Source organism: Nelumbo lutea, chromosome 8 (assembly GCF_056320005.1).
Source record: "Nelumbo lutea isolate HS-2025 chromosome 8, American lotus-T2T, whole genome shotgun sequence".
In the NCBI taxonomy this organism is placed as follows: Eukaryota; Viridiplantae; Streptophyta; class Magnoliopsida; order Proteales; family Nelumbonaceae; genus Nelumbo; species Nelumbo lutea.
The window spans coordinates 46,199,643-46,271,731 of record NC_142691.1 but is presented as its reverse complement, the minus strand read 5'-3'; the positions used below and the strand labels follow the sequence as shown (position 1 = coordinate 46,271,731).

General features: G+C 39.3%; 1 protein-coding gene and 1 non-coding gene across 3 annotated transcripts; both read right to left on the bottom strand.

Moving 5' to 3' along the window:
- Positions 1–25,101: 25,101 nt before the first annotated feature.
- LOC148843986 (nucleoporin) lies at positions 25,102–43,242 on the bottom strand. 2 transcript variants are annotated; one of them, XM_088959942.1, is made up of 10 exons: positions 43,042–43,242; positions 42,697–42,823; positions 41,902–42,528; positions 35,781–41,738; positions 30,754–31,645; positions 29,968–30,644; positions 26,306–26,435; positions 26,087–26,168; positions 25,877–25,991; positions 25,102–25,440 (listed from the first exon to the last, which is right to left on the bottom strand). In XM_088959942.1, the coding sequence occupies exons 2-9, from the start codon at positions 42,745–42,747 to the stop codon at positions 25,889–25,891; spliced, it is 8,520 nt and encodes a 2,839-aa protein (XP_088816068.1). In that variant the 5' UTR covers positions 42,748–42,823; positions 43,042–43,242; the 3' UTR covers positions 25,102–25,440; positions 25,877–25,888. The 2 variants fall into 2 exon arrangements, with proteins under 2 accessions (XP_088816068.1, XP_088816069.1); XM_088959943.1 differs by having other exon boundaries at positions 35,781–41,749; positions 43,042–43,120.
- Positions 43,243–44,154: 912 nt separating this feature from the next.
- LOC148843985 (U1 spliceosomal RNA) lies at positions 44,155–44,313 on the bottom strand. The gene has a single exon (XR_016103905.1). It is a non-coding gene; the product is annotated as a U1 spliceosomal RNA (small nuclear RNA).
- Between the last annotated feature and the right edge of the window lie 27,776 nt (positions 44,314–72,089).

Genomic DNA, 72,089 nt, shown 5'->3' with positions numbered 1-72,089 from the left:
GTAGGGTAAATTTACTCTACTACTGTTTTCAATTTGACTTGAGGAATTTTTTAATTAAAAGTTAAAAGTTTTTTGGGGGTATTTTTAGTAAAATTTTCATCTGAATTCATATTATAATAAGGGTAAAACAGATATTTTAAAAAAATTAGTGCATTTGACCAATATTTTCCATCCAAGACAATAACAAAAGGAAGGTAACTGCAGGGTTTTTTTTAATAAAAAACTACATGGGAGGTTTTTGAGAAAGTGAAATTTAAGGGGTGATTTTCATGATTGTCAGAAACCCCAGGGGAAATTTTTATATTTTACCCATAAAAATATGATATTTGGACCAGCTCTATCAATTAATATATGTTAATTATGTATAAACACACACATGTACATACTAATATTATTGAATTTTAGTCCGTATTTGGTTTGAAAGAAAATGTAGGAAAAGGAAAAGAAATGTAGGAAAAACTGATCATATAAGGTGGGGATTACATTATATATTACTTATTGTTCTACATCTCTCAAACAAATAAGGCAAAATCAAATCTAAAGCAAAAGTAAACCAAAATTTGCAATTATCATTAACACCAGTGCAAATGCAAACAAATTGACCCTCACTGCATTGGCCTGTGGTTCTACCTGTGAGCCACAGTCTAAGAGGAGGTAAGCAAAGGAGAGAGGGTCTTAACTTTTAAGAACCCAACTTCAACATTGTTACAGAGCTTCAATATCCTGCTAATAGGTTCCATTGTGTTTTATGACTTTTAACAGATCAAATATAATTTGATCCCCCACCCCCACCCCAAGGTCTGTCTGAACCATGGTTTAAAGTATCGATACGCCCCTGTGTATCGGCAGGGGTGTATCGGTACTTAAAAACACACTTTCAATGGTTTTTTTAGTTTTTTTTTTCAAAATATAATTTTTAAAGAGTTTTTTAATAATTTTTTTATTAAAATAAATCAGGGTTCCGAAACACCTCTAAATAGGTGTATCAAGACCAAAAGATACGATACGATACATCCGATACACTCAATACGAAATGTATCGTATCGATACTTTGAACCTTAGTCTGAACCAAATTTATTCAGTTAGGGATAGGCTAGGCAACAGGTGGGTCATCCATTTAATCCACATCAATTCCTCTCCACTCATCCATTGCTTGTTAAGGTGTTACAGTTTGACTGCAGACTGCAGATACAACATCTATATACTACTTGAACCTAATTTCCAATTCATCACTCTTGTGGACCTTCCTGGTTCAAATTTTAGTGAACATGTCAGAGCACTTGATGTTCATATTTTAAAAAAGAGGTCTAACCTATAATGATAGGCTAATAGCTTTAGAAAAAGAATCTTCTCATTTTGTAGCTAACGACATGAGTGATGAGGCTATTTTATCTAATCAATGTCTAGTTCATTATGGGGCCAGCATATTCTTCCTTGTTTTTAGGTGGAAACTTTTCTCCACTCAGTGTGGATGCACAATTTCTTTCTTTGTTTCTTTACTTCTATTTTCTGATTGAAGCGTATGGACCATATTCACCTCACAAACGTCTGGTGTGTCCTAATGCGAAGTTTCCTCCATTTTTTTCTTTCTTGAGTTTCACCACCTAATATGTCAAGACATTGAAATCCAAGCTCAATATACAAATGGGAATCTCCTTAATTCAGTCCTAACCAAATGTGTGGATGAAATAACACAAGACCCAACAAAAATCTGTGGATGAGCCCTCAGATCAGAGGCCCTAGAGATTAGCTAATGAGCATTGGATTGCATTTATGCTTCTGTGTAAAGGATAGCTGGATTTCAACTTCTACCAACATTTTTGCATATTTGGTTGGAAGAGCCGGTTCAGTGGTTGAAGTGTTTGTCCAATTACAGTACAGCTCTTTATAACACTGTGTAGGACACTTTTGTCTGGTTGTCTGGTTGCTCCTAAGTCCTAACTGCTGATTAATGTTTCTGATCAAACTACGATGAAGATCCAACATGGGTATGCTCGAACCAGTCTTGAAATGAAATCCTAACTTAGAACCCAATTTCTCCTGATGTGGTCCGAGCTAGGGCTGCAACTTTGGTCGGATTAGCCCAAACACAGCCAAAATAGTCTGGTTGGGTTGAAGCTCAGATTAGTCCTTATTAGGGTTGAAAGGTATGAATCCAACTTATATAAATATGTGTTACTGATCCGGAGGGTTTCTTGTATTTAGCATGCATTTCAAGGACCTCTTTGTAATTATTTTTTAATCTATTCTATCTGTATAAAGCAGGGTTGTCCACCTCTTGCTCCAAATCCCCTTCTTAATTACCTGTTTTTTTTTTGAATTTTCTATTTTTATTTCCACGTAATTTCCCATTGAACCAATAAGGTTCAAGTGGAACCTCTTGCCCATTGAACCAAGAGGGATTGGACTTTCTAATATCTAGCCAGGTGGAACCACTATCCCCCACTTTCTCCTAAATTATTTACAATTCCTATTTATCCTCTCCCCCACTTTAATAATCTATATCCATCTAAAGAATGTTTGAATTAAAAAATTTAAGAACTATTTAAATACTATAACAAAATTATATAATAACTTCAAAATATTTATTTAAAAATATTTATAACAATATTCATATTAGTAATTATTTTATTGTTTTACAAAATTCAACAAAAAATTATTTACTAAAAATATAAATTATAATTTTATGGGTTATTCAAATAATAAAAATTTAACATTAAAAAATAAAATATTAATTAAATATTTAAATAAATAAATATCTTAAATAACAAAATATTTCATATTACGTAATAATTTTAAAATAAATAAATTTAAATAACAAAAAATTATAAATATTTTAAATATTAGTTAAATATTTTAAATAACAAAATATTTAACGTAACTAAATTTTAAATAGTTAAAATAACAAAATTATGTAATAATAGTTGACATTATAATTTTATGGATTTAGTAGATAATTAATATTTTAATATATAAATAACTTTATTATTTAAAGAATTAAGTAATATTGTAAATGATGCAGCACGATCCAGGCACTCCTAGCTAGCTGCTGGTTGGCTCCTTGTTGGCAACGGACGACACCTGAGAAGAAGAAGAAGGATTCCCGGGGATTTACCCGACGGGAATACTCCAAAGCTTAAGTTAGAACGCTGGGGAGGAAGAAGAGAGAATACAAAAGGCTAAGAGTGTAGATCGCGCTAGATCACTACGTCTCGAGATTAGCTCTGAGCAAGTAAGAGTGCAAGTTCAAATCTAATTCCGAGAGAGAGGGTGTCTCTCTGCTTTAAGGGCTTTTATAGGGGCATTCTTATCAAATCAGGTGTAACCGCCACTGGGCTCCTATCGCAACCATTACCTGCCCGGGCTGCACAGGTGATCATTATAGAGTACTGCCTGCTTGGTTGAGTGACACGTCTCCGAAGGAACAGGCACACCACCATCTGTTGAGAGACATGGGGCAAACTGTCAATTGGGCAAGGACTGCGCCATCAATCGAGGGACGTGGCTCAGTCTGACGAGTAAGGTCTTGTCAAATGGAAGCTTCCTGAGAGCGTCGCATCTCAGTTGCAAGTTACTTCGTAGCGGGCTATCCTTGCCGCGAGCTACTTTGAGCAAGCTTAGGGGTACTTCGTGGTGACCTTCATCAAGGTTGGTCTTTGGGGCAGTTCTTTTGCCCAGGTGCTGAAGTGAGCTGGTTTCCCTAGCATGCGAGCTAAAATAATCTTGGAGTATTCCCTTCTCAGTAGCTCGGAGGATTTGGAGCTCGTGTTGCAACGAGCTCCCCTATAGAGAGCTATGATGTAGCTAGCTGTTCTACATACTCGTTACTTGGTTGCGGTCAAGCCAGGCTACTGAGCTGTTGCTCGTGCTGAGTCAAGTCCATGTGTCTTTATCTCAGTAGGTCGGGTCAAATCATCCTCCATCAATTGCCCCCCACTCCTTGAGCTAAGATTGTTTCCTTAGCGCGAGGAGTTCATGGAGTGTGACGGGTTGATTTGACCAAAATTCAAACTTGATTGACTGCTCATATTAAATGCCTACGCGGGAATCAGGGAATTTTCTAACTTTTCGAATACCAAAAACATGCTGAAGCAGTTCTTAACTCCAGATGTCATGCAACAATCATTACCACAATCATGGGATATGTGCAGCCAGTCACATTTCGGTTTCAGAAGGCATGCGATCATCTTGACTGCGAACCGTCAAATCTACTTCAATCTGGGCTGTTGATTCGGGGGCGCAGTGACTATAAATAGGAGAACCCCCTGGGCCTCATTTCCTTTCATGTCATCTTACTACCTTCAGATTCTGAGGTCGCACATTCATCTAGTCTACCTGAGTTTCTCAGTTTACTTCGATTCGTCTTTTCCGGTGAGTTCCAATCACTGTCAACCATGTCTGGGTACCCGCACCACACCTACATCGGGGCGATAACCAGGACGACGATGCTCCCTCGAGCTCAGGGGGAGCTTGGGAGTAGGTCCCGGAGGCTCAGGAGGCCTCCAATGATGTAGCATCTACTTCCCAGGGGAGGGAGCCTGACACTTTCGACCCTTCCTCTATGACGGCGGAGAGACTCAAGTCTCTAATTCGCTATTTTCACCTCCTTGGGGACCCGGTCTATAGCCTCCCCATCGGCAACTTCTCTTGGGATTCCAATGACATAGTTATCTTACAGGAATAGCTCGAGGCTGGCTTGCGTCTCCCTCTGCACCCCTTAATAGTGGAGGTGCTAAACCATTTTAACGTTACCATCGATCAACTCCATCCCAACGCTATTCGGAACATGGTTGGGACTATATCATTGTGTTATGAGTATTGTATTCCTTTGAACCTTAACATTTTTGCCTCTATTCTTTGCATAAAAATGTCACTCCTGGGGTTCCACCGGAGAGGCTCTTTTACTACCTCTCTCCCCACCGACAAGCTCTTGTATGAACTACCGAATAAGATTCCCGCCTGGAAGCGGGATTACTTCGTGGTCTATAACCCCGAGGGGTGGCCCTTCCCCACTTCTTGGAGGGGCACCATCCAGGACCCTGGGGCCAAGCTGGACCCCGAAACTCAAAAAATGATGCTGTCCTGGTCATCGGTAGGCTTCCTCTGTTCGGACTACTTGACCGAGGTAGGTTGTCTTTTTAGGTGCAGGCCGGCTTGAGTCCGGGTAGGTTGTCTTTTTAGGTTGTGTAGTGTCTTGTAGTAATATTGCATGTATACATGTACTCTGTTCTTTACCAAACTGATATCTTGTGGTTTCTTTTTTGGCAACCATCATGTCAGGAGTTGATTTGTGCCGCCTCCTTTCGAGCAACTAAAGGTGCAAAGTGAAGAGGTCGCGCCCCAACCGAACTCCCCCCTCTGGGGGTATTGAGTTCGGGTCTGCTGAGCCAAGCTTCACCTCTTTGCCGCCCGAAGTTCCGCCATCCCCATTCGAAGGAGGTGCTGGCGGGGCCAACCTCGAGGAGGGCGAGCTTCCGCAGCAAGGGGTGGTCCCCCTAAGTCCTTCTCAGTCATTTCCCTACCCGCAGCTCCTTGTGGGGAATTGGGAGGGTGTAAATGACTTCGTTGCGGCTCGTTGGAGGAGCTAGAGAGTGATTTGCAATGAAGAGGTCGCTAAGTGGGGGCCGATGGAGCTTGGGGATCTTGCCATGCTTGCTGCTTCTCACTGTATGGTGGTAAGTGGTCCTTCTCTTCTCCTTCGTCTTTCATTCCCTTTTGCTGTCCTTTGACTCCAGTCTCTTGTTGGCAGGTAAACACCACCATACATGCCATGGCCCTCCAGACGCACGTCCACTCCTGCGACGCTCGTAACCAGAAGGTCAACATTCAGAAGCTCCAAGGTGAGCTCGACCGGACTCAGGGCGAGCTCCTTCACACTCGCAAGGGGAGCAAGTCCTAGGAGCTGCTCGTCCGAGACCAAGAGTCGTAGATTGCCAGGCTTTTTGAAGAGAGTGCACACTACAGGGAGGAGTCGTCGAGGGTGGCAACGAAGAGGGAGCTCCTTCGCCAACAGGTTCGGGACTTGGAGTCCACTCTTCTGGACCAAACTCGAAACTTCGACAACATGGTGGAGGCCGAGCGGGAGAGAGCAGTCTGGGAATTTAAGGACTCTCAGGAGTATCATGACCTCCAGGTGGAGTATGGCTCGAGCTCGTACCATTCCGGATTTAAGCTCTGCCACCGGTTGGTCCGAAAGAAATTTTTCGGGCTCAACCTCGACGGTATCACTATGATGGGCCTTGTCTCCTGAGACGATGGACTAGGCGGAGGAGGAAGAGCCTGACTCCATGGAGGACGAGGATGAGGTGGAGGAGGTGGACCCCTATGGCTAGCGGCATCGATTTTCTACTTTGACTTCTGGTGGCTCCCGGGTGCCATAAACCCGGTCTTGACAAGATCATTGTTGGGCAGTTGTGCCCTTTTTTTTTTCCTACTACTGAACTTTCTCGAGCTGTTTTGCTCGGGTTTTTTTTTTTTTCAAACAGTAATGAAATTTCCTTTATTCTTATTAGTATGGTGTGCTCTTTTTATTTTCTCTAAAGCGATCTCGTCACTTCGAGCTATTAGGGCTACACAACCGAAATAGGACCTTTCGGCAGTTACGTTTAAGGCATCCCTATAGTATACCGCGGAGTGGTTACCATGTATGCCCGAACTATACGTTTGTTGCTTGCACCTTAGTCCAACCAATGTGCCTAGACGAGCCATGCTTCATGGGGTTTAAACCCAAGCTGCCTACGCCTCTAATATTCCATACTTTGCCTTCGCCACTGAAGCGGCTAAGTCTTTCTTGATGTCGAGATCTTTGTTAACTCGGTGTTTTAGCCCTTAGGCTAAGGGGGTGACATAGTCTACCCTTGAAGTTTGCCCATGCCATGGAGGCGATTGGGTCTTGTTGCGCCGAGGTCGTGTTAGATCAGAACTTTGGCCCTTTGGCTCAAGGAGTGACTCATGGTCTACATAGTAGTTCGCCCATGCCATAGAGGTGACTGGGTCTTATTGCGCCGAGGTCGTGTTAGCTCGGCATTTTGGCCCTTAGGATCTGGGAGTGACTCATGGTCTGCTTAGTAGTTATAGGTAATATTTGAGGGGATGAGAGATCCAGAAATCTTTCTTCTAGCGGCAACAGGAAGGAGGCGGCAAGAAAGAGTTTCGCAGAGATTGCAAAAATCTTTCTTCAGTGATTTCAGCTCTGAAGACTAGAGACCTTTTTGAGTTGTTTGTTGTGTCTAAAGGCTGCCACCCCCTCTTTTTATAGGCTTAAAGGGATCAGCTCCTAATCCCATTAGGAGTTGCTGATCCAAATCATATTTGGATTAGAAGTCCCATTAAGTGATAAGGAATAACCCTTATCTTATCTGTAGATTAGATCAGCCCTCTCCTAATCCTATTAGGAGGCTCCTAGATCTAAATCTTATTTAGATCTTGGACTCTCTGAGTGGATAGGGTCAAGGCCCAATCCTATCAACTGATTTAATCCCAGATCCGCCCCTCATTTAAACTGATCAAATCAGCCCAGTTCGAAGTGGGCTTTAGGCCCATTAAGGTTGTGTGCTCACTTAGCCTTCCAAACTGCTGCCCAGTTGGGCTTCCTTGTATGATGTGGGAACCAAACATTGATCTACACATCAGCCACATGGGTTCGGCCCAGCCTTTGTTACAAGGCCTGGCCGAATACACTGCTATGGACAGTGCACCCCCTGAAACCCATCAAATGGGCTCTATGGGCCCAACACTTACCCTAAGTGGTCCCTGGGCCAAGCCACCTTGTAACACCCAGGGATTGTGGGCAGATGCAAGATTAGCCCATCAAGTATTGCCCTCAATGGTCTTACACTCAACCTCTCAACCCTTAATGATTAAACGCTGCCCGACAAGAGAGGACCTCTCCCTCGGCTGCAAGGAGCAGTGTTGCACTCTCTACTTATATGGATCACGGGAATTAAAACCTTTTGCAAATATTTTAGAAACCATAATATATATACTTTTATATCTCATATAAAATATACTTTGCAAAACAAATCTCAACGATTGAAATCGGTTGCCGACAGTCTTGGTCTCCATCAGTGAGAGTGCATTCCCAATCATTACCTTTGTCCAACAAAGGGGCTGATCTTGTCACTATGATCACCCACTCAGATGAATTCTCAGACTATCCCAACATACCCAGGTTTTGACCCCCGCTAAGGATCTCACTGATTGGTACATCAAAGACAGCCCAATCTGACACCTAGTGTAGTATCATAATCGAGTCTAGGGGTTGGGTGTAACTTTCCAATTTTTCCCATTAATCTCCAAGGTCTAGGGCAATATTAGAAATCTGGTCCAGTTCAAAGATTCAATTAATTCTACACTGTATGTTCCTAGGGTCTCACCCTGGCAGCTGAGACAGGCCACCCCAACCGACTTGGTGGCACAACAGTGTCAACCTTATCAGGATATGTCTCCCCAGACCGACCCACTGGCTATGAACATTCTAAACTAACACAAGTCTCATTAAGTGTCCAGTTTAAGGGTATTACACTGAAACATACCAAGGGAACATGAATCAAATATGTACTTTTATTCATTAATAAACTCATAATGTACATCATTCCACTTGCACTTATGTCCAATCAGGTACAAGCCGAGGTCCTATGCTTTTCACGTGTTTCTCAAACACTTTCTGCGATAGTGGCTTCGTCAATGGGTCTGCTACATTTTCCGCTAATGCTACATTCTGAATTAGGACGTCCTCTCTACCAACAATCTCCCGCAGTACGTGGTACTTCCTCTCAATGTGCTTCGACTTTGAGTGGGCTCGTGGCTCCTTAGCCTGAGCAATGGCTCCATTGTTGTCACACAACAACGAGATGGGTGATGTGCTAGACGGAACTACTCCCAACTCGTGAACGAACTTCTTCATCACACAACTTCTATGGCAGCCTCACTTACGGCAATGTACTCGGCCTCGGTCGTGGAGTCTGCAGTGGACCCCTGTTTGCTGCTTTTCCAGCAAATAACACACGATCCTATCAGGAAAACATATCCAGATGTAGACTTTCTATCATCTGGATCCGACTGGAAATCGGCAGCTGTATACCCTTGGGTCTGTAGTGAGCAACCGTTGAATACTAGACAAAACTCTTTTGTCCTTCGAAGGTACTTAAGTATGTTTTTCACAGCTGTCCAGTGCTCCTACCCTAGGTTGGCCGAGAATCTGCTTACCACACTCACTGCCTGAGAAATGTCAGGACGAGTGCACAACATGGCATACATGATGCTCCCTACGGCAAAGGCATAGGGAACGCCTTTCATGCCCTCAATATCCTCAGAGGTCTTAGGAGACATCTTCTTGGAGAGAGTGACTCCGTGCCTGAAAGGAACATTTCCTTTCTTGGAGTTCTCCATGCTGTATCTTTTGCCTATTTTTTCAATGTAAACAGATTGGGATAATCCTATTATCTGCTTTGATTTATCTGTATAGAGTCGAAGACCTAGTATATAGGAGGCTTCTCCAAGATCTTTCATGGAGAATTGCTATGAAAGCCATACTTTCACCGTAGTTAACCTTCCTACATCATTCCCAATGAGTAGAATGTCATCTACATATAGAACCAAGAAGGTAACCTTATCTCCATTATACTTCCTATAGACACAGGGTTCATCTGGATTCTGCTTGAAGTCAAATGATTTGACAGCAGAGTCAAAATAGATGTTCCAACTTCTAGAAGCTTGCTTAAGTCCATAAATGGATCTATTAAGTTTTACATACCATGTTTTCCTAACCTGCAGCAATGAAGCCTTGTGGCTGTTGCATATAGATATTCAGTAAAATCTCCATTCAGGAATGTAGTTTTGACATCCATCCGCCAAATCTCATAGTCATGGTATGCTGCTACAGCTAGAAGGATCCTAATGGATTTAAGCATGCCCATAGGCGAAAAGGTTTCCTCATAACCGATGCCCTCTTTTTGAGTGTACCCTTTCACCACCAAACGAGCTTTGAAGGTCTCAACCTTCCATCGGTGCCCTTCTTCCTCTTGTAAATCCATTTGCAACCGATTGCTTTTACCCCGGAGGGCGGATCTACTAGAGTTCAAACTCCATTGGTCTCCATTGAGTCCATCTCATCTCTCATGGCTTCCACCCACTTCTGGGAATCTATGTCCAACATAGCTTCCACGTAAGTCACGGGATCCTCCTCATTAGTCAAGGTTTCCACCAGGTAACTATCCTAGTCATAACCATAACGGACTGGTGCCCTGGATACCAGAGTGGATCTTCTAGGTTGGTCACTACCTGGGACTTGTGGGACATCTCCCACTACTACTGAGCTCTCCTCATCAAGAACTACTTCCTGACGATGTGTGTCCAGGATGTAATATGTTTCCAAAAATTGTGCATTTCAGCTACAGAACACTTTCTGCTCACTTGGGTCATAGAACGGGTAACCTATAGAACCTTTTGGGTAGCCTACAAATAGGCAATGATTGGTCTTAGATTCCAACTTGTCTGCACTTGTTCTTTTAACATATGCTGGACAACCCCAAATCTTCAAGTGTCTGACACTTGGTTTCTTTCTGGTCCAAAGATCATATGGAGTGTTCGGAACCGATTTGGTTGGAACCCGATTCAATACGTAAATCGTAGTCTCTAATGCGTAGCTCCAAAAGGATGTGGGTAACTCTGAGTGTATGAGAAGTGACCGGACCATATCCAGTAAGGTCCTATTCCTCCTCTCTGAAACACCGTTAAGTTGTGGTGTAGTAGTAGGAGGTAACTGTGATACTATCCCATTGTCCTTTAAGTAGTCCCTGAATTTGTCAGAGAGATACTCGCCACCTCGATCTGATCGAAGGGCTTTGATTTCTCTGAACAATCCTAGCTGAAATTAATTATTTCTATTTTTGTATTATAAAATTTTATTAAAAGTAATATATAAAATATAAATGATTTTTAATTTATTAAAAAGTTAAAACGTGTATACTCTTATGTGTTTTTATTTCTTAGCTTTCGCTTAACAAAACCCATGCATCGTATGGGTCCCCACTAGTAATATAATATAGGTTATAGTTTCAGCTACCACTAACCAAAGATAGATTTTGTCATTCTAACTTCTATTCGTTTCTCTTTTCCTTCTCTCTCCCTTGACTACTTTCCTTTTTCTTAGGTTTTATTGATTGACTTCATGGTACTATAGCCAAATCTATCCTAGAAAATCTAGTTTTCTTCTATCTCTCTTTTTTTTTTCTCCTTAACTAAGCAGTTTGATAGCTTGAGGAAGTGAATACAAAAGAGAGTTCTGATCTGATGATACCTCTCATCCTTGGTCATAAGACCAAGTTTTTACTATTTCTGGGTTGACCTGAAGGGGTTGAAGCATGTAAGTGGATCCTATCATCCATTAATTTAAAGAAAGTTATCTATTGTGTTTTAGTTTAAATTGTGTTTGTGAGCCTTGTGTAAGGCTTTTATGGTTCAAGAATGTGATGGAAAGTGACTAAAAGTTGTTTCCTACTATGAACTCTGGGAAGCTCATGATTGGGTCAAGAAAAAGGAGTTGCTATCCATTTTTTAGTGGAAATGAATTCTCATTTCAGCTTCGAAAATTTGATTTTATTTGCATAATAGTAATCCCATTTCTCTATGGGAAAGACAGTCAACCCAGAGACCTTAGATTCAAATGGATTGGGAGAGGGAAGATATTAGACACCCCTATCTCCAAGTTATTGTAGCAACCTAATATAAGAGTTGTTTAAGATTAAACTTCAACGAGAATTAGCAAGAAAGACTGATTAAAATTTCCAAAATTTTGTGGAAAAATGCTTCCAACTTCTAAAACTTGTTTGAGGAATGTGCCCAGGCATATTGGTATTGAACATGGGGGATACGAGAAATGCTACAATTAAACCCACATCCCTGAATCCGTATCAGCATGTATCAGGTTGTATCGGTAGATACATACTAATAATACAGACCTATAGACGTGTGATTCACATTTCAACACTTTCACTTGTGCATCTAATTCAAAAAATTGTAGATGGCATGACTTGAACCCAAATTAGCCAATCCTCATAAGACCAAGTTTTTACTATTTCTAGGTTGATCTGAAGGGGTTGAAGCATGTAAGTGGATCCTATCATCCATTAATTTAAAGAAAGTAATCTATTGTGTTTTAGTTTAAATTGTGTTTGTAGGCCTTGTGTAAGGTTGTTATGGTTCAAGAATGTGATGGAAAGTGACTAAAAGTTGTTTCCTACTATGAACTCTGGGAAGCTCATGATTGGGTCAAGAAAAAGGAGTTGCTATCCATGTTTTAGTGGAAATGAATTCTCATTTCAGCTTCGAAAATTTGATTTTATTTGCATAATAGTAATTCCATTTCTCTATGGGAAAGACAGTCAACCCAGAGACCTTAGATTCAAATGGATTGGGAGAGGGAAGATATTAGACACCCCTATCTCCAAGTTGTTGTAGCAACCTAATATAAGAGTTGTTTAAGATTAAACTTCAACGAGAATTAGCAAGAAAGACTACTAAAAATTTCCAAAATTTTGTGGAAAAATGCTTCCAACTTCTAAAACTTGTTTGAGGAATGTGCCCAGGCATATTGGTATCGAACATGGGGGATATGAGAAATGCTACAATTAAACCCACATCCCTGAATCCGTATAAGCCTGTATCAGGTTGTATCGGTAGATACATACTAATAATAGAGACCTATAGACGTGTGATTCACATTTCAACACTTTCACTTGTGCGTCTAATTCAAAAAAATTGTAGATGGCATGACTTGAACCCAAATTAGCCAACCCACATAAGACTTAAACAGGCCCCCAAACCACTAAGCCACCTATTACTCATGATGATAAGCGAAATAAAATAACTTCTATCAATTTTAAAATCCACATGTAGTCTTAACAAATAACATATATTTATATTCAACAATTCCAACTAAAAATTAAAAAAATATTATTCAAAATTAATATTTTGTAAACAAATGGAGTAAATAATTTCTCAACCACATTTATATTGAAAAGTGGTTTTTAATCTCAAGAAATTTATAAAAATAAAAATATTAATAACATACTAATTACTTTAGTACTTAAAATTTATAAATTTGAAAGTGATAAGTATCTTAAAACTTTTATAAATTATTAATTAATATTTTAATTTTCATTAAATAAAAACATATTTTTATTTACAAAAATGAAAATATTGTTTACAAAATACTTAGGAATATAATATAAATTTAACTTGTCAAATCCACTAATCTAATTTTATATCAAAAAATTTGTTTTCATTTCATAAGATTTATAAAAATAAAATATTAATAATGAAACAATTATTTTAGTAATTAAAAATTATGAATTTTCATATGACATGTATCTTATAGAAATTTTATTATATTTGATACATTTTAAGTTAAGATTGTATATTTTTATAAGTTATTAATTGATATTTTAATTACATTTTATAATAACATTTTTATTGTTTACAAAACTAAAAATATTGTTTACCAAATTTTGGAGAATTAGTTTTTAGTTGATTGTTTTGTTAATGTTATAAACTAAAAATAAAAAATAAAAAATAAATGATATAATAATTCATATATAATAGTTGCATGTGTTTTGTGACTTGAACTTCAAAAGTAATAATAGCTTTGCATATGTATTAATTTGTAAATATTTATAATAATATGTTCTAGGACTCTGGATTGATACATTATCAACAAATTTGTATGATATCTATGGATGCCAATATATTAATTGTAATATATGTATTCACAAATACCATTGGAATATACATTTCTTATATCTTTATATATTAATTTTGGCTATTTTGACCTTAAATATAATGTTATTAATTTATTTATGGAATTTATATATATTTCCCAGCATATCCAAGTGTCTCCATATTTTTTCATCTGTATCTGTGTATTTTCAAAGTGTATCCATATCCATATTTGAGTGGTCTAATACAATACTTGATATCGATACTTTAATCCTTGAGTGGAATATAGTGAGATGGATTTGAAGCTTGAGGCTCAAGGCTTGGATATTTCTTATGAGAAAATGAAAATGGAAACTCTAAAGAAGTAGAAAATGCTTTTAGATTCTCTCTTCTCTCTCTAGGCTCGACTTGGGTCCCTTTTATAGAGATAAGAGGGAAAAAGTAGTTTTGAAACTCATCACATTAGGATTCTAGAAAAAATAGAGATAAATACCACTTGGTCTTTTTTAAGCCCTAAGTAGGGGTATTTTTGGTTTTTTAGACTTTTTAAAGTCTATTAGGCTCAATTTTATTGATCATGGTACTAAAGCCTATCTAGTGTTAGATGTTGATTTCAATGTTCTCATTAATCAAAGATTAAGTTTATTGGAATAGTTTGATTGAGCGTTCAATGTGCAAATTGTGCCAAAAAGAGGGAATTTTGGTTTTCGATAAGTCTTAAGTCGATTTGGTTATGTTTTTAAGTTTTTGAGTCTCAAAAGAGGGTATAAATAGGTAGGGTGAAGGGACCATGCAAAATTTGGGTGTTAACACTAGAAATGAAAATTTCTATTAGCGTTTGTTAATGGAAATATGTGAAAGACTATTTTATCCATCATTTTTCTTTAAATTTTCATAATGAGACATTTGGCACCTTGATTGATGTGGGGACCAATGAAAGTATGATATATTAATCACACTTTAAATTTTCAAAATGAAAGGCTATTTTACCTAAATGAAAGAATGGTATATTTAACAAATTTTTCATTGCCATAAAAATCACATATTGGGATATTTTTGACCTTCCAAAGGGAAAGGACCTTCCTATTTCTCTCCATAAGGGTGTGAGGTCATATTACCAAGCACCTAATTGCCTGATTTACTTCTACTTCGTTGCCTCCTAATTACCATACTTCTATTTTTCCTATTTGTAGCGTGTCTGTCCTAAAAGTGTTGTAAAGGCTTTAGAATTACTTGAACGGAAGAATGCTATATTTGAGGAAATTCACATCCTTCATTAAAGTCACAAATGGGATCTTGTTGACCGTCCAAAGGGAAAGAAGTTAGTTGGTTATAAAAGGGTGTGTACTATGAAGCATTGGGTAGATGGTTCCATAGAAAGGTATAAGGCAAGAACGATAGCTAAGGGGTTTTCTTATACATATGGTGTGGACTATAATGAAACTTTTGCTCTAATGGCCAATATTAACTCAATTTGAATTCTTTCATCTCTAGCTATAAATCTTTAATTGTCTTTTCATCAAGTAAATGTGAAGATATCTTTTTTAATGGTGATCTTAATGAGGAGGAATATATAGTTCAACCCCCTTATTTCAACTTTAAGGAAGTGAAGAGGCTTGTCATCTAAAGAAATCATTGTAGGATTGAACTGGTTCCTCATAGCCTAGTTTGAAAGGTTCAACAAGGTAGTTCAACCGGTTGGTTTTGTTAGTGTTATATTGGCCACATATTGTTTGTGAAAAGAATGAGGAATCTTGTCGCTATTTTGATTGTATATGTAAATGACATCATGATTTCTAGAAATTGGGAAGAAGAGATTCAAAAGTTCAAAGAATTTCTAGCTTCAAGCTTAAGTTAAAAATCTTGAACCTATTAGGTACTTCCTTGGTATAGAAGAAGCTTAGTTTTTGATAAGGAGATTTTTACCTCCTAAAGGAAAGGAAGTACATTCTTAATTTATTGAAAGATACTAGTGTAAGTCAATAGAGGTAATGATGAAATTAGAATCCTAGAAATAGATAGGAAGATGTCACTAAGGGAACAATAAATGGTGCTTCATTTGGAATAGAATGAAATCAGATCTCTTTCATAGAGGATGCTTTCCTTAGTTATAGAAGTAAGGGAAAGGTTTACGTTGCATGAAACGAAAATTTTGGAATATTTTTCACCTTAGGCAATGTCTAGTAATCAATCTCATCTATTCCTCCTCTTAGGCTTCATGTTCCTCAGGACCAATCATGGTTCTCAAAGGTATTGGTCACACGTTTGACACCTTCAGAGCCATCTTCACACTCTATACCCCAGATTTGGTCTCACGAGGTTCAATTAAATTAATGGCATTTGATCGACCTTACAGGATTTAACTAATAAGATTAAATTAGTCCTACCTCGTGATGTCCAATTAGTCTTGTCTCTTAAGGTCCAACTTGTGTTGCTAAATCAAGAGGTCAAAGTGGTTTTGCCTTATAAGATTGAATTATCCTTGCCTTATGAGGCTTGGTTCATTAGCTTTTGTTGTTTTACTTCATAGTGCGTTGAGTCTCAATTTTGTTGTTTATCATTAGTCTCATTATACATGGCGGGGAATTTTACTCTTTACCCTTGAATATATATCCACTATCCTACATTATCCGATCCCTACTTAACAATAGGGGATCTATATGTTAAGTAGAAAAATGGGTCAAATTATTTGACTCTTGTTACTAGTCATTGGCCCCCATTTTGGGAGTAAAATTTGAAGGATTGAAATATCCAAAATGAATATGCTTGCTAAAGAATTCTCCAAAAGATTAGCTGCCAAAAATTTTGAAACAATTAAGCTTAGAAGGATTATTGCAAGATTAGACATCAAAAGTTGAAGGAATTTTATTTAAAAGATTAGCCCCGAATATTTGAAGATTTTTAAAAAGGTCATCCCTAAAATCCTCAAGAGACTTATTTGAAAGGTTAGCCCCCAAAATATCGAAACAATTCAACTTTGAAGGGTTTTTGAATTATTAGCCCCAAAATTTTGAGAAAATTTATTTGAAAGGTTAGCCCCCAAATATTTGAAGAATTTTTAGAAAGATCAACCGCAAAATCATGAGATTTATTTGAAAAGATTAACCCCCAATTATTTGAAGAGTTTTTAGAAATATTGTCCCCAAAAATTATGAGGAGATTTATTTGAAAGATTAGTCCCCAAATATCTAAAGAAGTTTTAGAAGGATAAGCCCCTAAAATTCTAATGAGGTTTATTTGAAAGATTATTCCACAAGCATTTGAAGAATTTTCAGAAGGACCGACCTCTAAAGTTCTAATGAGATTTATTTGAAAGATTATTCCACAAGTATTTGAAGAATTTTTAGAAAGATTAACTCCAAAAAAAGATTATCCTCCAAACTTATGAAGAGATTTTAGAAAGATGTTTGTTCATACAAGGCTATTAGTTATAACCAATGCATAACTACGAGGATGACTATTATTTTTGGGGCTATTATTAATGATTGGATGTCATTGTAGATCTCAATAGCGCTGAAAGGTTATCAATTATGTTTGTGGAGTTGTGGATTTATGGGAGATGTGTGTTGTTTAAGGGGGAGCATTATTTTTGATAGATGACAAAGGCGAAGTTATCTTTGTTAGACAGTGTATGTCGTTAGTTCCAATCAGATTGGTGTATAGATACATTTATTGTAAATGAATAAAAGTACATTATTATTTCATGTTGATATTGGTATGTTTCTGTGTAATTACCCCTTGAACTGGACACTTATGTGACTCGTGTTAGTTTAGAATGTTCTTAGCCATTGGATAGACTTGGGGAGTTTATCCTACCAAGGCTGACACTGATGTGCTGCCAAAGAAGTTGGGGCAACTTATCTCAGCTGCTAGGGTTAGATCCAAAGCACATGCAGTGTGTTTGGATGAAACACTAAACCTAAACAATTTTTCAGTTATGCCTTGGACCTTGGAGATTGATAGACAAAACTGGAAAGTTACACATAACCCCTAGACTTGATTATGGTACTATATTGAACCCAAACCATTTTACAAAAGCATTTTTATAAAAGTACTTTTACAAAAGCACTTCTATAAAAGTACTTTTATAAAAGTCAATGGAAGTACTTTTCAAAAAGTACATTTATGTAAGTACTTTTATAAAAACACTTCTACAAAAGTACTTTTATAAAAATACTTCTACAAAAGCATTTTTACAAAAGTCTAAGGAAGTACTTTTTGAAAAGTGCTTTTACAAAAGTACTTTTACAAAAGTGATTTTATAAGTCAATGCTAAAAGTGCTTTTATATAATTTTTGATATTTCATTCAGTTTGGATTGGATTTGTTCTGTAATAGATTTGAACTGGATTGGGTCTAGTCCATTTATAAGTGGACTCACATTGGACTAAATCGGGTTGCACCAAATTCGTCCAATTGAAACCTCTATCTATTAAGGGGTGTTCTAGTGCCAGGTTGGTGGCAATTTTGTTTAATTTCTCAGAAGTGAGAGCCAAGTTAAGGTTATGAAACTAATCTGCGTAGTTTGGTCCCTTGAGTTTGTTGTCGTCTAACAATTTAGCGAACTATCTGTATGCTATTTCTAACAAATTGCATGAATATATTAGTCCATGACCTAATCATTGTTTCATGTTATGTACCATAGAAATGACTTTTATTTACATTCCATTCCCATTTGTTCATCTCTAAGATTTCCCTCTATCTCAAGGACGAAGATATTATTCAGATCTCTAGAAATGTGGGAAATTACATAGGTACATGGGGTCAATTGTTTCAATTGCATAACCCCATCACTTTTTTGTGAAGGATCATGTATCTATCAATATAATGAGCTTTTCCTTTGGCCCCCATTAGACAATGTTCATTGCCATTTTAGGTTAAACCTTTCTAATTAGGAAGTGTTGACCTGTTATATTGGAAGCCTTAAGGTATTGTGAAAGAACATTCCATTTTATAACAGGCCCTTCCCTCTAGTCTATGACTCCCCTATCATCTTATGAATAAATCCCATAGACTGTCTCAATGAAATGGATAGTCCAATTTTATGGTGCATCTTTGCCCACCAATTCAGTCTGTTTTCATGCTAATGATGAAAGGCCTTTAAAGATATCATATTATGGTATTCCCTATCTTGTTGCATCTGTATTAATCATGAGGGAACAAGTATGTTTGTCCCTAGGTCAGATTTAGGTCTTACCATAGTAGCTCTCACTGACTTTTATATTGTCAGATTCAAATGGACCCTACATGGGCTAGGGTTCCCACGAGGTTTCTCTTTGGAGAGGAAACAAGAGTAGGGCTCATTAAAGGGAGATCATATAATGATCCATGGACATTATGGCAATGATGTGCATTCAACCATGATGGGTGTGCAGAGCCACATAAGTCTTTCCATGGGCCAAGTACGTATAGCCCATGTACGAATTACATTCACATAGCACACCACACATAAATGATCAAAATCAAATTAAATCTTGTAAAACCCTTATCAATTTAGATTAACACATGATCATTCCATCAATGGACCCAATTATCTAATAATAATCTTGGTATATAAGCCTAACTACAAAAAGTAGTTTGGCCCATATTGTTGTTATCAACACCCGATTTTCGCTTGATCTGCCACCTAAACCTCCAATTTACCACAAACACCCAATAAACACTCCTGATCTCTCTAAAATGCACAAAAACCCAAAAAACCCAAATTTTACCCCGAGAGTCCCTAGATCCACCGTTAAACATGCCCGATACTTATTTGATGGCCTTGATTAACTCCCATTTGCACCTCAACCATTAGATCAGACACAACCACTAGATCCAAGACCTCCAAAAATACCTACCCATTAAGTTTCAGCCCAAAGAACCTTAATTTACCCTTTAATTACACAAAGATTCCATTTCAAGGTCCCATATTGACCAGATTTAAATCCACCCAATCCGGGCCTAGTTGGCCCAATATAAACTTACCAATAACCTCAGACTACCTAGAAGTCCTACCCTATGAAATTTTATCCAGAACAAACCTTGTTTGCCCCTCGATCACACAAAGATTCTGTTTCGAGCCCCTAGATTGACCACATCGAACCCTGTCCAGATTTGACCAATCCGAGCTCAGTTGGGCCAATCTGACGCCACCAATCAACTCAGAATGTCCAAAAAGCTTCATTCTCATATCTCTAAAAAGATTCTATTTTGGACAATCTCATTGGCCTATACATGCACGACCCCACTCCGCGGTCAAACCCATTCAACCTCCATTGTTTGTCCCAAAAATCCCCACCATTGAACCAGAAGACCCGATTTGACACATTTTCTCAAATTTATGAAAATACCCCTAAAAAACCCAAAATTATGAAACTACGATTACCACTATTATAAGTACAACCCTAAGTTTTCAATTTATGGGGATCGACTATTCACCTCCCCTTCCTCTCAAAAGAGTGGCAATGGACCAGCAACAATAACTAACCTTTGAGCTCGTCTCCCTCCCCACCTCTCTCTTCTTCTTCTTCTTCTTTTTCTTCTTCTATGTTCCACCAATTGTCACCCCCTTTCTCCCCACTGTTATCCCACCCGAACCACCACTATAGCTCCTAGCAGTGGCGACGTTCTTCACTACCTCCCTTACACTTCTTTCTCTCTTCCCTATTCTTTCATTGAAGATTTGTTGTTCATCTCCCCCAACCTTGTAACACCCAAATGGCAGTGATGACAATCCCCTCCATCAATTCTCTCTCACTGTTGTCACAAACTAAGCAATCCTCTCTCATTGCTGTAATAAATTGCAGTGATAGGTTTGAACCCAGCCAACAGTAACTCGGCGTTCCCAGATTGCATCGATCAAAACGACTTCCCTGCATCACCAAATGAACCAAGAATGTGTATCTGTTGTAGTTAATCTTAAGTGATTAATTTCCCAGCAACCCAGCAGCATTAATGTTCTAAGCTACATCGTGGTAATGACCTTACCTTACATTCAAACATTTACATTTGATTTGGTTCAGTTTCTTTTTTGTTCTTTATCTTCTAATTGCATTTTTTGTATCTTATCCATGTGAGTGCGAGAACATTCATTCTTTCCGGTGTCTGAAAGGATTGACATGCTCCTTTAACACGTCCAACCGGCTAACCGAGTCCAAATGTGAGGGTTCTTATAGAAAAGGGGTGGGGTTTCCTATCCTTTTGCTCAGGCTCTTGCGTCCAAAAGGGGTTGGTCTAAAAGTGAGGAGGAGCTTCATTCATATCCTTCTTGGTTGTCATTGCTAGGGAGTATAGATTCTCAGCTCAAGTTTGAATCCAAATTTTGAATCCATAACAAAGAAGGATTTGGCATTCACACTGACCAAAGAAACGGGTGCCTAACCCCTTCCCTTTCTCTCTCTCTCTCTCTCTCTCTCTCTCTCTCTCTCAACTTACCCAGATTAGCCTTATCTTGGCTGATTGATATGGAGTCATTAATTCTAAAAGTTTTGTGAAATTTAAATCTAGGAGGCCCATCACTCCCAGTAATGTATTTTGATGGGTGGCAACTCCATATATTTGGCCATGAAGTAAACTGATGAAGGTATTTTCCTGATGTTCACAGTTGTCCATACTGAAATGGACTTATTTTGCTTTAATATAATTCTAATTAGATTTTACAAGAATGAGACAAATTAGTCCATGTAATGGCCCATCAAACCCATGGCCTACATCCATATTTGATCACTTAATCAATGAACCAAGGGGCTATAATCAGTTCCTAACCAACCATAGGTTCGGCTTATGTAGGTTGGACCAAAACTATGTCAAACCGACCTAGGGTTTGGTGCCCAAAACATGCATCAATCCACAAATTATGATTTAAAAATTCTTAGTCATGATTTATAATCATCTCACCAAATAAATAGTAATTAGTCAAATTAAATAACTAGGGTCGTTAGTGTGATGATCCGAATTCAAGAATTTAGCATAAATCTTACCACCACCAAATAATGAAACTGAGCATAAATCTTGCCACCATCAAAGAATTCGATCTCCATCAGACTTTTAGCCCAAGAATTCAAGAATTTAGCATAGAACAATTCTATAATATATCAGAAAAAAATAAAAATTGATTTTTAGATCATTGGCCCCCAAACCTGATAACCAAATTCTTAGTTTTTCATGTTGACTAGGCCAAATCAGCTTGACTAGTTCTTGCCGATTTGATCTTTCTCTCAAATCCGATTCGGATCGATTTAAGAATTGAACCTTTGGCTTTGATACCATTGTTGGAAGGGTTAAAATCCATCTTATGGATGACCAAATCATGAAAAATGATTTGGCAAAATTTCAAAAATTTTCTAACCCTTAGAGGAACGATCTTGCATTGAATTAGACCAAATTTGAAACCAAATCAAAAAAGGGAAATTATACCTAATACAAATACCACAAGTGTAGTTCCCAAGGTGAAAGTCCGCCCAAATCAATCCTAAAACTAGCCTCCATTGAAGATAGTGCAGTGTATGGGTGAAGTTGGTTCCATAACATTGTTTTCTCCAAAACTGCTATCCAACTTGCTTGGATCGAATGGGGTGAGTGAACCTGATCTTCTTCAATGTTTTTTCTTATAAAAACTAAAAGAAAATTTAATCAAAAATCATTTCTTGAAAGCTTAGGTTGAATTAAGGTTTCTTGGAAGACAAGAAAGAAGAAGAGAGAGCAAGAGAGTGAAAAGTCATAATCTAGTTCCCCCTCCTCTCTTTTATTTCCTTATGAAGCACTCTCCTAATCTAATTAGGAGATTATCTAAATTTAACTTGGATTTATACTATTAAGAGATAAGTCTTATCCTCTTAAGATGATAGGTGCTCCATACCCAATACCAAACTTAGATTCAACCCAAAGCACATGACAATTTAAGTTGAAATATGACTACTTGATCAATTTTATTAATTATGGGTGTTTGGCCCATTTTCTCTAAAGGCTAACGACCCAATGTGTTGTATAGCCACTTTAGGCTTGATATTGTATGGTGTGGGACCCCACAATGATCTTAAATGAGTCTATATGGGTTCGGCCGGCCCTACCCCTAAAAAGATCTAGGCTGAATTCATTATTCAAGGCAATGAACCCTTGACCCAATCAGCATTGGTTCAGTTTGGGCCCAACATTTACGCCTAAATGATCATTGGATTTAGCTACCCTATGAAGACCCAAGGATAATGGACTCATGTAAGACAAAACCCATTAAGTAATCAACCCTGTAATGGTTTCTTACACTTAACCTCTTGATCCATAATGATCAAAACACTCATTAAGGAAGGACATCTCCCCTGACTGCAAGGTGCAATGTCACACTCTTTACTCGGATGGATCCCGGGATTAAAACCTTTTGCAAACCCTTTTTATAAAATAATAGTATATAACATATAAATATATTTGCAAAACTAGATTTCAAATACAGGTGAAATTCACTACTAACAGTTTAGGTTTCTTCTATCAGAGAAAGTGTAAACCCTAATATTCACATTGTCTGGCAAAGGGACTGATCCTATCACTATGATTATCCACTCAGGTAAATTTTTTGGCTGCCCTAACATACTCAGGTATTTGATCCTTGATGGATCTCATTGGTTGTCATATCAAAGACAACCTAGTCCAACACCTAGTGCAATACCATAATCAAGTCCAGGGTTATCTATAACTTTTCAGTTTTGCTCATCTATCTCCAAGGTCTAGGGCATAACTAGAAATTAGCCTAGGCTTAGTGCTTCTGATAAACACCAACTGGCTGTGCTTAGGGTCTAACCCTAGTAGTTGAGACAATTTACTCCAACTCCTTGACAGTATACCGATATCAGCCTTGTCAAGATAAACTCCCCAAATCTATCTAATGGCTGAGAGCATTCTAAACTAAGACGAGTCTCTTAAGTGTCCAGTTTAAAGGGTAATACACAAAAACATACTAATATTATCATTAAACAACAATGTACTTCTTTACTCATTTACAAATAAATGCTTATGTACATCAATCTAATTGGAGCTAAGGACATACTGTCTAATAGAAAAATCCCATGGGTAATTACCACATTATCCAGAATTTGCCTACTCATGACAAAACGCATTTTGATAGGGAGACACATTTATCTAATAGAGGTTTTAATCCATTTGCCAAAATTTTGGAAATAACTTTGTAGACAACACTACACAAATTGATGGGCTGAAAGTCTTTAACTTAACTGCAATCAAGCCGTTTAGGAATTAGAGTAATGAAAATGTAATTCGGGGATTTAGCAGAACACCTATTCTTGAAGAATTTCTAGACCCGATCCACCAAATCTTCTCTTATTACTTCCCAAAAAGTTATAAAAAATACAGTCGGGTAACCATCCAGTCCAGGAGCCTTGAGGCTCTTAATGCTGCAAAGGACATCCTTTATTTCCTCTTCTGGGGAGATTATTATGAGGTCTGCATTCTCCTAATCAGAAATAACTGGGGTTAACAACTCTTGGAGATACAATAAAGAACCCAAACTAGAGCCCAATAACTTAGCATTCAGCAAGCAATCTGAGATATGTCAGTGGTACGATCGTCGTCTAGGTCTAATGAATTAATCCATGATATTATAAAATATATGAAATATACGAAGAAAGTATAAAAATCAGATATTTCTCTAATATTATATATTAATCACATTAAACAAAAAATGTTAACTAAAAAATAAATAAATACATAACCCATTCATCAAAGTTGTAAAACAGTTCCACAGTTCAACTGATCACGTCATTGTGCCATCGACCAAGTCTCTTTTTTGTAGGTGAGTGGGAACAATCCAGCAATTCGGTTCCACGACAGGACAAAAACTGTTCCACACTCTAGTTGACCGAACTAATGCTGGCTTATAATATCATTGGACCGGTTTTGGAATGGACCCCGTCCAGTCCAAATTCAATTTGGACGGATTGGACGGACCAACAAAACATATTGGATGTCCACATTATGTATTAGATTGGATTGGACCTGGTCAATTTATATTAGATTAGGTTAGATTAAGTCAATATCTGGTCCATTGCTATAAGATAAGAATATAGGTGTCAATGGACTGGATTTGGGTTGAAACCAATCTAAATTAAAATGAATTTGAACAGATTGGACGGTCCAGACATTGAATTGGACCAGTCCAAAATGGTCCAAAATATTCATTGGATTGAATTGAACCTGATCCACTTGTAATGGACTCACATTGGACTGAATTGGATTGGACCAAATCCAGTCTAATTGACACACCTGATTATGCGGTTATAGGTCAGTTTAGCAACTTCAAAAAAAAAAAAAAAATCATATTCAGGCATCAACATTTACAAGGAGAACGAGGCAACAGAAGCGAGAGGATAACTCGAACACTACTAGTACAATGCCAAGATTCAAAAGTAAATTGAGTCCTTTGTAATAAAAAGAATCCATTGTAAGATATATCGTAAATATACAACTTCTGATTGTGATGAACTAACGAAGGCTTAAATTTTTCATTCTATCTGTGATGGTAATATGATTTTATTGAATTCAACCAGAACAGACTGAGATTTGTAATGGAAAAAAAAGGGACAATCACAGCTGCATGGTTGAGCTAGCAAAAATAAATCAATCAACCCGATCCATCCTAGATCTAGAAAGAATCAGTGTTATACAGATTAGTATGAATTCCCTTTAGAAGCATAATTTTGACTTGAAACTGCACTTGTTCATGTAAACAACTAGGTAGCTGCAAAATCACAAAGCACAAGGCTTCAGTATCCACAAAATGATAAGGTGTCAAATTAAATGAGACTAAACTTAAGGATTGAGAGGAAGTCAAGAATCCAAGAGAAAAGACGTGCAGTCTATTCAATCAGATGCTTGATGAACAGCATTTTTCTTTTTTAAATTCCCCCAAGGCAAAATGCCAAGGAAACTTGTGTTATCAGGTGGGCATTTTCATCAATCAATGCATCTATGGAACCACAGCAGAGGAATTAGGTGTCCGCTGTTTAGTCATTTTTCCTAGGTGGTATTACTGCTCAAGTGGTAACTTACTCAAGTTTCAGTGGCACTCCCCAGATGGAGAAATAATTAAATGTTTGCTTATACATGACAATGTACGTGACAAACCAGAAATTTAGTTATTTACTTATTAAGAATGGAAAAGAAAAGTCACTAACCAATGAAAACCCTTAAACTATGAATGTTGCGAGTAGTGTATGCATTACAGCCCAATAGATTATAATTCCAAGACGTAGAGCAGGTTGCCTCATTAATGCTCTGTCGCATGAAACCCTGTACATTACAAACAAGAAATACTTGAACTCAGGTCACAAATCCAAATTAAAGTTCTACTGAAGATTAAGTTGGGACAATTAAGTTGTGCCTACCATAAGCCATCAATCATATCAGTTACAGTTCTTGTAAACCTTGGGACAATCTTTGATGTGGAAAGTGACTTGAAACCATGCACTTCAGGCAGAACCAACCAAAGAAGAAAAGAGAATTAGTAAAGAAAAAACATGTACTGTTATCGATCATCCTACGATATTAGTGATTCATGCGAACCAGAATTGGTGCAAAAAATAAAAGAACAAAGGGAAGCTAACCTTTGTCATCATCTTCATCATTTAGAACACCATCAGCAGGATCCATGTCTATTCCAATGGCAACTTGATCATTATTAACCTTGCGCAGACTGCGAACATGAGATGCCCCAGTAACTGTCCTTTTGTTTATCTGCAACAAAAGTACAACAGATGTTACTTTATAGAAATAACTACAGTTTATAAATCAGTCTTGAAGTTGGTCAATTTGAAATGAAAGGAAAAGAATCGAGGAAGACAAATCCTCTAGGAACCAAAGAATGGATACCCAATTGCATCATCAAAAACAAATTGCACTAGACTAGACCTGTTCACAGGCTGGGTTTCGGGCTCAGCCCATGAACACTTTACACTACTTCAGGCTAGTGCTTCAGGCCAGACCCATTTAGATTTTAGCAGAGGTTCAACCTGAGCCCGGGCAATCTAATTGTAAATATAGTCTTCATCATACTACTGTTTTCTATTCATCAACCATTCTGCATCGTAATAGTCAATACATATAAAATACATTTTTATGTGAAGTAATGCCTGGAAGACCACAAACTAGATGTGCATATGCTTATTCAATTCTTCTCATATAAGCCTCATTCTTACACAATTCAAGAATAAAGTTACAGATGAATTTGGTGGATCAGTAGATAACATATGGTCAAGACACCTTGAGGAGGATTGGCAAAGGACATGGCTGGTCTCCTATGCACTAGGGCAATTGCCCAGTGAATGAGATAAACATGGGAATTTAAGAAGTTGGGTATTTTCCTCATTCATGTGTTAACTAAAGCAAAATATTTCTCCATCATGTAATACTTTGACAGAGTGAATATATGCAATATTCTACATTTCTGTGAATTGAAATTAGGTGCAACTATGAAATCATATAACTATTCATTTTCAGCCACCTAAATTCATGTTGAGGGATCCAACAGCTGACTGAGTTCACCTAGAACACCAGTAAGTGAAAAAAGGCATGGTGATCTACACAGCCATGCATTTATTTTTTATCAATAACACTTTCATTAAATCATCAATAGAAGATTTACAAAAGGAAGACAAACACGCTTATCTTCCAAGTGCAACAAAGAACCTCAAGAAAAGGAAAAAAAGAAAAAGAAAAGAAAGAAAGAAAGAAAACACACTACAGTTACAGCTTGGCCCAAAAAAGTGAGTCCCTTTCTGCCCCTTGTTTAGCTAAACCGTCAGCTAGGGAATTAGCCAATCTTTTAACCCAATGTATCTTAACTTCCATTTCCCACACCAGCCACTTGAATTTCCTCCTCTCATTATTGTACTTCCATAAACCATTGTGATCTTTAAGCAGCCACCCTATCACCACCTCTGAATCCCCTTCAATTCACAGCCATGCATTTATAAGGAGTCAGGATTCCTACAAGGATCATCTCAAGGTATTATTATTAACATCTTTACAATATAATGCTGATGCTTGTCTTTATTAATTATTATTATTATTATTATTATTATTATTATTATTATTATTATTATTGTTATTATTATTATTATTATTATTTTAAAAATTTGCGTGACTTGGCTGGGCTGGTCAGCATAGCTTGTGGATATCAGTTGACCTGCCATGAGGCAGGGGGCCAATGCCAGGGCCATGATTTATAAAACTTGGCCCATTGCTAATATAGGTGATACAGGAGCTGTGTAAGAGTTTAGATAGCCACATTTCACATGAATATAACACCTGCATTTGTATCAACCCAAGACAATCATAATGTCATGTAGAAAACTAGAAATAAATAATTATGCTAAAAGTTCATAAACCTTACCCTTCAGCCTTATTTTCTTTTTATTTGAAAAAGTGGTGAGGTATTCTATTCATATGAAAGATCATCACCCATGTACAACATGGGACTTACATTCAGGAATATATATACAAAAAGAGAAAAAATCTAAATGGGACATCTAATTACAAAACAGGTGAGGATCAAGAAGGGAGTTGTAGTCTCTTCCTTTAACAAGTTAAGTGTGCACAACCAAGAATAATAGCATTTCTTTTATTTTCTCAACAACCATTATCTCCTCACTTACTTTTCTTTTTTCAAAAATCCACAAATTTCTTTCTTCCCAGATGGTCCAACAAATAGCAGTCAGTATCATTCCCCAAACCACATATGTTTGGAGGATTTATAAATATAGAATCCAAAAGTCTGATTGAAACCTGACTTATATTTTGAAGCTACGATCATTGTCTGAATAATTATTGGATTAAGCCTAAACAGGTTAAATGGTCTGCTGCCTAGCTTCAGTCTAATGTGTAGACCTGTCATGTGGAATCCTGCCTAAAGTCACAATTGCAGAACTAGCTTGTACTAAAGTCATTTTATCCACTTTTAACTTTAAATAAGAGTTCAATATTTTTCCTTTGAATCTTAGTTTGAAGGCTAAGGTAGAAGTATCTGGATAATTGAGTTTGCCGAGAAAATTTAGGGTTTCTCATCATTTTGAGAAAAACATTAGACCCTTAAGTGGGTTGAGATATATTATTTTGAGCTATTCTGGCCCATGGGGTGGAGGAAACTGCTCATGTGCCAAACTTCTATCCCTTTTTACAAGGGCTTCAACTAGTTATATCAATAGGTTGGTAGGGAGCTTTGATAGAAGGTTATTGCAGGGTAGAATCAGTTGGATGGCTTCAAATAATTATAGCCCTTCAGCATTCTTTATATTCAAGAAGCAAAGCCATTGGTATCTGGACTGAACATCTCATTCAATTAGATCCTAGATTCCTAGATCTGCTAACAACCTAGCTTATCCAATGGAAAGAGATGGGTCAAGTATGGAATGGGGTACTCCAGCACCTGGGGCTGATGAATATGAACTCTTTTTGAGAGTGAGCACATATCTTTGTTTCATCTCCTGTCTTTAGTCACTTTAAACAGAAGGAATTTCGACATTGGATTATGACATGGTTGTATTTTCATTTCTTATCTGATCAACAAAGCTTTCTGTTTGTACTTAAAAAAAAACAAAAAAATGAAGAATGTCTTTCACAGCAAGGAAGACGAATTCCTGAAGATTAATCTCAAAATGCACGATGTTCTTCTATGATCATGTCAAGATAAGAAGTCAAACTGATAGGCATAGTTTTATACTCCTTCTGAAGGTTCATTCACAATTCCACATATTCAATGTTTGCTTTGTGCAATGGCAGAACAAGATTTTGTAAATATATGATCATGTCAAGATAAGAAGTCAAACTGATAGGCATAGTTTTATACTCCTTCTGAAGGTTCATTCACAATTCCACATATTCAATGTTTGCTTTGTGCAATGGCAGAACAAGATTTTGTAAATAAGGCTTTATTTAGTTAAATAGAAATGAATTGGGGTGACAAGGTTATTCAAAAGAAACTGGTGTTGTCTTACTAAAAAAGCACAGTTTGATCTCAAACTTTCAGCTCTAACATATATGCGGGAATATTTCATCTTTTTAAGAACAAATCACACATGAAAGCTCAATTCTACTAGTAACATAATTAACAAGTAACTTCCATCTAAAATATGGAAGGAGCAAAAACAACATACATGCAAGTCTTGTTTTTTTTACCAGTGACATACATGCAAGTCTTCTTACACAAGTCCCTGAAAAACACTTCATTTGGTATAAGAAAAAGAAAATAGGGCATGAGGAGATGACTTACAAATGGTTCAACCTCCAAAATCTCAGTGGTGGTCATATTGTTTGATGGGCCAGAAACTCCTGAAAGCAAAGCCAGTTGGGTTTCCTTCTCTTGTAAAGACCTCTCAAGAGTTTCTTCTTTGTGCAAAAGTTCTTCTATCCTACTCTTTTCTTCTTGTAACAGAGCTTCTCTGCTTTGAGCCATTACCCGTAGATTTTCAGATTCTGACATGATAGACGTGATCTGCTTATCAATAATATCTTTGTATGCATGCATCCGGTTGCAATCGCTATCACCAAGATGTAAATCATGCACCCCAAGACGTGAAATGATCATGTCCAACCATGTCATCACCTCATTGATCTCATCCGAATTTTTCTTGTTATGTGATGAAGCTAGAAGATTATCAGTCAACTTTGTATTCTCTTGGCGTAGGAATGATATCTCTGCATCTCGACCTTGCAATTGCGATTGAAGACTCTCAACCTCAGAGAGGAGGCTTTTAAATAGATGATGAAGGTCATCAAACTTGGTCATAGTGATAGAAAGATTTGCCATAGCCTTCGCATGAGAAGCTTCAAGGTTCTCCAAATCTAGATTCTTTTGTTGCACTACTTTCTCCAACTCCTCTATCCTTTTTGTCAATTCTTCCATCTGTAATTCCTCTTCATCAAGTGCTTGCAAGAGTGCCTCATTTTCTGCCATGCAACAAATTGTGACCGTCAAAAGATTGCATTGATAAACATCATATATGTATATGTTGTGTGTGTGCGAGACAGACAGACAGACAGAGAGTCATAAACATACCTTGTTCTTTGGAAGTTAGCTTATCTGCTAACAATTTGTTTCTCTCCTGCAATTCCATTGAGGAGGCTTCCTCATGCTGTAGCTCTTTTATCCTCAACTCTAATAAGTTTCGCTGTTCCTCCAGCATCTCTAACTGCTTCTCCAATTTATGCACCTGGTCTTTAGCAGATTCAAGATCTAGTGAGTACCTCCTAGCAACAGCTTCAGCTTCCTTGATTTGACTTACAAGCTCCCCACAGACCATATTACTCTGGATGTCCTTCTCCTGAAGTTCTTTCTGCAGATTAAATATGGTGGATTTCAGATCCTTTTGTCTGTCCTCTAACATACTTGTCAAACCCCTAACTGCTGCTAATAAGATTTCTGCTATTTTCTTAATGCACTCTTCTGTTGTAACAAGAACTTGTTCATCAACAGGGTCTCGTCCATTGATGTATGTTGGCAATTTCAAGTCCATCCCCATGTTTGCCAACACATTTACTTTAGATTCCAAAACAGTTCCAACCATTTGGGTTTTCTGATTCTCAATTTCAAAAATTGAGGTAGTGAATGCTTCATAAAGTAAGGCAACACCTCGACGCATCACAAAAATTTCAGTATCTTGTCCCTTTTTCATCAACTCTGAACAAGTGACGTCTTTCTTCAGGTGTTCCAAGGATTCTTTCTGAGAAACTATTTCCCCATGAAGAGTCTCCATGACTTTAGACAGGCTTACAGCTTGTTGATCAGCAGAGATGGAGTGTTTGTGAATTTTTTCTTTCAGAGAATCAATTTCTCTATTGAATTCACACAATCCGTTACCAACATGATGAAGCACTTCATTTATAATGCTCTCATCAAAATGATCCTGCATCTTCATCTCTGAGAAAGTACCAGTAGTAGGAAATTTCCCCTGAACAAGCAAATCAAGATCAGAAAGGCAGATTTTCTATTACTTTGTAGCTTACATATGGAAGCATGTCAGGATTGAGAAGTTGGTACGAACATATCTCATCTACTTCAGTCTATCCAACCAAAAGAAGATTAACATCCAGAGAAAAGGGAGATCCTATACCACACAAAAATAAGTAATAACACTATAAATTTATAGCAAGATGTGGAAAAGCCCATATCAAACAAATGCCAAATTTTACAATGCAACCCTAATAATTAATCTTTCATTAATTTTGCTTTGCTTCAAATTCATGCAGAAGAGATTGAAATAGAATTTTCGAATTTGACAAATAAATACAAATACATATAATAAGCCACATACAATGAACAAGGAGAATACATTTTTAATTGTACAGAGTGGTGAGAATAGCTTGGTTCTCCGGTGCAGTTTAATGTTTGCACTTAAGAACATTGGGTGTCAGGTAAGAAAGGCAAAAGATTAAAGAGTAGCATTCTACTTAAAACTAAAAAATCAGCTAAAAAGTTGTCTACAGAGTGGAACCTACTCAAATTAATTGGGTAATAAAGGGGAACAAGGTACAAGTTATTTAGTTACTTTATAATACAGGATGCATCTTTATAAACCTAAAGATCCTTCAATAGGAGAATTCCTGTTTCCCAGAAAACTAGAACATAAATGCACATCTAAGTTCAACAAAGCAATGAAGTTGGTGTGCATATGTGTACACCATGTAGTTAACACCAAACAGTTGAATAAAGCTTTGTCGAGTTGGGGTTAGTGGGTATACATTTGGACACTGGGCAGGAATAAAAGGTTTCCTAATAGGGTCAATCTCACTAGAAATCCCAAGGTGGAGAAACTACTGTCAATATGAAACCATCCAATAAATAAAGGGGCCTTCTAGATTGACTGTGTATTAAAATTTTTCCCTAAGCCAAACCAGGAGTTCGAAATTTCATATGTTAAAATACTGCTAAAAACAATATCCTATTTAGGGCAGGTGGTAAGAGATATTAACCTGAAACTTGCCCCATGATGAGATTAGTTTGTTAGTCAAAGTCAATTTGTGAGGGAGCCTTAACATCTGAGAAATCTTATAGTGTTCCACATGCCAAGCTGGTTGGTTGTGGGTGGCGGTGGGGGGAAGGGCCCAACATTTTTTTTTAGAAAAGGTAAAGTAAATTTTTATTAAAAGGGCAGAGGCCTAAGAATAGTACAACACAGAGGCAGAGAGGACAACAGACCCAACACCCAAGCCACAAGGAGAAAGCTAGAGAACCCACAAACTGATAAAGCTCAAAACCTGGCCTAGATTACAATTATCAAACTTCTTGGGTGAAGAAACCCAAGAGACAATCCTGCCCACAATGAAGCTAACCAAAAGTCCATAACATCAATGCCTCTATATATGTTAGTAAATAGTCTACCATTCCTCTCAGCCCAGATTGTCCCCATGACAGCAGCAGGAACAGTCATCCAAAAGCATTTCCCTTTACTGCTCACAAATTCAGCAACCCTTGAACTGTAGAAGGCATAAACCAGCTTAGTTTGGCAATCATGAATCCAAAAGATCCCAATATTTTCCTCTTATCAACCTCTATTAATGAATCAAGTTTGAGCCTAAAAACCTTTGCAGTGTATTTAAAAGAATCAAAACAAATCCTTATCAGAAAAGCTTAATATTTTTTGATAAGTAATAAAGTGATTTGTTAAGAATAATTAATATGAACCAACATAAGGTACGTAATAGAGTTCCCACAGAGAGGCACGAGACACTGTCTCAGAAACACATCAAAATTACAACTGAGCCCAGAATAAATTTTCCCAAGAGAAACTTCCCAGCAAAGAGCTCCCACTTTGGGGGGGATGAGTTTAGATCAAATTTCTTTACAAATGAAAGATTGAGGGTTGGGCGGGTACACAACTAGGAAAAGAAGGAAGAACACAAAAAGATACCTAAAGAGTTGGGAGTCCAATTTCTGGCATCAAGCTTGGACTTGGAGTGGTCTAGCTCAGAGACTCTCAGATCCCTTCTAAAACCCAGATTCCAACTTAATCCAGAAGACTGGGAGAAAGACAGAAACCTCTGAATGGGTTCATTTTTAAGAAGGGAGAGGGAATACAAGGAGGGAAAGAGGTCCAAGGGTGGAATTTCCAATCCAGGTGTCTTCCCAAAAGAGAACCCTTTCTCCAATACAAGCGTCATACCTGATAAGGCTCAGAAAAGGGGGAAGAATGCCATTAATGGCCTTCCACTGAGAGTTCAGAGTAGCCCGCCAAGACACTCCAGCATCCCAACCATTCTCTGCGTGTCCATGAATACTCCCTATAACCTTGTGCCACAGCCTATCCATCTCTAATGCCATCTCCACAATATTATATTACTATAGAAAAATACTAATACAAGCAAGGGTACAGGGCAGATTTAGACTAGAGGACTGAACAGGTGGCACATAGAGAGGTCCTTTATGTGGTGGGTAATTCAGATCAGTACATCTATCCACACAGCAGAAATAGAGCAGGCTTTATAGGAAAGCCCCCTAATCAACCTAATAGATAACATTTCTCCTATTTACTATATATGACATATGAGAGTGGACTGGCTAGTCTGGTCATTAAAGAAGTCAAAATGGTCCAGGATGACAAGAAGGTTGGAGCCTGAAAAGGGCCTCACAAATCCCACTTATGACACTATAGTTCATTGGAAAATTGCAGTCCAAATACCCTTTAACATATAACCTGAATAAGCACTTTCCTACACTTAATTAAAAACTAGGAACTTTGGTTGGCTAATCAATCTGTATGGCTCCGCTTGAGAAGGGTGTAAATACAATTATGTTCAGTTCAAATACAAATTGTCATTTTCATGAACCTTTCACATTTGTATTTGCACTGAACATATTTCTATTTAAACTCTTCCCAAATGGAGCCTATAGGAAAGCCTCCTAATCAACCCAATTCGGGAACTTTTTCCTATTTAGTATATAAGAGATATATGAGACTGGGCCGAATTGTCTGGTCATTAAAGAAATCCAAATGGCTCAGGATGATAAAAAGGCTGTGGTGTGAAAACAGCATCATGTATCCCTCTTAAGACACCTTATTCAAGGGAAAATTTCAGCCCAGACAACCTTACATAATAGACAGAATAGGCTCTTCCTGCACACTCCATTTATTAATGTTAAATTAAAAATTAGAAACTCCAGCTGAGCAGGATGGATGGATACAGCAGGATGAATAGGAAATCCCCCCAAGTGATAGATAGAAAGATATGGATGCAACAGTTCATGATATAAATAAATTCTTCCATTTGCTTTGCTAACCCTTTCTCAAGTACAGCAGTCAGGTTAGCGCTCATTTTTGCTCTTTTCTTTCTCCCCCATAATAATAATTCCATTACTTATTCAAAAATAAAGGAAAAAGAAAAGGAACTTTATCCTTTCAGAATCAATGTTGATCCTTATAAGGATGGACAAAATCTTAAGCCCCTGATAAAGACAAAGCAAATCCAACTGCATACACAAAAAGCACCCAAATTTGATAGGAACCACTTGTTGTAGGCTACTAAATAGGATGGAGAATCACCCATAGGCATCCAAAGTAGTCTTTCTAATTTTTCTTCTTTTACTGAACAAAGGTAAAGTATATTGTATTAAATCAAAAAAGTATATGGTCCTCTGTACAATGAGTTGCTGTACATGTATAACAGAAAAAGAATTCCTCATGCTTGATCATAGAACCGCATTTTGTGTTATATGTCCCATGTCAAAAAAAGCAAATATATGTATATCAAGACCATGATTTTGTATTACAATTTCAGACTAGGCCTTATAATCAATCCGATTTCATCTCTATCCCAATTTTATTTTGTATTGCCCCTTAAATCTTACCTATTTCTGGCCATTTTTTAATTATTTGATCAATGCCAAAATTAGCACGCCATATTATTCACATACCAATGAGGTCTGAAACCAAAATGGAATTACAATATTTATGAAATTCCATCAGATCTTTAACTCTTGTACTGATGCAAAACAAAAAAAAAGACAGTCCAATAAAACACATCAAAAGACAAGCAAGGTAGACAACAATACAACAAACTGAAAAATGTGCAGGCAAGAATGGAAATTACCTCTTCCATTGAGTTGCTGGAAAGAAATCCATGAGATGACTTGAGAGGAGAGAAAAGCACATTATTGCTATTCATTTGTTTCAACAATGTGCTCATACTAGCATCTACATCATTTAAAAGCCCCAACTCCTTGATAAGAACATCTTCTACCAATTTTTTAACACCAAAGCATCCATTCCTGAGTTGATCAATGGCAGCTTTCAACTCCATAGCTTCTGAATACTGGTTCTTTCTTTCTTCTGAATGAAGAGTAATCAACTTTTCAAGATGCGAAAGGGCTTCATCTCTTTGAGAAACCATCACATCTCTTTCCTTGGAAACTTCTGCAAGAAAAGCCTCTGCCTTTGCTAACTCCTCATGTAGGCCATCAGCCCTTTCATTGACCTCATTCAGCTCTGCTAGAAGCAGTTCAGTTGCCCTTTTAGATTTCTTTGCTTCATGCTCTGTTGATGCTAAAGCTGCATGCAAATCATGATACAGTTTCCCTATTCCCTCCAACTTCTGTACAGGATCAATGACAATAAAGTCACCCTCAACAGAAATTCCATGTAAAGTATTTAATAACCTGTTCAAGGTCTGATTGCTATCCTCCAAATTGTGCTCAGTCTCTGACAGACGATTCCTTAAGAACAAACTCTCAGATTCTAGAGTCTGTACCTTCTCTGCATAGGCAGACAATTCTTTTATTCTCTGTTCATAATGCACAAGAACATCTCCCCGATGGTTAAGCTCACTCTTTAAGTGTTCCATCTCAGTGTTCATCGCTTCAATGGTTTGTTTTAGACTGTCCCTCTGTTGCACCAACCCCTTCCCTTTCCTAACTGCAACATTTAACTTCTCTCTTGTGGAAATCAACTTCTTCTCCTCCTGATTAAGTCTCTCCTTCAGGTCATCTCTTTGTGCATTTAGCACATCAACTTCAGAAATCAAAGATTGAAGCTTCTCCATAGTTTTGTCCCTCTCCTCCTTCACATGAGACAGGCTACTCAAAGCCTCCTCAAGTTCTTTCTTAAAAACTGTCATATTCAGCTCTGCGGAATCTAATACATCTTTACCTCTCCTTTCGTAGTTTGATGCATCAACTTCTTTCGGAACAATTTCCTTCACTGTGCCTTCAAGTGCTGATTTATCCATGGAGAGGGCTCTATAGTTGTCTATAAGCTTCCTCAGAAATCCTTCTAGACATTCAGTATTACTACTGCCAGGCACCATGTGTTCTGTACCATAATCCTGCAGTACATCACTAATTAAAACCTGCAATCTCCTAATCTCATCCTCCATATGGCGATGATACTCCTCAATCTCAAGCTTCTGAACCAACTTCTCTTGCAAACCAGTTAGTTCATTCATCAAATTATATTTCTCAAGTTCATATTGAGTCGCTTTCTTGGAGACATTTTCAAGTTCAAGAGTGAGAATTTCCAGATTTTCAGAAAGGAGACCCTTTTCATGAGTAACCGCTTGAAGTGCCACTTCAAGTTCAGATATTTTCCTTTGCAACTCTTCCAAGTCAGCTGTGACTGACCCACAATGACTTTCCAGGTTCCCAATCTTCCTCTGGAGAAGATCCTTATCTTGGTAAGCCTCAGAGAGTGCACCTCCTAACCACTCAATCCTATCTTCTGGCTCCATCGACCGCAACTGCAAGGGCATATTTATCCTGTCCAAGATTTCTTCCCACCTTTGCACAAGGTTGTTCCTTTCCATTAATGACTGTTCCAGCATCTCATTTTGCTCAGCCAAGCCATAGAACTTATTCTGAAGCTCCTCATATTTTATTCTCAATTCATCAGCTGGATTTGAGCTCTGCTGTACATCTTCTTTCCAGGCATCCATAACAACAAAACCTGCATCAGAATAAGACCCGCCACCTACAGAACTTTTCTGATCCCAGTCAGCCAGAGGCAATGAGTTCCCCATTACTGATCTTACCAGCCACTCAATCTTCTCAATTATATCTCTGGAGTGAAAATGCTCTGGAAGATCAAGGTCTTCCAATAGCTCTTCTATCCTCTGAAGAATGGAATCTTTAACGAGGAAAGATTCTCTTAATGCAGTAGCCGAGTTCCGAATGTACGAGAGTTCAGATTCTAGAGCTTCGACACGGTCACCTGCCTCAGAATAAGCCTTAAGTTTTATCTCGGCCTCATGAAGCCTAGTGTCTTTCAACTGTAATTCCTGTGAGCACCTCTCAAGTTCACTGGATGACTCTGCCAATGACTGTTTTAGACCGTCTCGCTGTGTGATCAAGCCTTTGCCTTTTGCAACAGCTATACTAAGTTTCTCTCTAAGAGAAGATACCCTCTGCTCTGACTGCTCTAGTTCAGTTACTTTTGCTTGTAAATCAGTACATACAGCTTGAAGGGCTTCCTCTGTCTTGCTTAAACTTCCCTTGAGAAGGTGAATTTCATCTTCTTGTTGAAGATTCAAGGAGCTTATTTCAAGCATCCTTCCCTTCAGTTCATTCAGTTCTGTTACCTTAGACTCGAAACTGTCCTTTGACAAGCTGACCTGCTCACTAGCTTGTCTGTACTTTTGGATAAGAACAGCAATTGAAGACCCCAGGAGTGAAACCGGTGACTTATCTGAGTCAATCTCCCTGGCTTCCGCCTTAATTATGCCCTCAACATCTTCAACCAACTCAAGAACAGCTTTTGTGTCAAGGTTGCTTTTATTCATATCTTCAAGTTCTTGTGTTCGCTTTGTCAATTCCAACTCGAGCTCATTCTTTGCATTCTCCAGTTGTAGCCTCTCATCTAGCAACTTGCCCAACTGTTCTATGAGGTTGCTTTTATTCATATCTTCAACTTCTTGTGTTCGCTTTGTCAATTCCAACTCGAGCTCACTCTTTGCATTCTCCAGTTGTAGCCTCTCATCTAACAACTTGCCCAACTGTTCTATGAGGGCTTCATAGTGATTTGGCTGTAAAGGATCAAGCAATATTACACCATTCATATCCATATCATTTTCTTCTACATCTCCATGTGAGGCATTAATAAGTTTTCTTAGATCTCCATAAATTCTATTTAATAGCACTACAGCCAATTCGTTTCTTCTATGCAAATCAGAAAACTTTTCACTTAATTCTTCATGTAAGCAACGTGTCACTTCATGATCTGTGCAAGCTGATTGAAGTTTCATATGCAGATCCTCAATAACTTTGATCGCAGCATTTACAGAAGCAGAAATATGGGAATCTACACCAAAATCATCAGAAAGGACCATCGAACCATGGGGAGGACAGAATCTTCTAATAGATGCATCAAGCTCCTCAACTGTCTTGTAAATTACAGCAACAATAGAGTTCCATTCTTGATCAACAATGGATGTTTTCTCATCCACCTCCTTCTGCAGATTTTCTACTTGACTGAACATCATGGCTGCCATCTCATCTAAACTTTGCTTTACTTCATGCAACTGGCTCTGCAAATCACCAATTCTTGATTGATATACAGCTAACTTTTCATCCACCACATTTTCCAGGTTTTCTACTTGACTGAACATTGTGGCTGCTGTCTCATCTGAACTTCGCTGTACTTCATGCAACTGGTTCTGTAAATGACCAATTCTTGATTGATACACAGTCAGCTTATCAACAAGCTCACTGTTTTTTGCTTCAAGATCCCCGACTTGTTTCTTTAAAGCATTGCAGAGAACCTTAAGTTCACTGTTCTTTGTTCCAAGATTATTGCTTTGTTGCGTTGAAGCTTCATATAGTGCCTTCAGCTCCTTGTAAGCAACAGCAGATAGTTTCTTATTGTTTTGCTCTTCCTTGAATAGTTCATCAACCTTGATAAAATTAAGATTCAACTCCTTGAGCACATCTCTCATGTGGCCAATTTGCACCTTTGCCAATTGAAATGGATCTGCTGCTGATCGTTCTCCTTCAAGCAGAGGTACCTCTTCTGGTTCACTGTCATCTTGGTGAACTTTCAACTCAAAGGCTTGAATCAATTTTGATACTCCAGCGGACGACGCTATACCACCTGATCTACTTAAGGATGTTGACTGAGAGTGCAACCCTTCAATCGCCTTTTCAAGTTGAATAATTATTCCCTCAGCCTCCTCCACCAGCTTCAAGTGATCCATCAATTCTATAGTTCCAACAGAAACATCAATCACTTCCTTTTCCATAATGCTCGAGTCTGCAGATTTCCCCATGACACCAGAAGCAATCTCTCCATCACATTTTTCCTGAATTTTCTGAGAAGTTTCATCTAAAGTTGAATTATAATGACCCATGCTTAGCATATCAGAACTGTCTAACCGATTTCTACGTTCTCCAGCCTGACTGATTGGTTGCATAGCATTAATTTCTTTCGTCTTAGCTTTATGCATCTCTAGGTTGCTTGAAGGAAACACATTTTCTTCAGTGAGTTGTTCAAGACGTCCAATTGCTTCTTTATGATCAACCTCAAGCTGCTTGTATTTACCACATTCCTTAGCTAGCTGATCTTGATAAAGAGCAAGCTCAGCTAAAAATTTCTCATGTTCATGTGCAAAATACCCTTTCTCCCCCTCAAGCTTCTTGTTCTTCTCTGTCAGTGATGTGAGACTCCCATTTAAGTTGGCATTTTCAGCAGTGAGTTGTGCAAGGCGCACTATTGCCTCTTTATGGTCAACCTCAAGTTGCAAATATTTACCAGATTCCTTATCTAACTGTTCCCGATGATCAGCAAGCATGGCTAGGAGTTTCTCATTATCATGTGAAAAATACCCTTTCTCCTCTTCATACTTATCTTTCTCCTCCATAAGTGACATAAGGCTCCCATTTAAGTTGGTATTTTCAACAGTAACTTGTTCAAGACGTGCAATTGCTTCTTTAAGGTCAACCTCAAGTTGCATATATTTACCACGTTCCTTCACCAACTGTTCCTGATGATCAACAAGCTCGGCTGAAAGTTTCTCATTCTCATGGACAACATGCATTTTACCCTCCTGAAGCTTCTCGTTCTCCTCTTTCAGCGATGTGACACTCCCATTTAAGTTGGTATTTTCCTCTTGTAAAGATGCCACTAAGCTTTTGAGTTCATCCAACTCTGCCAATAGAACCCCATAATCCTCCTGTGATCTTTCCAGTTTAGCCTGCAAATCATAAGCCCTGGAAGCAGTTTCCTCAATCCCTCCTCTTGCAGTGAAAAGTTGTGTTTCAAACTGCTCCTTCTCCTCTACTCTCACAGCCTGAATATCAGATTTATACTGTACAAGTTCATTATTGAGACTTAGGTTGGCTTTCTGAGTTTCTTTGAGTAGAGCATTGAGCCTGCAAACTTCGTCAACCAAATGACAATTACGCTGATCAAATTCAAGTTGTAGCTCGATCTGTTCTGCCAGTTGCAATTGGAGGAGTTCTTTTGCAACATATGTGAAGTAAAATTCCTCCTTAAAACTCTCTAAAACATCAGCAGAGCCACCTCTCAGCACAATGAAATTACTCACATCCCCTTGATCTGAATCCCTCCCTATTACTTCCAAGGGATTTTGATGAATTTTAGTAGCATGTAAACCAGCTCCACCAGGAAAAGCCAGTTGTTCATTTACTTCATGCATTTTCATTCCTCGTTCCATATCAGGTTGAACCCCTTCTTTCCGTTCACACACTAGATCACATGATGCTGATAAACTTTCCAAATTATTTTTGTGAGAAGAAGCTGCAACTAGATCTTCCTTCTGCACTTCTGATATCAATAGAAGATCAGAAGCTCGGGTACCTTCTTGCTTGTGAGTTGTCTCAGTGGAAATAGAAATACCACCCATCCCATGGATTGGCTTTCTCATGTCTTCCCCATCTGGAACTGCCATTGCAAGATTTTCACCACTTCCCTCATACTTGGTTTCAAGAACTCCCCCATCTATTTCATGCTCTACCTTCACGTATCCAACTTCTGAACTCTCATCATCATGTAAATATTTTTCATCATTCCCATCATAATGATTTGAACCCGAACCATCAGCTTCCTGCATTGCCCCTACCCAGCAACAAATGAGATTTTAATTATACATCAAATTCAAAAATTACATTTTCTAATCTTACCAACTTATCCTGCTTACTTTTAATAGAAACAAAAAATAAGACATTGATGAACAATAAAAGAAATCGAGCAAAACCTATTTCCCTTACCTGATCTTCCCTTGAATTAATCATCGACGAATAGGTTTCTGCCATTTTGACTGCAACAGCAACACCCTCAGTGGTTTCCACTGTAGCAGGTGAAGTCAGCAACTCAACAGACACCAGCCTTGCATCATTGACAGACTCCCCTCCCACCACCATTTCCACGGGTGGAGTCCCTTGTGAATTAACCCGTGATGCATCAACCTCAAAAGAATTAAGTTTACCCGTAACAAGTGCAGATGATGGATCAACTCCAGGTTGTATTTTAGCATCAAGGGTTGGCAAAGTTTCTTCCTTTCGCAAATCAACAGATGCCAATACAGAACCACTAGCTGATAAACTTTCCCCTCTGTTCAACTCTGCTCCAACAGATGAACCCGATGACTCAAGTGTTGACATATCAGTATCAAGAACAACTGAATTCCCCACAGAACGTGACAACGATGAATCAACAGAGTCCACATCAGCATCTTGAGGTGACAACGGTTCCCCATCAGCCAAGGCCGAGGCTGACGGTTTATCAGCAGCTGATGCGAGTTCAGCATGCACCTCACGTTCGGACTTACTACTCTTACGAGTAGATTTTCCTTGGCCACTCCCTTTTGTCCCCTTCGTCTGCCTATATTGTTGGAACTGATACACAAATTCAGAGAGAAGGTTAAATTCTGATCTCCCTTAATTCACAGGTTCCCCAGCTACTAAAACCAAAGCTTAATTGAATTAAAACAAAACCTAGGTTTTCCAATTCAGAAAATCTTCAGATATTACACAGATCCAGAGTTCAAAAATATCGACAGTAACCTTTTTCATCCCCGCGGCGAGCATATCGTTCTTCTTTTTATTCTTCTCCATCTGATCTACTCCGTAATCAATCCCTCGTCCACACCACGTATCAATAGCAGCTCATCCTCCCCATCAAATCTCCACTCTTAAGCACAAAAAACAATAAAAACACTTCATATTATCAAAAATGTAATCGAACAAGGAAATCAAACAAAACCCTAATTCAATTCAAGGGCTTCTTCAACAGTTTCAAAATAAACATTCACACTCCTAATCCCTCTCGAACACTACGAAAATTTTGAAAAAAATATATATATAAAAACTAAAAAATACAAAAGAAAAAAACAAGGAAAGACACCATACCTCGATCCAATACAGAGTAGAACGAGGGAAGAAACCCTAATTTTCCTTCTTTTTCTTCTTCTTCCTCGTCGTCGTCGTCGTCGTTATTCTTTTGTTCTTGCCTTCGCTGTGTCGGTTGCTTATACTCTGTGAAAGCTCTCTTCCTCTCTTAGATCTGACGCAAGCCTTCTGGTGAGATTTTGTTTGTTTTTTCCATCGAACAGAGGCAAAATCATGGTCGTTATTTTTTTTATCCGGTTCGGGTAACGGTTAAATTAGGGATCAAACCCATGAAGGCATGAAGCGACGGTTGGGATTGTTATCATTCGTCAACGTCAATAAAGAAGAATAGATGCGGTGGGTTTGGGCTTTGGGTTGTTGGGCTTGAAAAGTAAGGGCAATGGGCTAAAATATTTGAGCCCAGATGATGAATCCACTATGTATTTGTTTGTATTCATAGTGGGCTACAATTGTGAGCCTACAAATACCACTCAATTAAACATATTGATTAAAGTTTGACTTGATTAGTGAAGATTACAGATTTTGATCTATCACATGTTGATAGAGGTGAGCATTTGATTTATTTGGCAAAAAATTGAACCGAATAAATCAAAATAGAATAAATTAAAATCAAAATAACTAAATCAAAAACGGATTTTTATATATTGATATAAAACCAAATTTTATCTATTTATTATTATTATTATTATAAATGAAATTTGGTTTTTCCAATTAAATAGATTAAACCAAAAACTGAATTAACCGAACCAAAATTCCCTAAAATTGGAAATTTTAGTTCGGTTTTAACCAAATGATACTCACCCCTATCTTGAGGGAGTTTCAACTTGTACCTAATTAAGAAGCTCACAACCTACTTAATGACTTATTCGCTATAAATAGATATCTGAATCCAATTCAATAGAAATTTGAGAGATCCAAACTCATCTTATATTTTGATGGATATGTAAAATATATATTTGAGTTTGATATATTTACATATCCGGAATTGTAGATATATTTGATTTGATTAAGTATCAATTAATTTATAAAAAGTTAGCATACATTTATAAAATTAAATATCTATATTATATAAAATAAATACTTGTCTTGGTTTTCATGCAGGCCATCCAATTGATAGGGGCTGCGCAAACGCATATCCCTGCTACCACAAATTATGACGTACACTCTCCCACTTGTGGAGATGTTAGGCAGGCACCCCTCCCTTGTGCAATGGAGGTTGGCAACCTAAGCCATAGGCCTTTTTGATCACCCCGTCTCTATCTATCTATTTATCTATCTATCTCTCTCTCTCTCTCTCTCTCTCTCTCTCTCTCTCTCTCTCTCTCTCTATATATATATATATATATATATATATAAGAGAATGGCATTTTGTTTACATTAGGCATAATATGTTCAGTTGTTTAAATCACTATTTACTACTTATATTTGTAGTTAGCTATTTGCATCCATTAGGTTTTGGTTGAATTTGTGATGCAGCTTCTAGGTATTATTTGCTTCAAAGTCAAATGTTACAAGCAGTATTATTTTTCTACTGAATATCATTTTGGTTCAACTAGGACAGTTTGCAGAACTGAATGACTTATTAATTTTTGTTTTAGCTAATAAAATAGTAATGTAACAAAATGTTAAAGGGCATGGTAATTGACCCCACGTATCATTCGGCCATTAAGGAGATCATAACCTACTTAATAGCTTATCCACTAAAAGACAATGTATACAACCATTCAATTTAAGAACTTCAACCATTATCAACATTAACAATATTGTAACTATAGAAAAAAGTCTGGGTGATTTCTATTAGGTTAATATAAAAAACACACAAAGAAAGAAAAAAGGAAAAAGTCATTTCTGTACACCAAAGATAACATACAAGTTTAAAAAACAAGCATTATGCACATGGATTTATATGAAAACCATCAGCTGGAATCAATACTAGCAATTGAACAATACTTCTCTTTTTTATATTGGTTGCCACTTAGATCAAGTTAATTGATGGAAATTGGTAATCTATTCAGTTGTGAAAACTTAAAATCAAACAAAACAAGTAAGTAAAATCTAAGGGCCCGTTCATCTTTTGTATTTTGAGAGGGGGGAAAATTGGTTAATGGTATTTTGGTTCCCATTGATCAAGATATTCATGTTCTTTTTTCATATTTATGTGGGGTCTATGGAAAATTTATTTTCCCCTGGGTATCACTTACTAAATTTTCCACGGTATCCATCTCCCAGGTGGATAAGTAACTTTCCCACCTTGTCAGGAGATGGGGGTGAATTTTCCAACACTTGGACGGGATAAAATTGCCCCTTTTAATAATAGATTTTTATGGCTAAAATAGTCATTGTCTTATTTACCTAAGAAATATAGCATCTAAGTAACTTTTAGAAAGTGAAATGGCCTAAATTTCTAGTTCATACAAAGTTCTTGATGGTCAAATTTATTTTATGTTATTTTCAATGACAAAATCAATTTAGAATTTTATTAAGCAAAAAAAAACTACTTAAAAAAACAACTTTAGGACTTGAAAGGACAGATGAAATTTACAATCTTAAATCCCATGGCATAGAATATAAAAACTTTTGCACTAACTAAACATGCAAATAAAAAAAGAAATATTTTTGCATTCCTACAAAAATGCCCAAAGGCATTGATCCAAAAGAAAAAGAAAAAGAAAAACCTAGAAGGCAATAAGAAATTACAAAAAGTGATCATGAAAATAAATACCGGTTTCTTTAAAAAGGTGGGGTATCCAATATATGTAATGATAAAATGGAGAGTATAGATTTTTCAGCCACATGGTTTGGTTAATAATGTGAGGCCATGTGATGCAGCCCAATTGCCAAGAGAATGATTGTTTGGTCTTGGCAATTAAGCTACTATCAATGTTTATTGATTCGGTTTGCACCTAAGGTTGCGTTTGGAAGGAGTGCAAATGCAGAACCATTGCAAATTTGTGCTCCGGTTCAGCTTTGCATCTGTTTAGTAAAGGTTCAAATAATATCCTTCGCTTTTTCGATGTAAAAATGCATATGGGCCAGGTTTGTATCGAAAATAATTGCAATTTCCGCTTTCATAAAAGCAAAGCAACCTTTGTTATCATTCTCGGTCGAAGCAAATAGCATGTTGTCTGCATTTCTAAAAATATAACAAGAGAGAGAGAGAGAGAGAAGGGGGGAAGGACAACTCTGAACTAGAACTCCACTATAAGATCTTCTAAAAAAGCTTGTGATCGAACAACTCCAAATTGGAACTCCACCATTCAGATCTTCTGAAAAAGCTTATGAACGAACTACTCCAAGTTGGAACTCGACCATTCCGATCTTCTGAAAAAGCTTGTGATCAAACTATTGCCTTTGATCTCTAAGAGAGGCAACTTTGTTCTCGCTCAATATGGCATTTGGTTTCTCATTTTATTTTATTTTTTCTTCTTTTTCAAGTCACCTACCTTGTTAGAAGAGAGGTTCAACCTTGTTTCGAAAATCCACTGGAGTAGTTGAAGTATCTCAAGCAAAACCCTCGTTAGGAGCTGAAATCAGCCCCCGACAAGATAGTTTCCCACGTCCCACAATACATTCCCGCCATGTATTGGAAACATCTTCCGGTGATGTCTCGTCATTTCTGATATTATCATTGGGAGATATTCCCAATATACAGCAAGGATGTGCTGTGGGATGTTGTGGGAAACGATCAATCTTGTGGAGGGCTGATTTGAACTCCCTCCTTAGTCATAAAACTAAGAAGATTTTTCTCTTTCCTCAATCTTAAAGTTCCTATATTTGTGTATTTCCCTTCTCCCAACCCAATAGAAAAAGGAGGGAGAGGGTGATACAGTAGTGAACATGTGGGGATAAAAGTCATTGAACTATTCTAGTTAATCATTCCATGTTGTAGAGAACTTCCTATACAAAAAAAAAAAAAATGCATTTGAATATATGATCCTAACAAATAATTAATATTTATTGATGCCCAAAGATTACAAAAATTTTTGTGCCCAAATACACCAAAAAGGAAATTCTTGGTGAAATATGCCCCAATACCAAAAAAAAAAAATCCTAGTTATCAAATGTTCTGAAAAACAAGTCAGACATTTATCAAAAAAAAAAAAAAACAGACTCCCAATAGCAAATTTTTGGATCCAATCATAGTGCAAAGTTGTACTGACCAAATTGATTGGTTGATGCTCTATTCTAGCTAGACAAGAAAAAGGAAGAATGGGGTAGTGGAGGTTAATTAGTAGGAATGGCAACGGGGTCTCCCCATCCCCGTCCCCGTTAACGGGGATAAGGTTATCCCCATCCCCGCAAGGATTCCCATTCCCCGTAATTTCCTACTAATTAGTCTTGTAGGGGTGCTTGGCACATATACAAACTAAATGCTACTCTTTACTAGAATTAATAGAATCACTACTTAGTTATCAATAAAAAAAAAGAACTCTAATCCCTGATCAACCATGATTTCCTATCAAATATTAGGCTTTCTAGCATGATAGACAGAGAGGGAGGACCCAAGGAATAAATGTATGCATTCATGATGATACTCCTTTTTTTTTCATTTTTGGTCAATAATGAGATGATAGGTTTCGTTAAATATAAATCTATGAAAGGTTTACATTGGAGAACAAGGTGACATCCAAATGTAATGTAGAATACCATACAAAATACAAAGATATTTCATCAGTTCGTCATAATTTCCGCCTAATTCTTGTAGAAGTTTGCTTGCATCATATCTTGAACTCTTTATGTGTGGATGCCCAAAATTTAATAACAGAGTTAATATTATTAGAGAATTTGGTAAAATAGTGGCATTGAGAAATCTTCAAAAATTCTTTTATTTTGTTCATCCAAAATCCCTAGAATTTAACAAATTAATTCTCCATTTCGTGGTAGTTGAATATACTGTTTGAAGGAGGAGAAGTGTGTGTTCACTCTATGGCATATATGGAAGAACAGAAATAGGAAAATGTTTAAAAATAAAGAGGATGATCCCTTTCTTATTGCTGCGAAGGCGGGTAAGGCATTCTCAGAATATCAAGAGCTTATTGATAAGACAGGTCCCACCATAGAAAGGAAAAAATGTAATCTTATTGCATGGATCCCCCAAGTATGGTGAAACTAAGATCAATCTTGATGCCTCTCGATTGAGGGATAATTTTTGTTCCGTTGTGGAAGTTGTTAGAGACCATTTGGAGAGGGTCTTGGATTTCAAATGCTCAACTCTTGGCATTACTTCCATTAATGTGGCTGAGGCTTGAGCTGCGTGGGAAGCTCACAATCCTTAACTTTAATGACCATCCAATTACGTTTGAGGGGGACTCGAAGATTGTTATTGATTGTTTAAAAGGGCAAATTTTTCCCTCGTGGAATCTTAGGAACATCATCTTGGGTTGCTTGAAGATGAAAGAGCGGCTAAGAGAGGTGTATGGTATAGGCACGTGTTTAGAGAGGCAAACCAGGCGGCAAATTGGCTCACTCACAAGGCAATGTCTTCTTCTCTTTCTGCTTTTTTTTTTTTAAGTATTGTAATCTTCCTAGAGACCTTTATTTTATTTGTTTAAGTGACTTCTAGGGTCATGCTCCCCCTGTCTTGTGTAGCACGTTTTTTTTAATATAAAAAAAAAAGAATATACTGTCATTCATCCAAGCATCTCTTATGCATCATCATGTTATGCATTTTTGGTTGTCATGTTATAATTTGTTTTATTTTTTCTTCTTTTATTGTTGATGCTTGTTTGGGCATCTATAGGAATGCATCTAAATTAAACATAAGTCACTTGCATGATTGGAAATCAATATTTATTGTCCAACATATGATGTCTATATATTAGTAATAGTAGGTAGATTAATTTCAGATGGTCCTCATATCCCAACAATTTTGACGTCAATTGGATTTAACTCCTAGAAACATACCTAGTCCATGTAAATAGATCCTTCTAGAACAAAGAAAAGCAAAGAATTGCAGAACTTCCATATCATATTGTCTCAAAAAGAACTCTAATTCCTAAACTATTGAATCAATGACTATGAAATTTCAAACACAACTAAACTATGACTAGACAAATTGGAAAACTGGACCCCATAGAAACCATGCAAAATAATCAAAATATACTTACTATCTAAAACTACAAAATACATGAAAATTCAGAAATTCCATTTATGACTTATTGCTCTTACATCAATACTCAATAGCATTGCCAAGCGAAAGGGATTAATAGAGAGCAGATGACAAAGAACAGGAAGGAGGTTTTGTGTCTATGTGTGTGTAGGTTGGATTTATAAGTTGTTCTCTGATGAGGGGTAATTTGGCCTCACCTATCAACACCCAGACACATGGAAGCGATCTACTGATTGGATGGTGACTCGGCATTCCCTACCACCTCAGCAAGCCAGGTCAGCTTGGGTACCTCAGGCACCTTGGCCAGGATCGAGGTCCAAACAGCTCGTGATGGCCCAACTTGCCGAAGAGACACGTAGCCAACTTCTAGAAGCTAGCCAGTTGTCTCCGAGCTCTCCGAGATCACGCCGCACATTTGCAAATCTTATCCTTATTCCACCCGGACTGAACGGACTCGATAAGCCTTATCGGCTAACACAAAGTCCACCTCCTGGTGAAGAATGGATTCGTAGTAGCATGGGCTGGGGATCTCGGAGGTGTTTCGTAAGGCCTACATTAGTTCACCTATATAAGGGCACCAACCCCAATGACACAAGGTACACACAATTATTTGCTCAATAGCTTTCTAGCATTCAAGTTTCTAGCTTGCACACAGAGTACTAACTTAAGCATCAGAGCACCCACACCGGGTAAGCCACCCCAGGTCCTCTAAGTCTTCTTCTTTTGCAGTTCGACCGGCCAATAAAGCAGACTGACGTCCGAGCTACCCTCCAGCTAAGAGCATCCAGATCGCACACTATCATTCTCCAAAGCCTAAGATACTACAATCAATTACCAAAACCCTACTTTCAAACCAGAAATTGAAAGATCACATACAACTACACCTGTCTCAAAAACACGCACAAGTACTTTGTCACCCACTGAGCACCATATTCACTCACAATGTAGTCTAGGTGGTTAGTTGGCATCCCTCTCATTGACAAACTATGTGGCTGTGTTGGCAGTACCTCGTTAGAGGCTTTTCTTAGGTGGTCCTATCTCCCAAATATACATTAACAGTTTACAACACTATTATTCATTGTATGGTTTAGAAAACAGTTCGTAGCATAGAAATAGACAAAACTTGCACTGCTTGTAAAACTATTAATTGCAACAAACCCCAATTAATGTTTTTAGTGCAAAAACAGGCTAACATAGAAACCCAGATCATCACTCTAAAGGAGAAACACAAACAAAGAAACCTAATTCAAAACTTGGCAAAATCTTGGGTGGGGTCAACACCCTAACCATCCTCTGGGGCAGGGTAATTGCTTAGAATTGTTATCCTAGCTCTCATGAAGTGCATGAATTCTAAAAGAAATCTAAGTTCTCATTTTCTTCTTCCCAACTAGTTTATTTTTCTATTTTGTGGTTGTTTTATTGCTTTTCAATTAATTTTCACTTTTACAACCATTGTAAGATTTTTACAGGACAAGCAATGATTCAGTGACATTTAGAAGGATCCAAATTGTCAACGGCATTCAGGTCCTCTGACAATATGGGTTCTCCTGAGTAGGGGTGTCAATTGGACTGGATTTGGTTCAATTTGATTCAGTCCAGTGTGAGTCCATTATAAATGGACCAGGTCCAATCCAATCCAATGAATGTTTTGGACCAATTTGGACCAATTCAATATCCGGATTGTCTAATCTATTCAAATTCATTTTGATTTAGATTTGTTTCAACCCAAATCTGGTCCATTGACACATATATTCTTATCTTATATCAATGGACTAAATATTGACTTAATCCAACCCAACCTAATATGAATTTGTTATGAATGGACCAGGTCAAATCCAATCTAATAAATATTTTGGACCGGATTGGCCCAATCCAATATGTCTTGTTGGTCCATCCAATCAATCTAAATTGATTTTGGACTAGACGGGGTCCAATCCAAAACTGGTCCATTGACACCCTTAGCCCTGAGATCATTCACTCCTCTGTTTGTGGTAAAAGCATGTCGTCAGCATTCTTTCTTAAACCCAAGTCATTAAAGTAGTAATTTACAGGTTGAAGCATCTATGAGTTGAGCGAAAATACTCATATTTAAATAATAAGGTAGTTGAGTTGTAATTTACATATTGAAGTGTGAGTAACGCTCGAGTGTTTGGTGATCAAATGTTTTGTATCAGCCGAGCCAAATGCTGACAAATATGTATTTGGTATTTGCACTGACTGTGCCAAACAAGATCCAAACATTTCATACATGTAAAACCAAGCCAATTTTGCATTCCACTAAACCGGACAACTTTGCATTATACTGTTCATTTTTGTATTTGTACTCTTTCCAAACGCAGCCTAAGGCTCAGTTTGGAAGGAGTACAAATACAAATATGTACAGTGCAAATACATACAAAATGTAAGGTTTTGCACTCTACATATTTGTACTTGTACTCAGTTTGAAAAGAGTACAAATACAAATATGTAGAGTGCAAAACCTTACATTTTGTATTATTTTGTATGTATTTGCACTATACATATTTGTATTTGTACTCCTTCCAAACTGAGCCTAAACAAGCAATTCATAGCTATGCACTAGGCTTTGCAACATTTGATGGTTGGACCAAAACACCACTCTAGTAGTTAACTAGGGTTTACTTGTTCTTTGCAACTCTAAATAGGTATTTGTGGTGCGCAATCCGGTCACTCCTATCTGGCAGTTGCGTGGCTCCTGGATGGTATCTGAGATGGAGAAGATGAGGAATGCCCAGGGGCTTGCCTGGCAGGAACACTCTGACACTTAAGTTAGAGCTCTGTGAAAGATGCAAAGAGAGTAAAAGGGGCTAAGAGTGTAGATAGCGTGAGTATAAGAAGATTACCTCTTTCCTTTGGGATCGGGCTACTTATAACAGAACTCTGTCGAATTAGGCCCACCTGCCTCTGACAGGGCAGGTATAACCGCCACTATTGTCCTACCGCAACCATTACAGCCAGGGCTGAGATGGCACGCGCGGGGCCGTCGTTGCAGGGTACGTACCTGTCAAATGTAAGACACCTTCCAAAGGTGGCGGGCACAACACTGTTTGACGAGAGATGTGGTTGCAATCACCAGGTTTGTCAGGTACGGTGGTCGGGCAGGAGACCTTCCTATGATATGCCGAACTGCTCTTCCGCAAGCTACCCTGTATCGAGCTACCCTGCAAGTGGCGAGCTGCCTGTGGCAAGCTACACCGAGCTGTCTGGCCTGAGGTGTCTCTACCTCGGGGTATCTAGAGGCAGATCGGGGTGTTCCTATTTGAGAGTGGCCTAAAATCCACTGGGAGGAGCTCGGACAATAGGAAAGGTCAAGGGGCCCCGAGCTCGGAGGTAGCTCGGAAAGCCTCAGCCTTGGGAGGAAGGCACAAGTCAGGCGGCTCCGACGAGTAGCCTAACCTGCCGAGTTGCTAGACTAATCTTGGTGAGCCCTTCCCACCGAGTTACGGCTGCACTTGCTTGCTGTCACGCTGAGTCATCGCTTGATCAATGTCATACCCACATGTACATGTTCTATGAGGTCGAGCCAAATCACCCTCCATCAATTGCCCCCCACTCCCTATGTTGGGGGTGTTGACCCAGTGCGGGGAGTTCATGACACGTCGGGTGGATTTGGCTTTGGTACTCATGCCACTCCGTCTCGCGATTCGCCTAGCTGGACCAGCCCAGTTCCCGGCTTAATCAAAAGAAACTCGGGTCGCATTCGGTTTATGCATGGACGTCACGCGATTTGGACTTCGCGGATGCCAAAAAATGTGTTAAACTAATTTCACCTCGAGGAGCCCGTAGCCGGTTTCATTGAGAGCCGTTGGATCATCTCAATCTCGACCGTCCACACCCGGACGCAGTGGCTTTAAATAGTGGGGGACCCTTGGTCGTTTCTTCGCCACAAAGTCTTCAGCGTCAGTATTGAGCTCGTATCTAAGGTTCCAAGCTCGGGTTTTCTAGTTCAGTTATTTCCCCAGTTTGGTTTGCGTTTTCTACAATGAGTCCCCAAGCTTCCTTTTCTATTCTAAACTTTCTTTTCTTTCCATGCTTTCATGTCGTCTAGTGTAGACAGTCTCATCGATGAGCCCAAGGTGGTTTCCTCGGCTCAGGGTGCCTCTTCTACCACCCAGCCGTCCGATGTACGGGTGGCTTCGGGCCATCTGGCATCCACCTCCCACCGAGGTCGGGTGCCAAACCAGTTTGGCCCTTCCACTATGACTCTGGAGAGACTTCAGGATCTCATACGGAGGTTTCACCTCCCTAGGGAGTACTCTTATAGCCTTCCTACCGGCAATTTTCCATGGGAGCACGGTCCTGATGAGATCGTGGTCTTAAGGGAGCAACTGGTCGCCGGACTTCGTCTCCCTCTTCACCCCCTGATCGTTGAGGTGCTGGTGCACTTCAATATTACCTTGGATCAACTTCACCCGAATTCCATACGAAACGTGGTTGGGGCCATTTCCCTTTGCTTCGACCATGCCTTCCACATTGACTTAGATATTCTCTGTTCCATCCTAGCAATAAAGAAGAGCGTTTCGGGTGCTCTCCCCCGGCACAAGTGGGCCTACTACTTGTCTCCCCGCCTGGGTTTTAAATTAATGCACAAGCTCCCGAGTAAAGTCCCGACCTGGAAGTGGGACTACTTCATAGTTCGGAGCAGCACGGGGTGGCCTTTCCCCACTGACTAGAGGGTGGCCGTTCAAGACCCCGGTGTTATCCTTGACGGGAAGACTAAGAAGTCACTTCAATCATGGGCTCAGCTCGGGATGAACTACAAGGATTTCACAACCGAGGAGAAGCTCATCCAAGCCGGCTTGAGCCCGGGTAGATTTGTCTTTACTTCGGCTTTTTCGTTCACATACTTACTTTAGGGTTGCTAACGTTGATCTTCACTGCAGGTTCCATGGAGGCGGAAAAGATAGAAAGTCAGAGGCTCTTCCACCAGATGAAGAGGAAGAAACGCATAGCCAAGAAGCCACGCATTGAGTCTCCATAGACCTCTACTGAGGCCCAGCCTCCACAGGCCCCGGTCCCGAAGCCTGAGCTCCCCGACGCTCACCCTGTCATCGACTTGGAGGGAGACATGGCACCTCAGGGGTCCAAGACTGCTGTCGGGGATGCCACTGAAGCTGCCGCTGAGACTCGCCCTGCAGAGGCTACAATTGGGGCTTGTCCTGCTGGTGCCGCCGTTGAGGCTTCCAAGGTGTCCACCCAGGCGGCAGAGGTGACAGTATCCAGCTCGGAGAGTTAGGAGAGTCAAACCATCCTGAACCCCTAGTGCAGCCTCCAAAAGAGTAAGGAGGTTGCGTACCCAGAGGAGGTCACAGATTGGGCTGATCTCACTCCTGGTCAGCTCGGTGCCCGAGCTGCTACTCATACTATGGTGGTGAGTTCCTTGTGAAGGATTCTCTTTCTTTCTTTTTTTTTTTTTTTTGACTGGCCTCCTTTTTGTAGGTGAACTCAGCCATGCACGCCTTGACCCTTCAATTTGATCAGCATCTGAGACGGGCTTTGGTAGCTGAGAAGTCATCCTGCGTAGCCCAAACCAAACTGAGGGCAGCTCGCGGTTAGATCCACCAATTGCAGAATGATGCTTCAGCTCAAAAGAGCTTCATTGAGGTATTGCTGGTAGAGAAGAGTGAGCTGGCCTGAGACAAGGATAGATTGAGGGCCGAGGTGAACGGGTTCAAGGTTGTCCAAGAGGCCTTGAGGCTCAAGGTGGACAGCCTCAAGGCATACCGGGATGCCCTGAAGCTCGAGGTGTAGAGCCTCAAGGAAGCAAAAGGGAAGTTGGAGCACGAGGTGGAGTACCTTAGAGGCGACATCAAAGAGAATACCGAGATCTTCGAAGGTGCCCTCGAGGAGACCAAGGTCTAGGCTGTCATTGACTATGTCAATTCTTCAAAATTTGATGACGTAATGACTGAGGCCTACCACAAGGGTTTCAAGCTCAGCTGGTGGTTAATCATGCATACCTACCCCTGCCTTGATACGAGCGCCATCACCACTTCGTGGATCACTGATGACATGGTGCGTCAGTCAGCGGATGATCCGGACTCTGAGGACGAAGGCGCCGATGATGATGTAGAGGCCACCGATCCAGTTAATGCCCTTGAGGACGTCCCAAGCAAAGGCGATGAGCCTCCGAAGTAGTTTAGTCCTTGTACCCCGAGCCTGCAAGCTTGATCTTTTTTTTTTTAATCCTTGTAAAAATTTTCTTCCTCAATCTTCTACTATTTTCTGGACTGTTCATTATTTTTATAAGTAGACCCCATACGTTGGGGTGGACACAGTAAGGCATGTGCCCGACCTGTCTACTCGACTAATATTCGCTCTTGGCATATGCCTGTGGTTAATCAGGCATACCTACCCCGGCCTTGATACGAGCGCCATCACCACTTCGTGGATCACTAATGACATGGTGTGTCAGTCAGTGGATGATCCAGACTCTGAAGACGAAGGCGCCGATGATGATGCAAAGGCCGCCGATCCAGTTAATGCCCCTGAAGAGGGCCCAAGAAAAGGCGATGAGCCTCCGAAGTAGTTCAGTCCCTGTACCCCGAGCCTGTGAGCTTGATCTTTTTTTTAATCCTTGTAAGAATTTTCTTCCTCAATCTTCTACTATTTTTTGGACTGTTCATTATTTTTATAAGTAGACCCCGTACATTGGGGTGGACACAATAAGGCATGTGCCTAACCTGTCTACTCAACTAATATTCGCTCTTGGCATATGTCGGGGTGGGCTATGTATCACTTGGTGCACGTACAGCCGAAGTGAGGCAGCTAAGTCATGCGTGGTGCCAAGGTCTCTTACCATCTTGGCTACTTGGCTCTTAAGCTATGTGGTGGTGACTTACGGTCTATCCACCCATGCGAAAGGGGCGGCTGGTCTTCATGTGTTGTCGGGGTTCCTGTCAGCTCGGCGTTTTGGTCCTTGGGCTCTGAGTAACCCGTGGTCTGCTCAGTGGCTACAGGTAATATTGCCTTCATCGCCGAAATGGCTAAGTCTTTCTTGATGCCGAGGTGTCAGTTAGCTCAATGTTTTAGCCCGTAAGCTGGGGGTGACTTATACCCTGCCCTTGAAGTTTGCCCGTGCCATGGAGACGACTAGGTCTTATTGCGCTGAGGTCATGTTAGCTCGACATTTTGGCCCTTAGGCTCTGGGAGTGACTCGTAGTCTACTCAGTTATTACAGGTAATACTATCTTAAGTTGACAATATTCCATGCCTGAGGTAGCTGTTTCCCTTCGAGGGTCTCGAGCTCGTTTGTTCCTTCCTTGAGCACTCATTTCACTCGACAAGTTCCTTCCCAATTAGAACCGAGCTTGCCAGCGCCAGGCTCAGGTACCATAACTTTACGAAGGACCAGGTCACTGATGCGGAGGTTCTGCTTCTTGACCTTGGCGTTATAGTACCGAGCTACTCTTTGCTGGTAAGCTGTAGTCCAAATGTACGCGTGGTCCCTTACTTCATTGAGTAGATCGAGGTTGGTACGTAGCTCATCCTCATTTGTCTTGTCATTGTATGCTTCTCGTAGCGTAGGTACGTCAATTTCTACCGGGATAACTGCTTCGGTGCCGTAGGTGAGGTTGAAGGGAGTCTCTCCTGTGGTGGTTTTCTCCATGGTTTAGTAAGTCCATAGAACACTAGGTAGCTCGTCTGCCCACAATTCTTAGCTCGGTCCAAACGTGCCTTCGGTCCGCAGAGGATGGCTCTGTTTCTGACTTCTGCTTGACCATTTGCTTGAGGGCGTGTGACTGAAGTGAAATTCTATCAGATTCCCATGTCTTGGCACCAATTCTGGAATTTGATATCCTCGAACTGCTTGCCGTTGTCAGAAATTAGTACTCGGGGTAGCCTGAAGCAGCACACAATGTTCTTACAAAAGAAGTTTTGGACATTCCGGGCTATGATCGTTACAAGAGGTTCAGCTTCTACCCACTTGGTGAAATAACCTACTGCTACTACTAAGAACTTCCTCTGGCTGTCACTGGCGAGAACGGTCCAAGTATGTCGATGCCCCATTGTGCGAAAGGCCACGGGCTTGTGAGATACTTGAGGTTGGCAGTAGGCTGATGGTGAATATTGGCATTCTTCTAGCATTTGTCACATTTTCTGACGAGCTCGATCGCATCTGCTTTCATTGTTGGCCAATAGTACCCCTGCCATAGTGATTTTTGGGCGAGGGCCCTGCCCCCCAAGTGTCCTCTGCATAGACCCTCATGAGTGTCATGGAGTACGAGCTCGGCTTCGGTAGGTCGCAAGCAGCACGGGTAGGGGACCGTGTAGGATCTTCGATACAGCTGTTCATCTATTATAACGTACTTGGCTGCCTGACGCTCTACCCTTTTGGCCGCATTGTGATCTGTAGGGAGGGTCCCGTGTAGCAAGAAGCTCGCGAGCGGGTCAATCCAACTCAGGTCTACTTGAACGACGAGAGCGACCTCCTTTGCCCCCCTGAGAATGCTAGGCCGAGGCAGGTCCTCTATATACACAGTTCTCATGGTGATTCACTGGTGCTAGCTAACCAGGACAGGGCGTCGGCCTCAGCATTCTCCGACCTCGGGATTTGCCTGATGAAGTGTGACTGGAAGTTGAGCAGAGCCTCTCTCACTTTGGCTAAGTAGACAACCATGGTTGGTTCGTGAGCTTCGTAATCTCCTGTGACTTGGTTGACTACGAGCTGGGAATCACTACAGATGACAATGTGCTTGGTTTTTACTTCTTTGGCTAAAGTTAATCTAGCTATCAACGCTTCGTATTCCGCTTCATTGTTGGATGCCGTGAACTCGAAGCATAGTGTGTACTCCAATTTCATGCCACTTGGGCCATGCAAAACTATTTCAGCTCCGCTGCCCTACTGGTTCGAGGAGCCATCTACATGAAGGATCCAGGGCTCCTCATCCTAGTTCGTGCTTGGCCTAACTAGAAGAGATGCCACACTGGTTGCTACCTCATGGGGCTCAGACTCAATTGGCCTGGGAGCTTTGGGCTTGCCCGAACTTGGGGCCTCATGCTCAACCGGCCTGGGGACTTCGGAGCTGAAAGTGCACTCTGCAATAAAATCTGCTAAGGCTTGGGCCTTAATAGCAGTTTGCGACTTGTATTGGAGGTCGTACTCACTGAGCTCAATGGCCCACTTTGTCAGTCGACCAGAGACCTCGGGCTTAAGTAAGACTTGCCTCAGAGGTTTGTTGGTGAGGATGATAACAGTATGAGCTTGGAATTATGGACGAAGCTTTCAAGCTACGATGACCAGTGTGTAGGCTAGCTTCTCTATTTTTGGATATCCCATCTCTGCTCCCTGCAATACTTTACTAACATAGTAGATAGGTCATTGGACCTAATCTACTTCCTTTATCAGTATCAAGCTGACCACTTCATCACTTGCTGAGAGGTACAACTCTAAAACATCGCCCTCTTCAAGTCGGGTTAAGGTTGGTACACTAGCAAGGTATTTTTTGAGCTCGTCAAACGCGAGCTAGCAGCCTTGGGGTCCACTCGAACCTTTTGCTTTTAATTGCCTTAAAGAAAGGCAAACAGCGGTCCGCTGAGTTGGACATAAAGCGGCTCAAGGCGGCTATGCGGTCATTCAGCCTCTGAACCTCCTTCAACTTCTGGGGTGGTCTCATATCTAGGATAGCCTTAATTTTATCCGGGTTGGCCTCAATGCCACGCCGGTTGATGATGCATCCTAGAAATTTACTTGAGGCGACACCAAAGACACACTTGTTTGAATTTAACTTGTTAAATTGCCACAGAATTTGAAAGACAGAATGCAAGTCTTGTATTAATTCATTTGAGAATTGGGTTTTGATGACCATATCGTCTACATAACACTATTTTTTTGCCAATTAATGGCTCAAATAGTTTATTTACAAGCCTTTGAAAGGTTGCCCCGGCATTCTTCAACCCGAAGGGCATAACCTTGTAACAATATAGACCAAACTCTGTGATGAAGGCGGTTTTTTCTTCGTCCGTCGGGTCCATCCTGATCTGGTTATAGCCCGAATAGGCGTCTAAGAAACTCAGCAACTCATGCCCTGAGGTTGCATCCACCAGGTGGTCGATTCTAGGGAGGGGGAAGCAGTCTTTTGGGCAAGCTCGGTTTAGGTCGGTGTAGTCGACGCACATGCGCCACTTGCCGTTAGCCTTCTTTACCAGAACGGGGTGGGCTATCCAGCTCGGGTAATGAACTTCTCTTATGAAGTCGGCTGCGAGGAGCTTCACAACCTCCTCATCGACTGCTTTCCATCACTCCGGGGCTAGGTTGCGTTTGTTTTTTCTAACGGGCCTAACTACAGGATCAGTATTGAGCTTGTGAGTTATGAGATTACGGTCTATACCGGGCATTTCTGTCGTGGACCATACAAAAACATCTACATTTTGAAGTAAGAAACTTACTAGTTCGAATCGCAGGGGTTCCTGGACTGAAGCATCGATTTGAAATGTCTGAGCTGGGTCTTCTGCTGAAGTCGGAATAGCAATTGTTTCTTCCGTGGGTGCAGCTCATTCTTCGCCTTGCTCCGTGGGTCGCTCCAGTTCGAGGTTGTCAGCCACCTTGGTCTTTCACTTGAGGGCGGCAACATAGCACTTGCGAGACTCAAGTTGATCGCCCCGCGCTACCCCTACTCCAGAGTCTGTAGGGAACTTCATTGCCAAATGATAAGTGAAGACCACCACCATAGGACATGGGTGATTGGCCAGCCTATTATGGCGTTGTATGGGGAGGGGGTCACGACCACCAAGAAATCATGGTTGAGTCTTACTACACTGGGCCATGTGCCGACTTCCACAGGTACTGTTACTTTTTCAAAGGGCCTGACTTCTTCTCCGCTGAAGCCCACTAGGGAAGTGTTCGCAAGCCTCAAGTCACTTCCCTGCAGCTGAAGCTGGTCGAACACGGCTTTGAAGAGGATATCTGTCGAGCTTCCTGAGTCAACGAGAACACGCCTGACCTCAAAATCATTTATCCTTACTTTTATGGTGAGTGCGTCATCGTGGGGGTAGTGGACCCCATGCGCATCGTCCTCTGTGAAGAAGATCGGTTCCTCTGTCTTCGGCCGCTTTGGATGATTCTGTTCCTCTCTGGCAACTTCACAAACTGATATCCGAGCTGCCGCCAAGGTACAACCAACGACGATCGAACCTCTAACTATCATGTGGATGGTGCCCTGTACTGGCCTCTCTTCTAGGGGCTGCCTTTGTGACTACTCTGCCGGCCTGCTGCTGGACTCGGGAGCATTCTTACCGTGCTCCCCTTGCCGACCTGCCTTATTATTATTATTATTACTGTTATTCTGTACAAAAGTCCTTAGATATCCGCAACGAATGAGTTCTTTTATCTCGTCATGAAGATTCTTACAGTTCTCGGTACTATGACCGTGGTCTCTGTGAAAGCTACAATATGGGTTTTTATTCCTTTCATTAGGATTCTCCCTCAGGCAAGGTGGCCACTTCACGTACGGGGCATCATTGATTGCCATCAGGATTTTGGCCCGCTTAGCATTTAGTGGGGTATAGTCAGTTTGGTCCGCTGCAGGGGCTTGGAACGGCTGACCCGGCTTTGCCCACCGAGCTACGTCCTTCTTCTTTCGGCTGTCTCCTTGGCTTGAAAGTTCTCCTTTTCTCTTTCTCTTCTTAGGCGCACTCTCACCCTTCTAATTGATCTCTTCTTCCGTGGCTATGAACCTATCTACGAGCTTGAGGAATTCAGTTATGGTCGCCAGCTAGTTGACAACCATGTGCCACTTAAATTCCTTGTGCATCACGCCCTTCTTGGCTGCTTCAAGGCGCACTACGGGGTCTAGGCACGGTATCTGCATGCATGTATTGTTGAACCGCTTGATATAGCCCCGGATGGACTCTCCCTCTCTCTGGACTATGTTGAGAAGGCTTTCCTCAGTTCGCGGACACCACTTGCTGGTGACGAAGTGGGACATGAAGACTTGTGCGAACTGCGCCCAACTTCTTATCGATCTGGGTGCAAGGTTTCGATACCATGTGCGGGCCACTCCTTTGAAAGTGGTGGAAAAAGTCACGCACATGCAAGACTCACTGGCCCTCGCCAGGTGCATCTGTGACTGGAAAGCGTCTACATGATCATTCGGGTCGAATGATCTATCATATTTATCGAGAGGGGGAGCTTGAAGTCCTTGAGCATTGGAACAACTAGAAGCCCGGAAGACAGGGGGGATGGAATAGAAAGGAGAGGAGCTTTTACTTCACCCAAGCTTACCTCTTCTCTACCTCTGAGCTCGAGCAGGTTGTGGGTGGCGGTTCGACGAGCTTGGCGGCGGCGTCTTTGCTTCTTGGCAGGATCCGCATTGGTGTTGTTCACCTCCGTACTATCAGGGATAGTTTACGCAAGAAGCAACTTGGGCTGCTGGTGATGGCTGTGGACAGAGCGGTTCTGCTTAGAGTCTGTAGCTAGGATCTCAAATCGGTTCTCCAGAAGTGGGGCTTCGAACTTCGATTGCTAGGGTGACATAGACCTAGCGAGCTGGGGTCCTCCCAATTTGACTACCCGCGGTGAGACCAGAGTGGCTGGTCTTTCCTTTCTGCTATGAGAGGAGGCTTGGCTCTTAGGGGGGTTCTAGGAAGCCTCTTCTTGGCGAGAAGGGCATTCATCCTGGCGGCGAGACCTAGCTTGTCGTGAAGCTGAGGCTGAGGCAGCTGAGGGAATTGCTATTGATAGTGATACTGAGAGATGTGATGCAGCACCTGCTGCTGGTAGAGTTGGTGTTGCTGAAATTGCTACACTTGGGCTTGCACGGCCCGCATGCACTGCATCAAATCTTCTAGTTGGTTCTGGCTGGTCGCCAGAGAGACAACAGTTGGTTTAGCAAATGTTGTCTCAACAGAGGGGGGAAGGGGAACACTCACAGGCACCACTGCTCGTGGCACATTTAGGGTAGGGACTCTATCCATCGAAAGGGGAATGGTGAACTGCCCAATGCAGACCACAGGGACATGGAGTTGTTCCTTGGCAATGTCCATCTCCACGTTGCGTCCGACGTTGCTTGAAGAAGCCATGGGTGCTAAGTCTTAGAAAGTAGTTGCAGAAACTAAGGGGAGGCTTTTTGAAGTCTTTCTCACAGATGGTGCCAAATGATGGCACACAATCCGGTCACTCCTAGCTAGCAGTTGTGTGGCTCCTGGATGGTACCTGAGATGGAGAAGATGAGGAATCCCTGGGGGCTTGCTCGACGGGAACACTCCGACGCTTAAGTTAGAGCTCTGTGAAAGATGCAAAGAGAGTAAAAGGGGCTAAGAGTGCAGATAACACAAGTATCAGAAGATTACCTCTATCCTTCGGGATTGGGCTACTTATAACAGAACTCTATCGAATCAGGCCCACCTGCCTCTGACAGGGCAGGTATAACCGCCACTGTCGTCCTGCCACAACCATTACAGCCAGGGCTAAGGTGGCACGCGTGGGGCCATCGTTGTAGGGTTCGTACCTGTCAGATGTAACACACCTTCCAAAGGTGGTCGGGCAAGAGACCTTCCTGCGATATGCCGAACTGCTGTTCTGTGAGCTACCCTATACCGAGCTACCCTGCAAGTGGCGAGCTGCCTATGGCAAGCTACACTGAGCTGTCTGGCCTGAGGTGTCTCTACCTCAGGGTATCTAGAGGCAGATCTGGGTGTTCCTATTTGAGAGTGGCCTAAAATCCATTGGGAGGAGCTCGAGCATTAGGAAAGGTCAGGAGGCACCGAGCTCGGAGGTAGCTCGGAGTGCCTCAGCCTTAGGAGGAAGGCGCAAGCCAGGCGGCTTTGGTGAGTAGCCTAACCCACCGAGTTGCTAGACTAAACTTGATGAGCCCTTCCCACCGAGTTGTGGCTACGCTTGTTGTGCTGTCACACTGAGTCACCGCTTGATCAAGGTCATACCCACGTGTACCCGTGCAATGAGGTCGGGCCAAATCACCCTCCATCAGGTATTTTTGGTAATCTAACTCTAAATAGTTTGAGACAAAGAGATAGAGAAAATGCAATTATGCAGAAACAAAGATTATTCCCTTCAACAATCAATTAAGAGCCCATTACAAAGGGTGAGAGTTAAATTAAATTATTGCTAATTGAGTTTCCCATACCAAACCCTAATTCAGCCCATTATTGGTACCCAAAACTTACTATAATAGCTTAATATAGGAAGAGAAAATTTCAAGAAAAAGATAAAATCAAGTAATATCTACCACCAAAGTGGAGATTGAATATGTGTTGTGTCTTCCTAGATGAACTCAATCTTCTTGCCCAAGACTTGAGAATGTACCATCTAGACTTTCCTTATTTGTTTGGTTTATTTTTAATCTACCTACCATATTCTTCGTATCTCCTATTTGTTTGATAGAAAAAAAGCTGTTGCTCAGATATTGAACCAAGGAGGTGTAATTAATTAGGTTCTTTCACATAAATTTTGCCTAAGGTCTCCCTAAAACACTATGAGTGTGTGTGATGGTTGGTGGAAGTGTTGTGTCAAGAAATCAATATAAGGCAATGGAAATAAAAAATCAATGCAAGAAGGTAAAGCACAAGGCACAAGAAATTTATAGAAGTCAGTAACCCAGCCTACATCCTCTCCCTAGGCACACCACCTACAATCCATTATAACCAGATACAATCAACTGAGTTTATACAAGATGCCAACAAGATCATTGTAACCATCTAGGCATATAAGGGTTCCAACAAGACCACTCCAATTAGCCGGGCTTATACAGGTGCCAACAAAGACCACTTGAACCGAATAGTTTACTAGGTGCTATCGAAACTTCAACCAATGTTCACACATTAAACACCAAATAGCTAGGCAACTGATAGCTTGAAGGTGCTATCAACCCTTTCACAAATAATAATAGATACATTAATGAAGGCCAAAGATCATATGAATCTTCAAGGCAGATAAGAAAATCAGATCAATGGGCTCCTTGGGATTCATTCACACACTTTAAACTCTTTAGCTTTGAGAAATCTCTTTCCATTTAAATCAAGGGAATTTCAAAGGATAAATCTTTTGGTTTCCTCATGTTTCCCTCTAACTTTTCAAATTCTAGCTCAAGATATTTCTTTAAATTCTTGCCATCTATCTTTTATTGAGAGATTTTATAACTAGGATTCAAGCAACCACAAATATGACTGTTGTAACCAATTAGCTCACTATGTTTCCTCATTACAAGAAGTTCATCAAAGATTATTTTCAAATGATTCCAATCCAACCTAAAGAGGAAAGAACCATTGAAGATCAAAACTAACCATTATACATGAGGTCTCAAAGACATTTTTTGCGTGAAGTAGTCAACTATTAAGTTAACTAGTTAACTATTTGATTGTAGGAATGGCAATGGGGTGGGTACGGGGCAGGGATCATATTACCCATCCCCGATCCCCGTTAGAGATAAAATTTGTCCTCCATCCTTGATCTTGATGAGGATGGGTTCCCCGTGGAACTCGAATCCCCAAGATGTTTTCAAATAATATTATTTTTTAAATAAGTTTACTTAAAATAAATAAAAAGTTTAAATTATAAATAATATTTTAAATATGTTTTGATATATATAATATAAATAATATAATAGTATATTTAATATAGATAACATTTAATGTATATTTAATATAAATAATATTTAATGTATATATAATCGGGGTCGGGGCGAGGTGAGGACCTCAATCCCCGACCCTGACCCCGACCAGGGAATCCTATTAATCCCTGCCCCCATCCCCACCCCACCAAAACAATTCCCATCCTCGGCCCCATTAGGTCAGGGAAATCAGGTCCCTGTTGGGGATGGGGAAAATTGTCATCCTATTTGATTGTTCATGTCTAGCAATTTAAACAACTAGTTGACTATATAGCATAAGTAGTCGATACTTAGACAATGCTAGAATCTTTAGATTTAACTAGTCAACTATTTGTCATAACTAGTCAACTATATAAGCATTATTCAGTTAGTTAGTTGTATGTAGTTGACTCCTTAAGTTTCAAGAATTGATATTTTTAAATATTTTGATTTCTAACCTTTAGGAAATGAGTTCTTAGCCTCCTAAAAGGTCCAATCAACTTTTAAGCCCAATAAAATCTAGAAATATTCCTAAGTCTAGCTAAGCTAACCACTGGTTTCTAAGGTATTGGTTTAACTATGGTTGGTCAAGTTTGAGCCCAAGTTATGATACTTGTTGTAGATTACATCACGTCCCTAAAGATATGACCTTTTCACATTCTTGAACTTATTCTTCTTTCATGAGGGTTCAGCTTAATTTGTAGGAGATTAATAAGAATGCTTGCACACATGGATTCAAACACAATAGTAGCTTTAATGCATTTGTTATCATCAACACCCATAAGGTCAACAAAAGGGATAGAGCGCTAACAAAATCTAATGGTATTGCAGCCCCCCAAGCCCTCTAAATTGATGGAATAGATTATCATTAGGTGCATGGGAGTGATCTCTAAACCATCCACTACATGCCCTAGATTGCCTACATAAGTTGCAAGCTAATTAGAATTGTGCAAGACATGTTGTACGTGGATTCTTTGCCCACTATTCAAGCATTTCTTGGATATCCATTATTATTTCACTAGTATTCCAAGGTAGGTTCTACTCCTTGTTTATGCTTTTCACCATGAGTAGGGGATCTCCTATTATTATGTCATCTTGATTCATCTTAGGGGGGCATTCCTTTTTTGGATTTTGAGAGGGGGAAAAGTTGGTCAATGGGATTTTGATTCCCATTGACCAACAAACCCATGTTCTTTTTTTAGATTTATGTGGGGACTAGGGAAAGTTTATTTTCGTGGTGATCACTTATCCAGATAAGTGATACCCTTCTCCTAGGTGGGTAAATAACTTTCCCACCTGGGGGAAAGTTACTAATACTTGAATGGGACAGAAATGCCCCTTTTAATAATGAAATTTTTTTGCTAGAATGATCATTGCCTTATTTACTTGGGAAATAAAAGAACATGGGTATATGCACTTACCTGGGTAAGCCTTTCTTGAGAAACACTTACCCAAGTAAATGAATTTACCCAAATAAATAACTTATCCAAAAGCAAATGGGCCTTAAGTGTTGTTGAGACTAATTCCTTTCCACCTTAACCTCTACCACGAAAATGGAGCATGTCCAATTTTCATGGTGTTCAACTTTATAATTTCTCCTCAAAAATCTCTTGCTACCCATTCTATGGTTGCCTCCTCCTTCTTCGATAGAAGATGCATCAAAGTTTATTTTCATTTGGTTGTATCATGGGGGATGTCACCTAATGTATTGCACTTGTTTAACAACTTGGTTAGTTAAAAGAAGATTTTGGATTGTATGATATTCAATCAGGTCCACTATTTCCTTCTTGATTAATCTAGTTGGGTTCATTTATATTCCTTCAAAATAACACCGATTCCTATGAATCAAGATATTCCAAATTATATTTGCAATTCTTCCCCTAATTCGAGCTTCATCACTTTTCTTATCTTCTTAAACCATTAGGTTTTTTCATTATTCTTTACTAGACCTAAGGCCATCTAATCCACTAATCCTCATAGTTGGTTTATTACAAGGCATTGCACAAAAAAGGTGAACAATGTCCTCTTCTTCTTAGTGACAAACCAGGCATGTAGGATCAATTCTCTACACATTTTGGATTAAGCATTTCCTAGAAGGGCCTTTCCCCATTGCTAAGAGCTAGAGAAAAATTTTGATTTTAGGTTGAATTTTTAGTTTCATTATGAATTTTTTCAAGTTAATTACAACCCTTCCCACTTAAGCTAATTCCCCATCTTAGCCTGTCTTCACCATGGCTTAGAATGTAGATACCTTTTATTTTTGTTGATATATATGTTATTAGGACCAACAATTGAATATCCTGCATTCTCCATGATTTTGAATCTTAGTTTATGACATCCCCAACCCTTAGATTGAAATTTTTGGAAGGGTTAGGATCCACTATATGGACGGTCAAACCATTGCTAAGAGCTAGAGAAAAATTTTGATTTTAGGTTGAATTTTTAGTTTCATTATGAATTTTTTCAAGTTAATTACAACCCTTCCCACTTAAGCTAATTCCCCATTTTAGCCTGTTTTCACCATGGCTTAGAATGTAGATACCTTTTATTTTTGTTGATATATATGTTATTAGGACCAACAATTGAATATCCTGCATTCTCCATGATTTTGAATCTTAGTTTATGACATCCCCAACCCTTAGATTGAAATTTTTGGAAGGGTTAGGATCCACTATATGGACGGTCAAACCATACTATATGGTTAGGCGAAATTTTAAAAATTTCTTAATCCTTCTAAAAATCAAATTTCCTATATTTTAAAAAACTATATTTTTTATGATCGGTCTTATACTGAATTGGACCAGATTTGAAACCAAATAGGAAGGAGATTTATACCTGATACAGATACCACAAATACAGATCCCAAAGTGGAAGTTCACACCCAAATCAGTCCTAAAACTAGCCTCCACTGAAGATGGAACAGTGTATAGGTGAAGCTGATTCAGCAACACAGTTTTCAGTAAAACTGCAACCCAACTGCTTGGATCGAACTAGGGAAGGTAAACCTAACATTCTTGTGATTTTTTTTTTGCAAAAATCAGAAAAAAACTGATCTCTATCAGTCCTTGAAAGCCTAAGTTAGGATAGGGTTTCTTGGAGGACAAAAGAGAACAAGAGATAACAAGAGAGAATGGCTTTCTAGTCTAGCTCATCCTCTTCTTCTTTATCTCCTTATGGAGCACTCTCCTAATCAAATTAGGAGATTATCCAAATCTAATTTGGATATGGATTCTATTAAGAGATAAGCCCTATCCTCTTAAGAGGATAGGTGCTCCATATCCATTTCCAAACCCAGATTTGACCCAAAACACATGACAAAAGTTGTCATGTGACAAATTACTTAATCTTATTAATTATAGGCCTTAGGCCCATTTCTTTTAAGGGCTCATGACCCAAGATATTGCATTGCCAACTTAGGCATGATTCGTATGAAGTGGGACCCCACAATGACCTCACATAAATCCACATGGGTTTCGCCTAACCTCTATGAAAAGGCTTAGTTGAATTTACTACTAAACACAATGAACCCCTGACCACATTACTATGGACTCAATATGGATCCAACATTTACACCTAAATGATCCCTGAATTCAGTCATCCTATGAAAATTCAAGGGTAATGGATTTAAGTAAGATAAAGTCCATCAGGTAATCGGCCTTGTAAGGGTTTCTTATACTTAACCTCTCAGCCCATAATGATCACAACACTACTCGATAGGGAAAGACCTCTCCCCTGGTTGCAAGGTATAGTGTCACACTCTTTTCTTAGATGGATCATGGGAATTAAAACCTTTTACAAACATTTTTCTTAAAACATAATGTATGTATCATATAAATATATTTTGCAAAACCAAATGTCAAACACATTTGAAATCCTTCCATCAAAGAGAATGTAAGCCCTATTATATACTTTGTCTAACAAAGGGGTTGATCCTATCACTATGATCACCCACTCAAGTAAATTCTCAGATTGTCTCAACATACCCAAGTTTTGAACCTTGATGGATCTCATTGATTGACACTTAGTGTAGTGCCACAATCAAGTCTAAAGGCTATGTATAACTTTCTACTTTTGCTCATCAATCTCCAAGGTCCAGGCATAACGGGAAAATGGTCTGAATTCATTGTTTCTTCCAAACACACACTGCATGTGCTTCGGGTCTAACCCTATCAACTAAGACAAACTGCCCAAACATCTTTGGTAGCACATCAACGTTAACCTTGACAGGATAAACACCCCAAGTCTATCCAACGGTTGAGAACATTCTAAACTAACACGAGTCTCATAAATGTCTAGTTTAAGGGGTAATTACATAGAAACATACCAATATTAACATGAAACAATAATGTACTTTCATTCATTTATAACAAATGTATCTATACATCAATCAGTGAGGACATACACTGTCTAATAGAAATCTAGGTTATCTCTCGAATTTTAATCAATTTGTTCTTAGATTGGAACTTCCCCAAGCCAATTGTCCAAGTAGAATTTGATTTTTCTTCCATCACCCACCCTCCAAATCGACCCTTTTTAAGTAGATCCCTTATTCCTTCTAGCACTCCTTCCAAGCTAAGGACAACCCTTATTCCCTTTTATTGGTTTAGCTTGCCATAGCTATTCTGTTTTTAAGTATTTAAGTATTTTTCCTTTACTACCTTTGCCCATAGGTTGCTATCGACATTTACAATTCTCCATCCTAGATTTCCATGAAAGGTGTGTTAATATCCTTTATTTTTTAGGTTTCTAGTCCTCTTACTTTGATTGGCTTGCATGTGTTGTTCCAACTTTTTTTAAACCCCAAAATTTACTCTGGATGGAAGGATGGCTTCCTTAGCATTTTATTAATTATCTTACGTTAAAAGGAAAATAAGGTATAGAGGACATAGCCCACCTTGCCTCAACACCTAAAGAAGGATCACATAACCTTTCCCACTCAACCTTGTCGGAAAGCATTACAAGAAAAATAAAAAACCAATAAATGAAGAAGCACAACACATTAGTCAATACGTATCAGAGGGGGCCTCATACAATCATCCTTCAAAAGGTTCTTAAGCTCCCATGGTAGGTCATGAAAGGAGTTGAAAAAAATGGAATCTTTGACCGAAGAAGCCCATATTGGCTTGTCAATTTATGTATATATTCCCTTCGTGAAGAGTATGGTTGAAATTAATCCTCATGCAATCATTCAACATCCTTACATCCCTCAAAATATAGTAGATATGCCAAGTCAAGCCTAAATTTCTCTCCAAAATAAAGCTCATTATGGAGTCATTTATTATCACTTTCCACTTTTAGCACCATCACACCATTTTGATAGCATAAATAAAGCTCATTATGGAGTGCTTTACATTCTACTAAAAGAGAAGATCACCACCATAAAAATTAGTGAAAGCATAGTGAAAAATTCCATTACCATCTCTATGAATACCTCCACCCAAGGTTTTAAAAACCAACCCAGAAACGGAACCGCTTTGGCCACCGATTTCTGGGTTAGTGGTTTGACTATCAGGTCGAACAATTTAGATAGTCTTTTCTTATAAAACACTGAGGCCACTGCTTTGGCCTCAGTGTTTTATAAGAAAAGAGAGACAAATATGTGGTTGTTGGAAGAGAGAGAAAGAAGAAAGAAAGAAAGAAAAAAATGAAAGTCAGGAAGGAGAGAAAAAGAAAAGAAAGAAATGAAGGAATAGAGAGAAGGAGGAGGAGATGGAAGCGTTCACAAGTGATGGCAACGACAACAACAAAAATGCAGTGGTAAGGGGAAACCATTGTACTTGTCTCAGATCTCAGATCCAAGAAGTGAAATATCAATTTTGAGACATGAGATTTGATTTTTCTCTCTCTCTTTGGGATCCCAGTGATCTCAGATTTGAGATCATTTTATCTCAGCCCTTCTACCTCTCTCAATCTCCTGTTTCCTTATTAACTGGGAACTACTGCTCAGGTCAAAACGGGTCAACAGTTCAAGCGCATGGGTCATCAGTTTTATGACTAAGTCAATGGTTTTTGGACTAGGACGGGTTAAGAGTGAAACAGAACTGGTTGTTTGGATGGTTTCCAAGCTTGGGCCTTAGTCCCAAATCTTAGGATTAGGCTTGGATTGACCATAAACCTGTCGTAAGCCACCCAACTTGCACCCCTAGTTACAACACAAAGCAAAATTGCGAAGATATGACCACAGATTCCTTCTTTCTAAGTAACAAAAACTCCTATATATGACAAAATAACAAGAAATTGATGTATCCAAATTTTTTGCTAGGACTACTACGCATTGGTTGGATGTATCTATTAGATCAATATGGAAATTAAAATCCCAAAATAACTAGAGTTTTCAATCAAAATCATCTCCTATTAAATATCCTTCCACTTTTAACCTTTTTGCCACATCGGCTCCCTTACTACCTTAAACAAACAACTCCATAATTCCAACAGTAGAGATGCTATGCATTTGAAAGATCTTCTTTAAACTTGGACCATTTTTTTTGTTTCCAATTCTTCTTAAATTCCAAAATAAGGCTAATATCATTGTTGAAAGGTAAGAGAGTTTAGAGAATCCATATTCTTATCTTTACTAGTAAATGTGCATGTGTCTGTGTTAGCATCAGATTTTTGTTTGGTTCCTCCTCCAGCCCACTTTACAAAGATATAGATATATATTTGTATTTGTTTACTTAATCATTTCCCATTAGGTTTAAGCTATATATTCCAATCCCATCATTAATAAAATTATGTTTATTTTATTATACTTATTTTTTTTAATATAACAAATTTATAACAATAGAAACATGTTCAAAATTTCTTTATTTTTTATATTTTTATATTTCTAAATTTGTATTATTTATTTATTTTTTGGTAATGTATTATCTATGAAACTATCCATTTGACCCAAATGGTTGAACTACTTACCCAGCACTTGGATGGAAATAATGATTTCATTTCTAGGTTTATTTTAAAAATATAAAACTTTCATTCTATTAATAATTAGGGTTAATGACTTATATATGCTCTATATATTTGACGAGCTACTTTTATATACCCTCAACTTTTAAAAACAACTTATTTTTAAGTCCATCTATTTTGTTTTTCTTTTAAGTTTATCTTGTTCTAAATCTATGACTGCGTCCTTTGATTTATTCCAGTAAGATCTTGTTGTCATTGACAATCTGGCATTTTCTTCTTCTATATTTCCATATTTGCATCACCTCCATTCATTCAGTTTGGAGAGGGGAGGAGGGAAGAACAAAGATATAAATGGAATTATATAAGTAATGGCATATCTAACCTCTCTGCTTTTTTTAATATATGGCTTATTTGTGTTATTTGGGGCAATATTATGAGGTATATATAAGTAGGTTTTCAAAGTTTAGGGTACA

Excerpts from the sequence above, each read along its gene's own strand:
- LOC148843986 (XM_088959942.1), bottom strand. The coding sequence starts at position 42,747 with ATGGAGAAGAATAAAAAGAAGAACGATATGCTCGCCGCGGGGATGAAA. Across the intron at positions 42,529-42,696 it reads TCGCCGCGGGGATGAAAAAG|TTCCAACAATATAGGCAGAC; the intron begins GTTACTGTCGAT and ends TTTGTGTATCAG. Across the intron at positions 41,739-41,901 it reads TTAATTCAAGGGAAGATCAG|GAAGCTGATGGTTCGGGTTC; the intron begins GTAAGGGAAATA and ends GGGGCAATGCAG.